The sequence below is a fragment of the Lycium ferocissimum genome, chromosome 7 (assembly GCF_029784015.1).
Source record: "Lycium ferocissimum isolate CSIRO_LF1 chromosome 7, AGI_CSIRO_Lferr_CH_V1, whole genome shotgun sequence".
Taxonomy (NCBI): domain Eukaryota; kingdom Viridiplantae; phylum Streptophyta; class Magnoliopsida; order Solanales; family Solanaceae; genus Lycium; species Lycium ferocissimum.
Window position 1 is genome coordinate 14,652,564 of NC_081348.1, and position 72,089 is coordinate 14,724,652.

The 72,089-nt window shown below is 35.1% G+C and overlaps 5 protein-coding genes and 1 long non-coding RNA gene across 7 annotated transcripts; 3 read left to right on the forward strand and 3 right to left on the reverse strand.

Annotated features, from left to right (window-relative positions):
• Positions 1-6,293: 6,293 nt before the first annotated feature.
• On the reverse strand, positions 6,294-8,098 carry LOC132063458 (uncharacterized). The gene is made up of 2 exons (XR_009416381.1): positions 7,711-8,098; positions 6,294-6,813 (listed from the first exon to the last, which is right to left on the reverse strand). It is a non-coding gene; the product is annotated as an uncharacterized LOC132063458 (long non-coding RNA).
• Positions 8,099-14,362: 6,264 nt separating this feature from the next.
• On the forward strand, positions 14,363-19,136 carry LOC132063459 (uncharacterized). Its single transcript, XM_059456004.1, has 5 exons — positions 14,363-14,776; positions 15,149-15,703; positions 16,775-17,134; positions 17,217-17,308; positions 18,083-19,136. Exons 1-5 carry the CDS (start codon positions 14,678-14,680, stop codon positions 18,864-18,866), a joined length of 1,890 nt encoding a protein of 629 aa, XP_059311987.1. The 5' UTR covers positions 14,363-14,677; the 3' UTR covers positions 18,867-19,136.
• Positions 19,137-19,283: 147 nt separating this feature from the next.
• LOC132063461 (protein SOSEKI 1) lies at positions 19,284-25,919 on the reverse strand. Its single transcript, XM_059456005.1, has 7 exons — positions 25,725-25,919; positions 25,147-25,289; positions 24,956-25,025; positions 23,915-24,033; positions 21,147-21,729; positions 20,503-20,607; positions 19,284-19,630 (listed from the first exon to the last, which is right to left on the reverse strand). Exons 2-7 carry the CDS (start codon positions 25,280-25,282, stop codon positions 19,462-19,464), a joined length of 1,182 nt encoding a protein of 393 aa, XP_059311988.1. The 5' UTR covers positions 25,283-25,289; positions 25,725-25,919; the 3' UTR covers positions 19,284-19,461.
• Positions 25,920-33,068: 7,149 nt separating this feature from the next.
• On the reverse strand, positions 33,069-44,647 carry LOC132063462 (hypothetical protein At1g04090-like). Of its 2 annotated transcripts, none has more exons than XM_059456007.1 (3): positions 43,470-44,647; positions 36,158-36,285; positions 33,069-34,825 (listed from the first exon to the last, which is right to left on the reverse strand). In XM_059456007.1, the coding sequence occupies exons 2-3, from the start codon at positions 36,261-36,263 to the stop codon at positions 33,303-33,305; spliced, it is 1,629 nt and encodes a 542-aa protein (XP_059311990.1). In that variant the 5' UTR covers positions 36,264-36,285; positions 43,470-44,647; the 3' UTR covers positions 33,069-33,302. The 2 variants fall into 2 exon arrangements, with proteins under 2 accessions (XP_059311990.1, XP_059311989.1); XM_059456006.1 differs by having other exon boundaries at positions 36,158-36,332.
• A 15,232-nt stretch (positions 44,648-59,879) lies between these two features.
• LOC132063463 (beta-hexosaminidase 2) lies at positions 59,880-63,154 on the forward strand. Its single transcript, XM_059456008.1, has 2 exons — positions 59,880-60,813; positions 62,058-63,154. Exons 1-2 carry the CDS (start codon positions 59,952-59,954, stop codon positions 63,002-63,004), a joined length of 1,809 nt encoding a protein of 602 aa, XP_059311991.1. The 5' UTR covers positions 59,880-59,951; the 3' UTR covers positions 63,005-63,154.
• A 2,047-nt stretch (positions 63,155-65,201) lies between these two features.
• LOC132063465 (non-specific lipid-transfer protein 1-like) lies at positions 65,202-67,431 on the forward strand. The gene is made up of 2 exons (XM_059456011.1): positions 65,202-65,625; positions 67,139-67,431. Exons 1-2 carry the CDS (start codon positions 65,264-65,266, stop codon positions 67,146-67,148), a joined length of 372 nt encoding a protein of 123 aa, XP_059311994.1. The 5' UTR covers positions 65,202-65,263; the 3' UTR covers positions 67,149-67,431.
• Positions 67,432-72,089: the final 4,658 nt, after the last annotated feature.

Below are 72,089 nucleotides of genomic sequence, written 5' to 3' on the forward strand. Positions count from 1 at the left end.
TTGAGAGGGGGTTCGAACTCGAACCTCATTATTTCGTAAAGCTCAAGTTGCAATGCGAAGGGCAAAAATTAAAAATTGACATGATGAGGGCATAATTTAAAGGACACTATGAAATGCAAAATTTAAAAATGGCACCCCAAAAGAAGGGCACTCCGCGCAAAAAAATGGTATTAGGCCCAAATGTGGGCTGAACGTGAAATTACTTTGGACCGAAAGGCCACTGTGTGTCCTTTTCCCTATAAAAATCTGTTGCTATCCAAAACTTCCTGGTATCAATAACAGATGTCAGGTTACTACAATTGAAGAGTCACTTTCTTGACTTGGGTCTATGGTACTCTTTCATAAGCTTTGATGCATATCGTATCATGAGTATCATTTATTGAAGTACCTCCTCTAGTTTGGTTTTGTATTGAAGTACCTCTTATGAGCCCGTTTGGATTGGCTTATAAGTTCGCTTATGGCTTTACAAATTTTTTTTGAGTGTTCATTTAGCCTTTAAAGCGTCCCATTTACGTCTAAAAAATAAGCCAAAAAAAAACATAGTTTCACTAAATTAATATCTAAAAAGAACATAAAAGTTCTAAAACAACTTATGCCAAAAAAATATGTTTTTTCACCCCCAACTTATATATTTTTTTGGGCTTTTTATGTCGCTTTGAACTTATAAGTTCGCTTTTTTTAAGTTCTACCCAAAATGGGCTCTTTGTCCTTTAGTTTGATTTTGTTCTCTCATGATTCTTTGCCAAAATGTTAGTATCAGTTTCGAGTACAAATTAAAGGGTTTATAGGAAGAAATAAAAAATTTAGTATACATGTCCTTTTTTTTTTTTTTTAATTGTTTGATTATTGAGAATTAGTTTGACCAACTTTTATTACTTGACGAAACATAAAATGTTTTATCTTTTGACATAAAATCTAGACAATTATAGATTGTAATTATGCGAAAACTATTACAAGCATCAAAATTGTCTCGTATTGGAAGTGCAAAATGTACGCCTAAGGGGTCATTTAGTTGGAAAACAAGTTATCCCCATATTATAATGACAGGATTATATACTAGTGTTTAGTGCATATACTTTTATTGGTAAAGGTTCATTGAATTAAAAAATGAGAATCACGTAGTATAATATAAAACATATGGCTGGTTTAAGCTAGACAAATTGAGATAAACTGTTATTTTTAACTTTAACCTTGAGTTTGAGAAAATAGCCAAATGAGCCCCCAACGTTTGATCGAAATCCCAACTACACACCAAACCTTTGTGAGGGTCCTATGACCCCCCTGGTCATTTTAAAAGTGGAATATATTCACCCTTAAAATGTCAATCCCAGCTATGTGTTGGAGAGTGAAGTGCACACGCCTACACCTGTACATTTGATAAAAAACAAAATTTTTAAATGTTTTTCTTATTCTTTTCCATATGGGTCCGGAAGAAAAATAACCCCAAAAAAAAGGGTATGAACGAAAATAACCCAGGAAAAAAAAACAGGTACAAAAGTACCTTTAACGCATGATTTTCATGCGTTAAAGGACTTAACGGAGACGGACCCGTTAAGTCCTTTAACGCACTATTTTCATGCGTTATTGGACTTTCAATAATTTCAACCCAATAACGCACTATTTTCATGCGTTATTGGATTGTGTTTTTTTTTTTTTTTTTCTTTCTTTCTTTCTTTCTTTCTTTCTTTCTTTCACACTTTTTTACATACTTTAGCTATAGATTAATCATGCTTCGAGACTCCGAAACGTCAACATTTTATATAGAACCCGATATTTTTTTCTCGCGTACTATAATGTAGGCTCGATACATCAAGGATACGTAAACGTTCGATCGTCGTTTTAGGGGTTGAAAAGGTGCCCGAAGTAAGTTTTGTTTGAAAAAACTTAGTGTTTTTTCCATACTTTAGCCATAGATTAATCATGCTTCGAGACTCCGAAACGTCGCATTTTATATAGAACCCGATATTTTTTCTCGCGTACTATAATGTAGGCTCGATACATCAAGGATACGTAAACGTTCGATCGTCGTTTTGTGGGTTGAAAAGGTGCCCGAAGTAAGCTTTGTTTGAAAAAACTTAGTGTTTTTTACATACTTTAGCCATAGATTAATCATGCTTCGAGACTCCGAAACGTCAGCATTTTATATAGAACCTGATATTTTTTTTTGCGTACTATAATGTAGGCTCGATACATCAAGGATACGTAAACGTTCGGATCGTCATTTTAGGGGTTGAAAAGGTGCCCGAAGTAAGTTTTGTTTGAAAAAACTTAGTGTTTTTTACATACTTTAGCCATAGATTAATCATGCTTCGAGACTCCGAAACGCGCATTTTATATAGAACCCGATATTTTTTCTGCGTACTATAATGTAGGCTCGATACATCAAGGATACGTAAACGTTCGGATCGTCGTTTTAGGGGTTGAAAAGGTGCTCGAAGTAAGTTTTGTTTGAAAAAAACTTAGTGTTTTCTACCTACTTTAGCCATAGATTAATCATGCTTCGAGACTCCGAAACGTCAACATTTTATATAGAACCGATATTTTTTTCGCGTACTATAATGTAGGCTCGATACATCAAGGATACGTAAACGTTCGGATCGTCGTTTTAGGGGTTGAAAAGTGTGCCGAAGTAAGTTTTGTTTGAAAAAACTTAGTGTTTTTTCCATACTTTAGCCATAGATTAATCATGCTTCGAGACCCGAAACGCGCATTTTATATAGAACCCGATATTTTTTTTCTCGCGTACCATAATGTAGGCTCGATACATCAAGGATACGTAAACGTTCGGATCGTCGTTTTATGAGTTGAAAAGGTGCCGAAGTAAGTTTTGTTTGAAAAAACTTAGTGTTTTTTACCTACTTTAGCCATAGATTAATCATGCTTCGAGACTCCGAAACGTCAACATTTTATATAGAACCTGATATTTTTTTCTGCGTACTATAATGTAGGCTCGATACATCAAGGATACGTAAACGTTCGGATCGTCGTTTTAAGGGTTGAAAAGGTGCCCGAAGTAAGTTTTGTTTGAAAAAACTTAGTGTTTTTTCCATACTTTAGCCATAGATTAATCATGCTTCGAGACTCGAAACGTCAACATTTTATATAGAACCCGATATTTTTTCTTGCGTACTATAATGTAGGCTCGATACATCAAGGATACGTAAACGTTCGGATCGTCGTTTTAGGGGTTGAAAAGGTGCCGAAGTAAGTTTTGTTTGAAAAACTTAGTGTTTTTTCCATACTTTAGCCATAGATTAATCATGCTTCGAGACCGAAACGTCGCATTTTTATATAGAACCCGATATTTTTTTTTTTGCGTACTATAATGTAGGCTCGATACATCAAGGATACGTAAACGTTCGGATCGTCGTTTTAGGGGTTGAAAAGGTGCCCGTAAGTTTTGTTTGAAAAAAACTTAGTGTTTTTTACATACTTTAGCCATAGATTAATCATGCTTCGAGACTCCGAAACGTCGCATTTTATATAGAACCCGATATTTTTTCTCGCGTACTATAATGTAGGCTCGATACATCAAGGATACGTAAACGTTCGGATCGTCGTTTTAGGGGTTGAAAAGGTGCCTGAAGTAAGTTTTGTTTGAAAAAACTTAGTGTTTTCTACCTACTTTAGCCATAGATTAATCATGCTTCGAGACTCCGAAACGTCAACATTTTATATAGAACCTGATATTTTTTTTCTCGCGTACTATAATGTAGGCTCGATACATCAAGGATACGTAAACGTTCGATCGTCGTTTTAGGGGTTGAAAAGGTGCCCGAAGTAAGTTTTGTTTGAAAAAACTTAGTGTTTTTTCCATACTTTAGCCATAGATTAATCATGCTTCGAGACTCCGAAACGTCAGCATTTTATATAGAACCTGATATTTTTTTTTGCGTACTATAATGTAGGCTCGATACATCAAGGATACGTAAACGTTCGGATCGTCGTTTTATGGGTTGAAAAGGTGCCCGAAGTAAGTTTTGTTTGAAAAAACTTAGTGTTTTTTACCTACTTTAGCCATAGATTAATCATGCTTCGAGACTCCGAAACGTCAACATTTTATATAGAACCTGATATTTTTTTCTGCGTACTATAATGTAGGCTCGATACATCAAGGATAAGTAAACGTTCGGATCATCGTTTTAGGGGTTGAAAAGGTGCCCGAAGTAAGTTTTGTTTGAAAAAACTTAGTGTTTTTTCCATACTTTAGCCATAGATTAATCATGCTTCGAGACTCCGAAACGTCAGCATTTTATATAGAACCTGATATTTTTTTCTGCGTACTATAATGTAGGCTCGATACATCAAGGATACGTAAACGTTCGGATCGTCGTTTTAGGGGTTGAAAAGGTGCCCGAAGTAAGTTTTGTTTGAAAAAACTTAGTGTTTTTTCCATACTTTAGCCATAGATTAATCATGCTTCGAGACTAAACGTCGCATTTTATATAGAACCCGATATTTTTTTTTGCGATTACTATAATGTAGGCTCGATACATCAAGGATACGTAAACGTTCGGATCGTCGTTTTAGGGGTTGAAAAGGTGCCCGAAGTAAGTTTTGTTTGACGTTTTGGAGTCTCGAAGCATGATTAATCTATGGCTAAAGTAGGTAAAAAACACTAAGTTTTTTTCAAACAAAACTTACTTCGGCACCTTTTTCAACCCCTAAAACGACGATCCGAACGTTTACGTATCCTTGATGTATCGAGCCTACATTATAGTACGTTAAAAAATATCGTGTTCTATATAAAATGTTGACGTTTCGAGTCTCGAAGCATGATTAATCTATGGCTAAACTATGTAAAAAACACTAAGTTTTTTCAAACAAAACTTAGTTCTAGCACCTTTTCAACCCCTAAAACGACGATCCGAACGTTTACGTATCCTTGATGTATCGAGCCTACATTATAGTACGCAGAAAAAATATCGTGTTCTATATAATCTCGAAGCATGATTAATCTATGGCTAAAGTAGGTAAAAAACACTAAGTTTTTTTCAAACAAAACTTACTTCGGCACCTTTTCAACCCCTAAAACGACGATCCGAACGTTTACGTATCCTTGATGTATCGAGCCTACATTATAGTACGCAGACAAAAATATCGTGTTCTATATAAAATGTTGACGTTTCGAGTCTCGAAGCATGATTAATCTATGGCTAAAGTATGGAAAAAACACTAAGTTTTTTCAAACAAAACTTACTTCGGGCACCTTTTCAACCCCTAAAACGACGATCCGAACGTTTACGTTGTCACGACCCAACCCCGTGGGCCGTGACTAGTGCCTGAATTGGGCACCCGAATACAATCACAAATCCGAGTGGCAAACAGATGACTTATACCGATGCAAATATCGAACGCTGCCTCAGATTATATCAAACACATCCAGGTATATAACAGAAGCCGACAAGGCGGTGTTTAAAAATTTTTAGAAAAATTTCGGCAGAGTTTCCTTTGTTTTTCGGACTATCCAAAATGACCCTGTACACAGCAAATACCAACAAAGGCCACACAGGGCCAACAGAACAACATATATACATGTGCGAGCCGACAAGGCTGCCGTAACGAATAGGGTCATACAGACACATCTGTACGTGTAAGTAGGCACACACACACACCCACAAATACGTCTACAGACCTCTACACAGACCAACCGAAACATATGGCGGGACAGGGCCCCGCCGTACCCCTGAACAAATGTATACGTACATAGCGAACAAAATATATATACCGTAAGATACGTTCGAAACGAGAAGAGCACTCCAACAAACAGAAGAGGGGGATGTCCTAAACCCGGATCACCAAACCGTGCGTCCGTACCGCGGTATGAAACGCACTTCAAAAAAAGGGGCCGCACGAAATATGTACTGAGTATGCAAAGCAGAATGTACAGAAAGTAAATCCGAGACATAAACGAAATGGAAGTATCAAACATAAGTGCAAATCCAACATATCAAAATTTATTTGCTTCCAAGAATATGCGGGTCATGCATCGGGTACAGAAGAATATGGTCGCCCACCCGTCGATGGCGCCATAACACAGCATAACACCAGATAGTCTCAAATCTCCGTATCCCCGTCACATATCGCATCGCAACATAAAGCCATACACAGCATAACACCAAATATAGGTGGAACCCGACCCTCTTTTGCGAGTAGCTCGGTGAACCATAAACACAGCATAACTCCGGAGTATATAAAAATGCGCACGATAACAGAACCGGCCCGGGACTCGGCGAAGGGAGTAACAAAATGCACGAATAGAGTCGTGAGTAATCATATGCATATAATCAATATCATAAATTCATACATAAGCAAAACGATCATATTTGAAAATCGAAATAATAGTCTTAACAAATTCCTTCAAAATCTCCCGAATTTCATAAAGGGAAGGCGCGGGACCCACAGATGGGAACTTACCCAAGTCGGCCCGCTTATGGAAAACATACCAGTTATACGTAATACAAACTTTTATAAAAATATGTTGGAGCAATCCGAGCACTTATGTGAAAGATATGGCATTCGGATAATTCAAAGTTCCTTAAAGTGAAACCCCTTTGCGCAAAGTTCGAAAAGCGATTTTTCAAACACATAAAGGTTCATATTTCATCAAATCATACATAAGAGTACCACAGAACATATGCGGATCATGACACGCTCGGATTTCGGATTTGAGAGTTTCCTTAAGGCTCTAATTTAGCCTATAAAAACTAAGACATGCCAAAAAGAAGGGAAGTTGCCTTACATACCTCGAACGCACTTCCAAGCTAGCCAATCTAAAGCTACTCCAAATCTACGCCTCGGGCTCCCCAAGGTCTATAATACGCCAACAAATACCAAACATTAGTTAAGGCACTTAAGCCATTCTTTCCAACTAATCATTAAATTCTACAGAAAATTCGGCGGCACTTCCCCTGTAAATAGGCCATCCCGAGAGTTTATCTCGCTCAAAATCAACAACAACAACCACAATAACCAATCTAGTAACATTGATAACCAATTCGAAAGGCAAAACAACATTAATAACTTTCTTTTACATCTTTCCACAACTTTCCAAATATTCGATTCATTGGCTTACTTTCAAGCCACGATATCGTTCGTACCTTCGATTATCAACCCGAATCCTTTCCCACCATATTAGAGGACTTCTAAACCATTCACAAATTTTTTTTTCCAACGATCCCAAGAAATTTTCCCAAGCTGGCCGAAACCAGCCCCTAACCGAGCAGCCCTCTTTTCATTTTTTTCAAGTTATGTTTTGTCTCAACAATTCACAATAACGGTATGATTTTCATAAAATATACAATTTACGTCAAACGCACAATTAGCCTCAAAACAGCCCACAAATTCTCAACATCAATCTTAAGTCATTTAAAGCTCATTTCCAAACTAGAAGTCATCACAATAACCATTACGACGCTAAGCGATATAAATTCATTCTTTGCCAAACATTTGGGGCTACACACGGCTACATTACATCCATGTATACATATATTGACGATTTGTATTCTCTTCTCCACTCTACAACAATTAACATGCTACAAAGAACCAATTTATCAACTCAATCACGCAACACACACCTACACCCCACACGGCCCACATACCAAACACACAACCCCACTTCAACATTCCATATTTCATGATTTCTATCCATTTTAGCATACTACAATAGGCATACAAGATTCACAATACATAAACAAGATAAAATCTTACCTTTGTTCTTCACTTCTATCAATAGCTAGGGTTTGCAAATGGGCACTACTAATGGTTGGATGACCCAAATAGCACTTCCACGCTACTTAGGGACTTCAAGATAGTGGGTCTATACCAAAGAAGTATTTTTAGAAGAGCTAGAATTTGATTTGGTTTTTCTTGTGGTGCGCCGAAACAGTGGGGGTGAAGGGAGCTCTCAAAGTCTTGTTTTCTCTAAATGTTAAATGACAAGAAGATGACTTATGGTCATCTTTTTAAGTCCCACAAATATCTCCAAGTGTCTTGGCCCACACAATGTGTTGGACCAATTAAAATTGGCCACACAATGTGTGGGACCAATCCCATTTACATGGCCACCATGGCATTTTTGTACAACATTTTCAATTCCAATTTTTTTATGAATTGTAATCGTCCAAATTTTCGAAGTGTTCATGCTATCAATTTCATATATAACTTATGTCTCACAATAAAATCAAATGGTCGAAAGTCCCGACTTCAAATCCCGGAATAATCTTGGCCTTAAATTATCATGGTTAATCCAGGTTGTCCCAATGTATAAAAATACGGGACGTAACATACGTATCCTTGATGTATCGAGCCTACATTATAGTACGCGTAAAAAAAATATCGTGTTCTATATAAAATGTTGACGTTTTCGGAGTCTCGAAGCATGATTAATCTATGGCTAAAGTAGGTAAAAAACACTACGTTTTTTCAAACAAAACTTACTTCGGCACCTTTTCAACCCCTAAAACGACGATCCGAACGTTTACGTATCCTTGATGTATCGAGCCTACATTATAGTACGCGAGAAAAAAATATCAGGCTCTATATAAAATGTTGACGTTTCGGAGTCTCGAAGCATGATTAATCTATGGCTAAAGTAGGTAAAAAACACTAAGTTTTTTATGGCTGAAGTAACCCATTTTTGCAAATTCAAATCAAATACCTCTTTTGGTGGGGTGATTTGATTTGAAGAAGTATAACTGACACAAGTTAAAGGGCGTTTGATATGTGTAAAAATAGGTATGGCTGGATTTATGGTCCTTTAACAAATAATGGAATTATCATTCATCAACTAAAAATCCTAATTGAATTATTCACATAATAGCTATGACATCACAGAAGAATGAATCAGAGGGCATCGCTCCAATGTCTATCTATGGCGATGAGGAAGATGACGAAATGTAAGAAAAGAAAAGAAAAAATATTTCAGTTTAAATTAATGGATTAAAGAGATAATTAATTTAATCTAATAGTTGTACAGGTGCGAATTAAAAAATGACACGTGTATAAATTAATCAGTTTTAAACTTGTCTTTTGCCTTCACTCTCTCAAAGAGAGTGAAATACACTTTCTTTGCCACCTCATGCCACCTCAGCATTTAGGGAGCAATATATTCCACTTTTAAAATGACCAGGGGGGTCATAGGACCCTCGCAAAGGTTTGGTGTGTAGTTTGGATTTCGGTCAAACGTTGGGGGCTCATTTGAATATTTTCTCCCTTGAGTTTCATAAAACTATGGGAGAAGAGAAAATGTATCGTTTTGTTGTTTCATCCCGAGATGTTATTCCACATTAAATGTGATATAAAAATAATACGGTAACTATGGTATAAACAATCTCGAAATTGCTAATTCTGGGAAAAAAAATGCTAAACATGTGATAATTAAAAAAATCTTTACTTCAAACAACTTTTTCATACTTTTTACAATATTTTTTCATGTCTTTTATACTTTTGAACTGCTTGTCCTTGTGGCGAGGGTCTGCCGGAAACAGCCTCCCTACCTCCCTAGGAATAAGATCTGCGTACACTCTACTCTCCCCAGACCTAGTATATGGGATTTCACTAAGTATGTTGTTGTTACTTAATTCCACCTTTTGTACAACCAGAACCAAACACATGAACAAAAATATTACTTACTATAATTCCATCTATCTATGTTTTCCCCTCGGAGGCTGTATTGCAATCTCTTTCTTCACCAAGCATTCTAATCTCCCTCACCCTGTCCAATTCATAAAGCACATGCATGACCCCATAAGTATATACTACTATTCTAATGTACCGTTGTCTAAGCCGTAATCTAATGTACCGTTACGTTTGTTGTTGTTGACTACATTATAATTGGAATTATCATCTGAACACACATCCAAATATTATTCACGTCACACAAATAAACAAATTCCAGACAACCGACAATGACCAAACTAATTTAAAAATAATGAGAAGGTTTAGAGAAATCAAGATAGACAGAGCTCGAGATCTAGAGAGAGGAATTATTCTAGATTTGCTTTAGCTCTTTAAAAACGCATCAATGATTCAGAGCTTCTTTAAATCAAGAGGAATTATTCATATATGGCCTTTAACAAAATAAAGAACATCTACCCATTTAAGCTTTATTTGGTAAACTAAGAGGGAGACTGCCCATTGCTAACATTAAAAAGAATAGCTTGATATGGGCTTACACTGAAGATTAATTCGATCTAGTGTTCAACAAAATAATTAAATAACGAACAACTCAACATAAACTTTAGCCTTTTACCTATTGAGAAGGGATTCCCTTCTGCCATGAAAAGAGATATTCCAAGTTTCAGTTACATGAAAGGAGATTCTCTTCTCGAGATTTTTCTTTTTAAGAATAAAAAAGATTTGTGCCAAATAATAGATGTCAAAAAGAAGAAAAATCCTTGGACACATAATGAATCTTAGGGGTCGTTTGGTGCATGGTATAGGCTGGGATATCCCAACACTAAATACCGTGTTTGGTAGGAGGTATAAATTTATCCTGGAATAAATTTATACCTCCTATCAAACACAGTACAAAATGAAGCATAATCCCAAGGGTGGGATATCCCACCTTATCCCACTAAGGCTGGGATAAATTAGTCCCGGGATTATAATCTCGGGATAATCTTGGCTACCTACCAAACGACCACACTATTTCTGCATTCCTAACCAAGTTTGATAAATTCAAAATTTTTCTTTTAAGAATCAAAAAGACTTGTGCCAAATAATAGATGTCAAAAAGAAGAAAAGTCCTTGGACACATAATGAATCTTGAAGTACTATTTTTGCATTCGTGACAAATCCGCCTACATTAAAATTACTCGTTAATGGTTGATCAAATTTGATAAATTCGACCTCGGAAACAAGAAGTTCTGGTCCAGGAGGGATAATATCAACCACTTGACGTCCCTCAGACGCATCTGTTATAGTTATCGTATGATTCTGCTTACTATACATGTTGTTGTCGCCTCGTAAACTGTATTATTACTTTTGCTGCCGTCAGGATAAATCTGACCCTTCTCCTGTCTCGCCTACGTATATAGGATACTTTAAGAAGTGACCATCCTTCTTAGTAGTAGGGTGTGGCGAAGGAATAAAGAAGATTACTTCACTATATTTTTTACCAAGGACTGAGCCTATCACAAAAATATTTTTTGTTGGGGCGATAGCTCTGAAAAGAAAAAATTGCCAATAGACCAATCCACAAATAAGAACGAATCTCGGTGAGCTCTTTAATTAGAAATAAGGATAATTAATAAGGTTCTATATGTATATACATGCTAATTTTAATTTGTGTTTAGGGTTATGAATTAATTATTGTAGGCCTAGCCTTGTGATATATATACATGATGTTCTTTTAATCTTTTCACAGAGGCGGCAACATATTCTTACTTTTAGATATGAGAGCTTCTGTGCTGCCCATCAAATGGACAACTTGGTTATTACAGGGTGCGAGCTTCTTGTCCAACCGATAGATAGCCCTGTTAAGTCCTATATCGGTGGGTGGAAGACAAATCCGTATCGTTATACGATTTTGGCAAATTCTTTCTCTTGCCTAACTTTTGGAGTTGAATGCCTAAGATTTATAATTGAAGTCTTGTTTTACCCTTTTAATCCCTCATCATATATTATTCACGCACCAAATGTCTAAGGTGTAAGCACCAAATTTGTAACCAACGACCCCTAATTGTACCAATATTGAATAGCTTGACTAGTACGTTTTCTTCGCGCGTGCTAATGCATTTTTCAATTGAAAAAGGAGAAAACTTACTAAAAGTAAAGCAATCCTAAGTGCACTAAGAAGGATACATGATGTTCTAAAAATCTAATGGTCGGATTAAAAATAAAGATTAAAATAATTTTTCAAAAAATTACGTACTAAAGTGTTTTCTAAAGTTTCTCCGAAAATGATTTCCAACAAATTGTCCAAACATTTAGGAAGTAAATTATCGGATTTAAAAATTCAAGGGACCCCACAACTATGTATACCAAGTTGGGTGTGTCACGTAGGAGCATTAGGAAAAGTTTTATGGTGGGTGAGGCACAAATATGACTTGGCATGTGAGAAGATTATATTTTGAAAAAGTAGTGTGTGAGCCCCATTTCTATTACCCATCCTCCTCCTTGGTGCTGTTTGTTTCTCCTTCGCCGCTCTCCTGAAACCAGGGCACCCTTTGCTTTTGACAAGTGTTTTGTGGGTACCTTGTCAGCGCGCTCTCTCTCTCAGCTTCATTTCCTCAAATTCTCCAATCCTCTTCTGTATTTTGTCTCCACTTCTCTTTTCATAGTCTTGCTTTTCTTTTATCAAAATCAAATAGACGCAAATGGATTAATATTAATTCGGATTTTTTTTTTTGTGTTTCCTAAAAATTTCTAAAAGACGGATAAATTTTTATAAATAGTTATATAATTATAACTTTTTTGATGGATTATCTATCACCTATCGAAAGGTTAAAAAATTGGGTCAAGTCGGTCCTCTGTTAATTGGATCCGTACTTGTTAGATTAAAAATAAAATAAAAAGTTAAAATGTAGAGTGAAAATTAATCACTAATTGGAAGGTTGGGTTTTCGAGCAATTGTGACTTTCTTGTAGTAAGGTGAAATTTTTTGTGATTTTCTTGTTTGGAAAATATAGTTATGTGACTTTAATTTGGTGAAGACTATCTTAGTTACTATTTGGACAGTCAAAGATATTTTCTTTGACGATAATTTTTTCAAATACTTTCTAAATATTTTCGATAATTTTTTTAAATACTTTCTAAATATTTTGAATTGTTAACTATTGTGACTTATAATACTTTTTATGTAGTTTCTAAATATGTAATTTTTATTTCAAAAAAATTAAAGATTTTACGTCTGAATTTATAACGATTATTAGTTAGTTTGACCCTCATAATTTGAATCAAGACAATCTTTTAGAGACGGAGGGAGTGGTTTTATCGTCGCATTGGTGTCTATCCGGTGATTATCGCAAATATAAATTTTGTGTAAGTTTCTTATTCAAGATTTATCTTTTTGAGGTCCTTTGGGGTTTGATTTAACTGTTTGAAATGTGAAATGAAAACTTTCACATATTTAAATTTTTGTTCTGGGGTACAATGATTTCTTTTTCCTTGTTTTGGTTGAGGAGTACATGGATTAATGGCAAAAGAAAGAGCCAACCATATGAATTTGTGAAAGGACAGAAGAGTATATGAATAAAGAAAGGTAGATGAATAAATAATAATGATATCGATCCATTTGTTTGATAGGACTATAAGAAAGAGCGTGAAAATTTAAGAAAAGAGAGAAATAATTGATTCTTTCTCCGGATAAAAAAAAAATATCCACTTAGCCTTTTTTTCTTAGATAAAAAAAATATCCACTTATTAAATAAAGAAATAATTTATTTTATCTTTTCAGATTTACCCCTATTAAGTGTTATGTGATCAAATCCCAACGTCTATTTAATTAGGGGTAATTTAGTCAATTTATATATATATTTTTTTAGAATGAATAGTTTCTTAAGGGATGTGTAAATAGTTATGTGGACTCTTTTTTTGATCCGAAAAGAGTATAAAATAGCGAAGAGGCGTTGCACAAAAGAAAGGAAAAAACCAAGTAGTGAACTGCAAATAGAGAAGAATGGAATATGAGTCTTTGATTGCTTGGAAAGTGGGATCTACATCAGTCCATTTGTCAATCAAGCAGATGCCTCACACAAGTATGACTTGGCATTCCTCACACATGGTAAAAATTTTCGGAGCATTATGTCACGTCCTTAGTCTTCAACTAAGCGCACGTGCGGCACTTGATAATTCGCTCACGTTCTTGCACAACTTGCTCACGATCTTACTTTGTCAAGTGAGCCTAGATTACTACACTCAAGATCGCTAAGGGAATAGTAATTGAGAAAGACAAGAGAAATTTACTAGAAGGAGGCTTTTTATTATAGATGACTTGTTGGATTTTTGCTTGATGATTTACAAATGAATGACCCTCCTATTTATACTACTCATCTAGGGGCTAGTATGTAAATAATAATTATTGTACAAATCCCTACATATTTCCAAATAAGCCCATATTTTAGAAATCTCTACACAACTAGAATATTTGAAGGACTTTCCATGCAAATTCATAAAATTCTAGGGTCTTCTAAAAAAGTCTTCCTAGATATTTTCATAAGAATCTAGAGACTTTCCGAGGAAGCTCTCCATGGCTCTAGAATGTTTCCACAAATGCTAGTCTCCTTTCCATATAAGCATCCACATAAACTTTCTATATGACAAAAATAGTTCCACGTGATGCCTAGGTGGCATGATGATGTGGCGGGTTATCACAATTAGCCCACACAACCTTTTTAGTTGAATCTTGTCTTGTTCTAGCTTCCTCATTTACGGAGATGCACTCTACTCTGTTATCTGCGCCCATTTCCCCCTCTCTCTTCTTTCTTCTGTACCATTTCTGCAACTCTGTCAGCTATTAACCACATCCTCATTCGACACGTGTCCCTTTAGCGATTTTGAGATCCGCTTAAACTCACTCTTCCCCATATCCCACTCACTTTCTCTCAAATCTTGCAGCTCTTCCCATTTGTTACCAAGTTTCCTCATTTTGCCCTGCCATGTTTGATAAAACTTTTTTGTACTATGTGTTTCAGTTTTTAAACTTCCTTCAACTAGTTCCTCATTGAAAATAATAATGGCGTCTCTCACGCCTGGTATTTTACTTAAACTCTTGCAACATCTCGATGATAAAGACACTAAAGTCGCTGGTGAACATCGCTCTGCTCTTCTTCAGGCATGTTTAAAAATATTCTTTTAATAACAATGCCGGTAAAATAAAAGTATATTACTTAGTAATTTTCTTCTGATTTGAATCTTGGTCTTTCATGATTTCAGCCACCGCTAGGTGCATTTATTTACTTATTAATCTAAGACGCTGTTATGGATTCTCTCTTTTTATTTTTATTTTTATTTTATTCTTACTATTTTGCTGTCTTTTTTTATTTTTTATTTTTGAGACGAGGGTGTATCCGAAACAGCCTCTCTACCTATACAGGTAGGGTAACGTCCGCTTACATCCTACCGTCCCTAGACGCCACCTGTGGAATTACATTGCTTATGTTGTTATGGAGTTCTTTTTAATCTTTTATGTTATGGGGTTTTTCAGGTGATTAGTATAGTTCCATCACTAGATGATGATCCATGGAAAAGCAGGGGATTTTATCTAAGGGTATCAGATTCTCAGCATTCAGCTTACGTTTCTGTATCTGAACAAGATGTTGACTTGATACTCAGTGACAACATTCAACTCGGTCAGTTCATTCACGTGACCCGGCTCGACTCCGGTTCACCTGTTCCGGTTCTTCGTGGTGTCAAACCGGTTCCCAAGAGGCGACCATGTGTTGGTGATCCTAAAGATTTGATTTCAAGTGATTTTCTCACTGCCAGAACCCGACCCGACCCGAAAAGGGGGAAGAAGAATGGTGAAGTGAAACGGGTCGAGACAGGTCGACCCAAAGTGAACAGAGTGATGGTGGTGAGTGAGGATGTAAAATCAAGAAGACAGTCTATTGGAAATGGGAAAGTGGATGGGTTAGAGATGAGGAGATTGAGTTTGGATTCGGTTAGAAGAGGATGGGATCGGAGCCCCGGTGAGAAAAATGGGTCTGGAGCAGCTACACCTAGGTCCAAATACAAAAGCGGGTTATTGGGTTCGGATCCTGTAAGTCATACTCTCTCCATTTTAAAATAAGTGGTGTTTTTACTTTTTCGTTTTGTTTCAAAATAAGTGGTGTTTCACGTAGTCAGGAAGCATTAATGGTTTCTTCTGATTTTACCCTTACTTAGCACTACTTATTTTGAAATGGAGGGAGTACCCCACTTGTTAGTTGTTGATGGACTTTTGGAAGAATGTGACTTTCATTTAATTTTTAGGCTTGACAAAGTTGTAAAGTTTGGTGCTTTAATGTTGTTAGCAACTGCAACTTTTGTTCTGTTTATTCATTGCCATTACTCTGCTCTGTTTGTTAGGAGAGTCTTTTCTGTTTTTATCTTTTTAGGTCAATGTGCTAATTCAATTATTAAACCTAGGGCAAAAATGGTCAGACAATAATGCACTAGGTTAATTTCAATGTCCTTGTCTTTTTTCTTAGTTTGGTTCTTCAAAGAGATCATGCTAAGTTCATATTTCGGTTTAACTTTTTGTTCCTATATTTGGATTAAAGTTAAACCCTAAAATGTAGGTTCTTCTGTTACATAATGGATGGATTTGATACTGGATCAATCTGCTCACGCTAGGAGTCTGTTGTTTTTTTCTTTTTTGGTCAATGTGCTGATTCAATTATTAAACCTAGGGCAAAAATGGTTAGACAATAATGTACTAGGTTAATTTCAATGTCCTTGTCTTGGTTGGTTCTTCAAAGAGATCACACTAAGTTCATAGTTAGATTAAACTTTTTGTTCCTATATTTGGATTAAAGTTAAACCCTACAAATGTTGGTTTTTTCTATTCCATAATGGATGGATGGACTGGATACTGGATCAAACTGTTCATGCTAAATCCAAATATTGTAACACTGTTGTAGCTCAAAGCAACCTGACTATCGTCTTCATGGAAATGCTATGAACTGTATCCCTGTAGTTATATGGCTTGCTTATGTATGTCTTATAATATGAGTCATCACGAATAATGTTATTGGTTAGTCATATAATATTGACCAAGTCTTTTGAAGAAAAAAAATCATGCCTATGTTATGTTGATTGTGTTTGAATTGGATGAGTTGATATTTTGCAGATTCCTTCTGTGAAGAAGCCTTCTTTAGACAAAGTTTCAACACCAAGGCTTTCAACTGCAAGCATTTCACCGCTTACTAGTAAGAATAATATTGTCTCCCCAAGATCAGTTGGCAAGCCCACCAGAAAAGATCTAGAGCTTATTGTCTCACCAAGATCAGTTGGCAAGCCCACTAGAAAAGATCTAGACCTTATTGCCTCACCAAGAACAGTTAGCAAGCCCACTAGAAAAGATCTAGAGCTTTCGCAAGATGAGACTCTTCCGTGCAATCTGACAAAGGTGGCCCTCAGTTTTAAAAATTGGTCCGACTCAAGGATTTCATGGAGTTCACTTCCATCAACAGTTCGTGATCTTGGCAAGGTAAGTGAAGAATGAATGTTTTAGTTTTCTATGATAGCGGTATGCTTGTCTATCAAATTGTTAATTATTATTATCTTTTCAGGAAGTTACAAGTTATAGGAATGTAGCATTTCTGTCTGCTATGCATGCATTAGAAGAAGCTGCTGCTTCAGAAGGTGTCATCCAATGCATGAGGTAATGGTTCATTTTTTATTTTGATGCCTCTACTTCGCATGTTATTTTACCAGTACTTGACTTGAAACTACTGAAATATAAGCGCCTTTGAATATTTGAAACACATATTCTGTTGGTGTGTATTTATAAATAAATTCTGTGTAACCTCTTGTCCGAGTAGTTCTAGAATACTGCTATGTGGGCCAATCTTGATTAGATTAGTTTTATTTTAATTCACTACATTGACCTCCACCCGATTGTTCATCCTACAATGCTATCTTGCATTAGGTTCATAGTTTATATATTGGTACCATGCAAGATTATGTGGTGTTTGCTGCCGTTCGAGTTGGTGTATTCCTTTCTTTAGAAGTGTCCCATTTGGCTTACGCCATGCCCTTACATGCGCCTAACCTACACATCACTTGTGATTACTAGATATATTTTATCTTTATCTATTAGTTGGAAATAAAGTAAATCCTTAGAGACATGTTTTATCTAGTGTTATCCTTTCCAATGTACAAGCAGGAATGGTTGAATTAGATCACCTTTTTTTATGTTATATTCACTTGCGTCTTTCTTGATTGCCTCTGAATACGGGCAAATTTGGTTAATCTTTTAATTGTGTATCAACTCATTTCTTTGAATGTCTAGTAGGTCCACCTTCTTCTGTTTCCATCTCTAGTATTCTGCTTGCCTGTTCACAACTCTATGTTACATAAACAGAACCTTTATGCATTGACTTATTTGAATTTGATATTTTGATGAACTGATTTGTTATTATCTCCCTGTCTATAGTATGTTTGCAGAACTATGTGAATCGTCGAAGAATGTACCTGCCGGACAACTCGTTGAGCAATTTTTGAACCTTCATCAAAACATGCAGAAAGCTGCGGACGTTACAAAATCATTGGTGACGAGAACTCATGAAGCAAAAGGCAATGACAAGTTGTGTCTGCAGAATCGCTTTCCAGAAATTTGCCATAATCTTACAAATAAGAATGCAGCCTCTTGGATTCAAGCTGCAATTGATTCCGAACTTTCCAATTTCTGTTTGTTCATCAAGGAAGGCAAGAAGGGAGATTTGGATAATGAGAAATCTCATTACGTTATACTAAAGAACAATCCAACGATTAGTGAAGCAGAGAACCAACCGCCTAAAAACAAGCAAAGCCCTAAAACTAACGGGCCATCTGGTCCTGATTCTACTGGACGAAGATCAGTATCTCAAGCGAAGCAGCATTTACCAGCCACAAAAAGAACAAATATTGGAAGAGAAGAATGGTCCAAAGGGAGTGGGCTGAAGCAGGCTGCAAATTTAGCAGAAAAGTTGCTTTCTTCATCTCGTGCATGGTTCTTGAACTTCTTAGAAGATTCGTTGAGCAAGGGATTTGGGCTGAATACCGCGGAAGGGAATTCTGAAATCGCAAGTCTTCTTGGTCAACTCAAAAGAGTCAATCAGTGGTTGGATGACATGGTTAAGTTGGGAAACAGAGTAGATGAGAGGGTAGAAGGATTAAAAAAGAAGTTATATAGGTTTTTGCTTGATCATGTTGACTCCTCCATCCTTGGAGGTAAGTAATCAGCAATGGTCCTAACCCTTGACTACTAACAGCCTGGAAATCTGGTTGTAGTTTACTGATGCAATTAGATTAGGTCCTTTCAGGGAACATATAACACCGTTCTGTCTCATCTTTCTGACTGCTGTAGCATTAACTTAGCAGAGGCTCTAAGAAGTTTAGAGAGTAGATGTCGCTAGTTTTTCGGTATTCAAATGTATAGAAGAAGTTAGCTTTATTGCTTCTTCAAACTGTGGAAGAAAACTTAAATTCGAGATTCTCAACGTCCAAAAGTTAGAAATTTCCGTTTGTCTTTTTGTTTAATCTTGATTCTGTTGATCTTTGGCTTGACTAAACTCGGATTTGCACCGGATAGTTTTAAGCTTTTGCAGTGTCTATACTTGAGACTAAGATGCAAAATCGGGCTTATAATTACTGAACAAGTAAAGGAGACTTTACTTCTAAATTCTTGAATTGCTTAGGCTTTTGCCTATGGACCTTCTTGCTCAAATTTACATGGAAGGCTTGTCCAAGTTCTAAAGAAAAACCATAATCTAATTCCAAAAGAAGTTGAAAAAAAAATAAAATTGTAATTGAAAAAAATAAGAAAGGTGGCATTTAATGAGTCAAACAGTTTCCAGAAACAGAATCCACTTTTGATGCATCTTTGGATGTCTTCTCAGGAGCAGAGTTAACAGAATTAGCACCCTTTGCCAGAGCTTTCATCCCTTTGCAGGATTTCATGTGGGAATGAAGTTTTTCTGGCTTGAATGGCTTCCCACATTGCCTGCCAAACAGTAATAAATTAATACTATGCTGACATATTCTTCCATTTTGTCTCTTTTAATACATATAAGAAGAAAAAGATAAAAACACATTCAAGGGGTTATTTTTGGGGCCAAGTGGATTGATAATTGGCTGATGCCGACCTGAAAAGGTCAAAAATAAAACTAAAAAGAGATGCATCTTTGACTATAGATTACCATTTTGGTTGATTTGGCACTATATTAAATTGACCAACGCTGCACTAAAGAAAGATCTAAAACTTGCTCTATATTAGGCTCTTAACCAGAGTTGTTAACAGTTTTTCTTTTGACTGACTTGGTTTGGGGGTTTTGAATTATAAATTAGCTTTATCTTTTTAACTCTTTGTAAGTAGTGATAGCTAGATGGAAGAAGTCTGCAACATCACTCCAATTCTAGACACATGTAATATCACAAAGACAACGAGTTTTACAGGCAAGAACTAAACAATTTAACTAAAATATTACTCCGGCCCTTAATATTAATCGTTTTGGTAAATTGAACTTGTTTCAAACTTTTTGATGTTTTAGAAAAACGATAAGCATATAACACTGCACATTTTCTTAATTCACCCTTACTGCTCTACTTAGTGGAATTTTTATAAGTGTATTGTTTAAGAAAGAGATAAATGTCTTTCAGGGTGGACTTAAAAGAGTAGGTCATAAGGTAGCATGACAATAAGTGGAAGACAGGAGGTAAAAGGAAAAAAAAAAACTACTCGAAACATGACATTCTCTTCAAGTCCCTATGTACGTTTCATTTTAATGGCACTCAAACTTCAAAATTTTGACTATGATTTTGGAGAATGTAATAAGGAATATTTTAATAGTATGTAGTTGGTGTGAAGGAACTTACGAGCAGTTGGGTCCATTGATTGGCTTATAATTAGCAGAAACTGATCTCCGACTGCCAAATTCACTTTTGTTCTTTGAAGAACTGAATGCCCCATCACAGCTTTTCCTGCAATCAATTTTAAACACAAATTAATCCATATTCGCATTAAAATAATTAACAAAATTCACAAAAATAATGACATTAATTGAAAAACAAACATTCAAATCTGCTGTGCTTGTTTAGGAAGAAAGTATTATGTACGTCAAGAAATATGACGCTTATATAAAAGATCTGAATATCATTATTGTTCATATACTATCTATCCCCTTTTAACTGGAGTTATGTTGCTTGGACTCTCCAAAAATCCTACTACACTTGTAATGTACTTTTGGAGGATCCGCCATGCCGCCGTCAACATTTTTAAGAGTTTGAACAACTTAGAACGAGAGTAAAAACATCAGTTATAATCCTTTCAGATTTAAAATATATACTATTTCTTTCTCATAATCTCTATAGTGTATGTATGGGATATATGCATACATTTTCTTTCTATAAAAATTCAATAAAGCGATGAGAAAACATGTTTTCCCACACTTAACTAAAATGAACCTTATTATACCATAGGAAATTAAAATATGAGGCAAGAAAGTAAATGCAAAAATTACCTTCCATTAGTTTGTTGATTCCAAGCCGTACCAAAAATCCTTTGAGATCCTCCAAGTTTCTCTGATTTACAAATCTCTGAAGAAAAACTCACTGTTTTTTCACTAGAAGCAGTTAAAGAAGTCTTATTTTTTCTAAGTGGAACAATTCCAGATTCATCAGTATCCACAGCTCCACAAGTTATCAAATTCCTGAAAATACTTGAAGCCCCATTTGAATAGCTTCTACTCTTGTTCAATTTCGGGTTTTTCGACGTTTTTTCCGAACTCTGAGTACTATTTTTTTCTCCATTTTCTTTAACATGATCATTTGTTTTCTTCTTGATTTTCATTGAGCCAAAAGAAGCAGAGGAAGTAGAAGAATTTGATGAAAAAGAAGAAGAACTGTTCTCAAAGTTGTTAACTTTTTCTTCTTCTTGGATTTTTGGTGAATCTGTGGTGACTGTTGAAGTTGGAGATTCTTCTTCAATCTCTGAAGGGATTTTCTTTGATGAATCCATTGAAGGATCTTGATTATGATCTTGATCTGGTTTTGTTTGTTCCTTTTGCATGGTTGTTGTTACTCCTTTTTCACCACATGAAGCATCTGCAAAATTTTAATATTAGCACATTTATAAAGGGAAGTTCACTTAATACTTTCTTGTTTTCTTGAATAGATGGGAACTTTTTATCTAGAGATCTTAAGATTGATTTGAATGTAGATTGATTGATAATTTATTCACTAAATCTATGGATTTTACCTTTTTGGAAGTGATTGTAATAAGTAATTATTGATATTGATTATTGAATGTCCTTTCCAACACTAAAAAGGAACTAAATTTATGCTAAAACGGGGAAATTCATTTAATGAGAAGAGGTGGTAAAAATGTTAGTAGTACTAGGGGTTATTTCTATACAAATATTTTCTTTTTTTCTGAAGCTATCACTTCCTTTGAAAACAGGGGAACTGATAACATAGAGTTATTTTGATCCTCAGCGGTTCTCATTTAACCAAAGCAATACAAGCATAAAAATATTGTACTATGTGCTCAATTACATGTACCATGATCCCCCTCTAAATTTAAATTCAATTGTGAATTATGCATTTCACTATTTTGACCCTTGGAAAGATTAAGATGCCCAAGTCCATATTTTGGTCCAAAAGCCTACTTAAAGATCATAAGGCAAAATGTTCATCATTTAAGCAATGATAATATATACTAGTTTCGCGAGGCAAGTGCTAAGTCCGAACCCAAACTTTTAACATTTTAACTTTCATTGTTAATGAAATTATTTACTTCAATTTAGATGCAGAGCGGAGATTTGGAGTTTATGTGTTTTGACTTCTAATTTTTTAAGTTATTCAATACTAAATTAATAATCTATAGACAAAGACAAAGTTTGTGAACCTAAGCTACCTGATTCAATCGAAACTGTCGGCGGCACACTAGCTTCGCCTTGCTTCTAACTCATTGTGCGCTAAACTTAAACTCATTTAGCGCTAAACTTAAACTCATTTAATATTTTAGTAATGTATTTTATTATCACCCGTATTAATAAAACTCATGTTTTCATCTTCTAGAATCATCCAACACGACAAAAAAAAAAATCATTAACTTCAAATATATACTGCAATAAATATAACCTTAATTTAGAATCTTTACACAAATTAACCTAGTGATCCTACAAGAATATTAGAAAATAATAATTAAAGTACATTAGTAAAGTAAAATATTTTAAAACTATCAAAATAATTTTAGGATAAAAAGCATATATAAGCTCATTAAAGAAGCAAAATATTGGACGTTTTAAGGATAATAAAGGCGTTGTAATACTTAATAAACGCTTCAGTTGTAAAAGAAAATTTGGCTCCAAAGTTACCCTAATTTTACCTAAACGTATAAGGACAAATAATATATTCTCTCCGTCTCAAAATATGACGGCAATTTGACTAATTTCGAAGCTAAATTAAGTGGATTAATTCAATATTTTAAAATTAAAATTTAGATATTCAAAAAATATATGGAAAATACTATAAATTGCAATATATGGAAAATACTATAAATTGCAATTCTCCTATCAATATAGTGAAAAGATTCTTAAAATATTTGTTAAAATTTATGTAATTTGACTTCCCAAGTGAAACATAACAAATATTTTGAAATAAAGGAGTAAAAACTAATGTAATAAGGAGCAAAAAAATATTCACAAAAAGTCACTATTATATTGACCAATTACAAAGGCCCAAGGTGGAATAAAGAATAATGGTAAAAGTGAGAATAGGTAGGGAAAAGTAATAGCAACACCAATCATAAAGGGCCCAGTGGATTGTCTTTAGGAAATAAATGAGGGCAAAAATGAGAACAAGGAAAAGAACAAAAGCCACTTGTAAAGTTTCATAGGATCAAAGTTCAATGTGAGGACTACAAAAATCTTTGATTCCCTCTTATATATAGTTATAATATATAAAAAGATGTTACATTGTCTAATTTGTGATAGTGAATTAGTTACTATTTTTATTAGGTTACCAATTGATGCTTGTAATAGATAATTATTTATAATTATTTTATTAGTAATCTGATTATATAATAATTGACTTTGTATTAAAAAGAATGGGAAAATTGGAGGGTTAATTTCACCAATGGTAACTAAACTAGTTTTATAATATTACAGATAGTTAGGTCAGTGATTTTACTATTAAAAAAATAATCGGCACTTTAGTATTACAAGGTCTAAGTTTAGTGACAATTGGTGAGATTAACCGGAAAATTGAAAGTGAAAATTGTCCTTGCCTTTAATAGGGGTGATGGATGAAACTTGGGATCCTTTAAGGACGTATTCATTGTCCGAAATTGGAGTAATGAGATCTTCATCCAGCAAGTCTTGCCATACATATCCAGTCTTGTATTTCCTGCATCACAATTTTGACTTCCTCAATTTTCTATTTTAGGAAAAAAATCTCAACTTCCAAATCATATATCTCCAGCACAATTAATTGAGATATTGATCTTGAGGTGTGATATGATTGATTCTCGTGACTCCCACTAGAGGATCAGAGCATTAAATGTTACTTGTAAAATGAGATTTGTACCTTGATTCTGATTTTAATTGACAAGATTCAAAAATTCAAACACAATATATCCATTCATTCTAAACTCTTAATTCACATGTAGACAATTTTTACTGGATAGTCTAGTGCATTATGTACTGCGATTTATTTAAAAACCAAGAGCTCTTATCGATTGAATCGCTTGATACCTCAATGTTGACTTATCATTTCCGTAATTTTTAGGAGGCATCCGTCCCAAATAAACTACCACTATATCAAGAACATGGACTTCCCAACTCAAATTCTTAATGTGTATACCAAGTCACTATAAGTTATCATAATCAAGTGATAAATTGAGAATATATATATATATATATATATATATATATATATATATATATATAATTAATCATAGTTAAATCATAAAAAAAAAATATGAATAAGACATATTATGTTATATTATCGGCTTAGCGAACAAATATTGTAAGTTTTTACCTTAGTGCACCACCAGATAATAGTCATTTAAGAATTAACCCATAATACATTTCAAAACTAACTCTGTTTCCTAAATTTTTTCTTTTAACAATGACTTCAGAGTAAAACACCTTTTAATTAAGTATGAACCAAAGAGAAAAAAAGCCAGTAGGATATTCATCCATATTCATATATTGACAGAAGAACACTAAGTTTAAGTTTATTTTTTATTCTTTTTTGAAGAACTCTAATTTTTCAGCTAACAACTCAACTTGCAAGAAATTTCATGAGATTAAGAACTTGCACTAACCTCTTGTATGACCAAGCAAAAGATTCAGGCATGTCTTTTCCTCGCAATTCTCCCAACCATCTCTTGACATCTATAATTATCCATTCATTTAAGAAATTAAACACCATTAATCAAACCACATATAAATCAAATCATTTTTCACAATTGAAAAATGAAAATAGGAAAAATAAAAATTAGATTAAAGAAGGAACCTCGAAGACGAATGCCATTTCTAGAAAAATGATGAACTCTGATGAGATGAGGATGTTCAATACGACCTTTTCTACTCAGAAAATATATGATGTGAAGTCTTCTCACTTCTGTACCTCCATGAGTTTGTCCCTCCATTAATCTTCTGCTAATAAATTTTACGTACAACCACCAAAGTTAATTAAACAAACAAAATTTAAAACAAACTTCTTCTTTCTAGGCATGCTATATTATAATATTAAGAATTGCAAGAAAGTAATACTAGTAAATAATTAAAGATCAAGAATATGGGACAAATCTCTGTCTATATGCCGGCCTGCTCTAACAAAAGATTATAAAAAAAAGAAAAACAAAAAAGGGAATAACGAATTTCATCGTGCTTTTAACCAAGAACTTTAACTAATAAGTAATAAAATAACACTAGTTTAAAGAAACATGTTTGTAAGTATATGTAAATATGTGCAGTGCAGGCCTAGTAACGTAGTTCAAATTATTTAAAGTATTGTACATGGAAAGTTATTGAAATGATAAATATTCTTACACACTAATCAAAATGAGCATCATTGGATTTGAAGATTACCTTAATCCTTTGTTTCTTTTGAAAGAAAGAAAGAGAAAGAGGGGAGTGTTATTTTGATGATGCTTTGATCAAGAAAAAATGAGGGGTTTGAGAGTGGTGGTGGTGGGGTAAGAGGAGGTGAAGAAATAGATCTATAGCTTCTAAACCATATAGAAGTAGAAAAATTAGGTGTTCCAAGAAAGTTTTATCTGATTTCCCGCGATATGCTCAACTTATACAAGGAAATGAAAATATATATACACACAATATATATAAGTGTTCTTGTTGGTTAGGGGGTGGGGGTTGAGGTTTGCAGCTTTTGACCATCTTTTTGTTCTACCTAGAGAAGCTTTTTTTATCCATAATTTTGCAATGATCTGCATGAGTACTAATAATATTATATATCAAGTTTTGGTTAACAAACCTTTTTTTTGGTTTAATAGTTAATTCTATATCATCCACCCTAAAGGCCAAGAAGAACTTTTTTTTTTAATGATTTCCAACCTAAGATCGGATTTGGGTACAAAGTATATTTGTTTCCTATTAAAACTTTTTGTGTAGATTTTTTTATAGGGAAATATGTAAAAGAGATGAGCTAAAATAAAAGTAAAAACATGGTCAAGACAATATCCATTTATTTTCTATTATATTATATATGATTTTAGCAAGGAATTTTCTTATATTGCCTTTGTGTAACAGTTATTATAAATAGACGATGCCTATAAGTTAAAAAAAGAGAATATTGTTTTGACCATGTATTTTGGGGTTTAATTTGATGTGGTTTCATTTCCAACCCTGTATTTTAGGACTACGGGAATTTAATATTTTGTTTTTGCTTTTGTGTGGCTCCAAAACTAAAATGAATCGAATATTCTAGTCATTTGATTAAAATTATCAACTAATTTACTTTATTACACCTAACTTTAATCTAAACCAAGAAATAAACAATTTTAAAAGAGGACGTACATAGAACAATATAGAAATCATAATTAATAACTGATGGAGCCATTACCAGCCATTTGTAAGATTGCTATACAAATATGGGTACTAAAGATAAAATCATATGCAGTTCGTTATAATAAAATCATTTCATAAACCGAACGATTTTTATAATTTGACTTTTAAAAAAAAACTCGTTTCTTACGTAAAATAGTAAGGGTTGGGTAACCTAATTGGCTTACTTCTTAATGATGTGTAACAGTATTTCGTTATATTTCTAGCTACATTTTTAATTTCCTTTCTTTAAATTATCTTGTAACTTATGAAATGATAAATGATTTATTCGTCGCCATTCTTTTCTCATAGGTTGCTAATTGTTTGTTAAATTTGTTATGATCTTAAAGTCAACAAGAACTAATTAGTAAGAGAGAAGTAGTAAACAACGACAGAAACTAATCTCTAATTAACGAGAGAATTTAGTGTTGACCTTTTCATAATGTTCTTATCTGCAAAAGCCAAGTCTTCCTCCAGTAGGTGGAACTAGGACTTGAACTGTGCACACTTGTTTTTTTATATTTTAAATTTTCTTAGTGAAAATTCTGATTTAGTCAGTGCAGTTCTTCCATTAACTTGCTATATATAAATCATCCATTTTTTTTTCTATTAAAGATAGACTTCTAGCTTGTTAATTCTCCCTCATACTGTGTGAATTGACATTGATATACTAGAGATTGAAAAAAATGGTTTTATAAAAGGGCAGTCACGCGCAGTTTTATCACTTAGTTCTATAAATTTAAAGAAAAGGGTTTTTGCTATTTCATTTTCGTATAAGTATTTCCCATTTCCACCTTTTTTTCTCTTTTCCAGCCTTCCCATTTCCACCTCAATGATGATATTTCAATATATTTGATAAGAAACCAAAACATGAGCAGAATAAAGAGTTGAACATTTGTATGTCATATGTATTAATCATTCATAATACGCAACTTTCCAAATGAAGCACATATATTGATCATTCATAATACGTAACTTTCTACATGAAGCCATAGAACCCATATACAGCGTTGCAGCTAGCGCCGATTCATATATATATATATATATATAACTCAATAGTTTTAACACGACGTATAAATTTATGCGTGATAAGTTACTAGAATTACAACGATAAGAAGTTCGAACCCATAATTAATTGTAAGAATACAACGGATTCAGTATTAAAAACTTTAAGGTTGAATATATACTTATATAGAGCATAATCTTCGAATAACCTAGGAGTAAACCATCGACCCAAAATTTAATTTTGTACTTGTGACAATGGTCTTAATTCATAAATCGGTAAATATTCTAATGCAATAGTCCAAAAACTAGAATAATCTTATTTCCTCCTATTCAATCCGTCAAAAACTAGAACAAAATTCGTGAACTCCAAAAAGAAAAGAACAAATTAAACCTCAAAAATAAAAGATTGATAAGAAGCATAATCTGAAAAAAAGAAAGAAAACGAGTATAGCAGCTTCTTACATTTCTCTTTCCATTGCAGTTCCAGAAAACACAAGAGCTTCTGAGCATGAACTGAGCTTGATGAATTAATGATGATATATAATGTCATTTTCTTATAAGCACCAATAATTAGTAGCTGTTGGAATGTAAATTATCATCGTTATATAAAACAAATACAAGTTATTATTAAAGTGTGGTTGTGTTCGGTAACCATGGAGACTCAATTGATGTTGAAACTTAATTTAAAGCTTAGCAATAGGAAATACTTTATAGAAAAAACATGTACTCTGCGTGCCGTTGCAGGTGAGAAATAGGGTTGTTCATGGGACCTTATAGTTTCACTACGAAACGATATCGTATTGTAGAGATTATGTAGGTTTTGAGACTAGGGAATGATAACGATGATAGTGATCAAGTCATGTCATCTACCTTCGTTATCTTCAATTTTTATTTGATTTAATGTTAAGGTAAGGTTTGGTTTGGTTTGGATGTTAAGGTTCACATTAACAATACCCCTATGATAACAACTTAATAACAAATTGATAGGATAGGGCTAGCAAAAGTGTGGAGGGTAAGTTCAGCTAGAGTCAGGATTCAGAATTTTAAGTTTATGGATTTTATATTCTAGAACTGAACAGTAGTTCGGTTCGGGATAGATTATTTACACATATAAATGGATTAATTAACACAAATACAAAGTATGAGACAAAGATAATGGGATTTGCTAAACCTGTTCAACAACAGTAGATCCGCCTAGAGTAAGATAAACCATTATTTGTATGGCAAAATACATCAAATGACCCCTGAACTATACTCGAAATGTCGAATTCACACTCAAACTATACAGACGACCTATTACACACTTGAACATCTAAAAAGTGAATTTAATTCCACCCAACAAGCTGATGTGGCACAAAATAAAAAAATAATTAATAACTGGCGCGTTTTTTATAAAAATTATTTTTTTATTCCATTTTTTATTAAAATAAATGTTTTGTACCCCCCGGCACCCCCCGCCCTACCTTCTCTATCACCCAAATCCGCCCCACCATTCTTCATCCGCACCCTTCACCCTTCACCCTTCATCTTTTTTTTTTTTTTTTTCCCTCCCTTCACGCCGCTCCATCCCCCCCACCACGTCGCTGCCCCGCCCCGTCCCTCCATCTTCACGCCAAACCACCCCCCACCCCTCAAACCCCTCCCTTTCTTCTTCACCATACCTTCCATCACAAATAATCACATTGCCACAATCAATTTCTCCATCCTACCGTCCCACCATCAAAAATTCAAACCCAAAGACCATTAATATTCTCAATCAATTTTTGTTGATTAGGATAGTAATAAAAAAAAAAAGAACATGAATCTCGATGGTGGTGATGGCATCTTTGTTTATAACTACTAAATTTGATGGTGCTGATGGAATTGATGATTGGGTTTGGGGATGGTGATATGCCACCGGTGATAATGGAGGTTTTGTAATGAACGGGTGGGGGAAGAGGAGCGGGTGATGGAAGAGGAGCGGGTTGGGGGGGAGGGGGGTAAAGAAGAAGCACGGGTGGGGTGGGGGAGGGGAAGAAAGCGGCAACAACAACACATTGAATAGTGGGCATTGAGCAATGAAAGAAAGAAATTGAATTTTGGACGGGGTGATGTAATTTCGGTGGTAAATTTAGTTGCGGATCTTGAATTTATGGTGATTGTTTGCAATTTCTTATAGTGGCAGTAGTTATAAAGCGATTTAACGGTTGATTTGGTTGTGGATGGTGAAATTTGTGGGTTAATTTTTTTATTTTATGGTGGTGGGTTTGATGGTTGGTTTGACGGTGGTGATGGATATGGTGGTGGTGAAATTGATTGTGGTGGTAGCGGTGGATATGGTGGTGGTGAAATGGGTGGTGGCAAATTTGGTGGTGGCGGATATGGTTGTGGTGAAATTGGTGGTGGGGGTGGTGGGTTTTGTAATGAGTATAGAAGAAAAGGAAAAAGAAAATAGTGCAAATTAAAAAGAAAAAAGAAAAAGTACTGAAAATAATAAAATTTATTTTATTTCCACGTGGCGCTGATGTGGCATGCGCGTGTGGAACACCACACGCTGTGAAAGTGGTGTAATACCTTGCAGGGTGGAATTAAATTCACTTTTTAGATGTTCAAGTGTGTAATAGGTCGTTTGTATAGTTTGAGTGTGAATTCGACATTTCGAGTATAGTTTGGGGGTCATTTGATGTATTTTGCCTTATTTGTATATTTGTACATTATTGACTCATAGAGGATCTGTTCTTGGACATTATTTTTCATTTTTAAGTGACACAGTTTTGTTTTGATAATGGTGTTTTTAACTATATATGATAAATTCCAACCTTGACTTCTGCATTTTTTATTTTTTTTTGTTTTGTTTTGTTTTGTTTGTTTGTTTGTTTTTTTTTGTTTTTTTTGTGTGGGAGGAGCCAACCATCTCGGAAAGACAAAGGAATAGTGAACCAAATGGCCATTAAAGTGAAGGAGGATATTACGTACTCGAGATAAAATATGGTGCTAAAAGGTACTTAATTAATATGTTAGAGCTAGTTTAAGTTAGGACTAAATCATAATAGGAGAATCAAATATGAACATGGACATTGATAATGAAACCAAGAATGGATTGCATTATATTTTACTGAACAGGTATCTGTTTAACTTGTACATCAAGCCTACCCTCGACGAACCAAAATATATGCCTCGTGCAACATTAAAGTATTCGAATATTTTTTTTTTATAGGAATACGTATATTACCCAAAGTTGTCATTAAAAATGGCTTTACAACCAATTCAATAGGCGATTTTATTTTTCCGAAGTGGTTACCGGTACCAAATGCAATTTAATTAAAGAGGACTTCGTTTTCTCATGACTAATATTCAATTTTATTAACAATATAATGTTTTTCTAAATTCTAAACAAAAGTCATATCAAGCTAATGTAGCTAGATTTTGTTAACACATTAACTACCTGCCCGCTGAGAAAGCTAGTTTAGAATTAAATCAAAGAATTGAGGGGCCTGCACAAGTTGTAGAGTATATTGTTTAAGCGTAGAACTTTTGCTTCTGTTTACCCTATCAAAACAAAAAGTAGTTAAATTTGAAACTTTTTAAGTCGATTCTTGTAAATCACCCTAAATTTATGGTTATAAAGCCAAACGCTCAAAACAGCCAAAGGCCTGCTTTCTCCGTTTGGATTTTGTTTCTAGTTTTGTTTTGCGGAATATGCATGGGCAATTCTGCTTTTGGGGTAGTCTTTAACTTTTGTCCCTCAAATTGGTGGCCTTAAGTTTTTGTTTTTCGCCTAAAACCCACGGGCTCCGGGTTCGAAACCTGCTCAGTCAAAATTTTTTAAAAAATTCGCAAGGTATAGTTTGAATTTCGCTATGCCCCCTCCGGCAGATTAACTAAAAGTCTGCCGGAGGGGGAAGACTTTGCGTTGAGGCATATATATTTTTTTTTTTACTTTTTAAGGCAAACTTTTAGTTATGCTTTAAGGAAGAGTTCCACCTTATGGGGCACACTTTTAGTTATGCCTCAACTAAAGTGTGTCCCATAAGATATAATTAAAAGTATGTCCCATAAGGCGGAACTTTTTTCTTAAGACATAAGTAAAAGTTTGCCTTATAAGGCAAAGTCTATGCCTTAAGGAAAAGTTCTGCCTTATGTGACATACTTTTGGTTATGCCTTAACTAAAAGTCTACCCCATAAGACATAACTAAACTATGTCTTAAGGAAAAGTTCTGCCTTATGGTGCAGACTTTTAGTTATGTTGGATAGTTATGCCGGATCCGGCATAACTTTAGTTTTTCCTTAAGGAGTGTATGCCGGATCCGGCATACACGCTCCCCAGCCTTGCCTTGCAAATTATTTTTTCATTTTATGCCTGAGCTGGGGTTCGAACCGAAAACCTCAGGTATTCGTCCACCTTTTCAAGCGAAGGGCGCAAAAATTAAAGACCACAAATATGAGGGCCAAAATTTAAAGACCTCAAATATAAGGGCTAAAATTTAAAGACCACAAATATGAGGGCCAACGTTTAAAGACCACCCCAAAATAAGGCCAATCCACGCGAAAAAATGATATGCATTGTTCTCAATTTTTTGGGGAATTTTCAAAAATGTATGGCCCAACATAACATTTTGCACTTACTTAGCCACTTTTTCAATTTATATTCACGTAGTCAATCTTTTTTTGCAACACTATTTATACACCCTCATACCTTATTGTACAATAGTTATATATCCATACAAAAAAATATATTTATGTTGTATTAAAGTGTATAATAATGTAAAATATATTTACCTTGTATAAAAGTGTATGCAATGTATAAATGTGTCTAATATGTCGCTAACTACACAGAGTCAAAGATGATTTTTTTTTGCAATTTTTAGCTGTACTTCTTGTTCAAAACCTATTTAGGTCTCCATCTAATGATTTCACAAAATTACTTTATAAGGATAGATGATAATTAATCAATCAACCAAAAACACCTCTATCCCAATTCCCATGCATGTATGATTTGCGCTATAACCTTTGGAAAATTTGCAGAAATATCAACTGAACAATCAAATTTGGTTCTAAACTTATTTACTTATTGACGAAATGTGATAAAAGAGAAGTATAAATTCTCTAGTTTTGTCCATATGATGAACCAATATAAGCGAAAGAAAAATATTTAATGCATCTAACATAACCATATTTTTGTTCTTGTTAAATTTATGCAAACTCTGGAGTAATGCATCGAATGTTTATATGCTTTGGCACCTTTTGTATCTTGACATCTATAACTTTATTGGTCTTCCGCAAATGGTCAAGGTGGAAATGAGACATTTAAACACTACTATTTCCCCTGGTTACGTTTAATTTATTATATCATTGACATATACACATTGACAATATAAAACCAACATTAACAATAAAAAACCAACATTAACATATCACCTAACTTGTGTTATAACATGTAAGACACCTTATTTTCTTGGTTACCAATCCTACTTTTTATGGAATATTAAATGTAACACTACTTTCTCTAAATAAACAAATGAGAAATGATTATTTGATGATACAATCATTCAGAAGAATCGTGTGAAAATAAAAAAAGTAAAAAAGCAAACCCTATATTAATCACCACGATGGTACCATGTTTAACCCCTTTCATCACCATTCCACATGTCCTTAAACTTGGGTCCAGTGGGTCCCTCCTCACCCAAAACTTCATTTGGTAGACCTTTCACAAGTTTCTCAACAGCCCTCTTCAATTTCCCTGGCAAAAATCTCTCCACTTTCTTGAGTTCATTTGCAATATCATAGCTAATTTTTGGACCCCATTCTCTAGCATAGTTCAACCATGCTGGCTCAACAATTGTTAAGTATTCACCAGCAACCACTGAATAATTTCCTCCAGTGTCCATCACCTGCCCCTTTGCTGTGTCATTTCTTATGCCTATATTGCCACTCCCCTGCATATTCTGCCCTGGTTCCGAATAAGAAGCATGGCCATGCAACGACGAATAGGCCATGGGTTTGTTACCATTTCCGAATTCAAGTTGAGGTGCACTTACCCAATTTCCTCCACTGTGTTGAGAGAAGTACACACCTTGTAGCTCCCCATTGAAGTTACTAATCCTTAACGTAACGTGCTCCCAATCACCAATGTGTTGACCAATTTTCCCTAACGGAATGGTAATGAACTCAATTTTTGCTCTAGCAGGGCCGTTAAAAGGGTAAAATAGCCACAGAGCGATATCAGTATATGTCGCACCAAACATTGGTTTAATATGTAAGTAGGCAGTGGCAGAATTTAAATCTCCTTTCTTGACCTGATCTTTTGCTGAATCATCAGTTGGCAAGTCCAACCAATAAGCACCATCATTTGAACCACCTTGAGGCAGATTTGAACCATCTGGCTGAACATTAACTGGTGCAGATTCTTGCCCTTTGGTAAACAATAATACTCCATTTTGGAAAAACCAATTGACAGAAGAAGGGAAATATTGTTCATCAGGGTGGAAGTAATACAAAGGGGAGTAGGCTTGGAAAAGTGCTTGAACTTGGTTCAAATTTGGCATAGCAGATAAATTGGATTTGACATTTTTCAAACAAGCTAGTGAATTTGCATCTCCATTGTTCGACGCCACAAAAGCACCAGTAGACACTCCTTGAGCATGGATTCCTCTGTCTCTTGGTCTTGATGAGTACACGTTCAAGCCATCATTTCCCCATATCCAATCATCGGTTTCTGACACATCGGTTAAATCTGAACGAACACATCGAATTTTATCAAGAGAAGGCTTCTGAGGCGATGTTGTTACAACGTGGCCAACAGCTTTATAGCCCTCAGGAGGAATTGGCAGCCAAATATAGCCAACACCATCTTGACTAATTTTCAGGTTTTCACTACTCCACACAAGTGTATAATCAGTTGGCACTTTTAGAGCATCTCCTGATGAATCTTTACCAACAAGAACCCATCCAAAAAGGGGCAAATTGTTAGGTTGACTGTAGGATCCAAACATAAAGAATTCATCTGGTAAATTTGATGGTTCAAAGAATGTAGCTCCAAGATCATCTGGTCCACCTTCTTGGATAGCCCAAACTTTAGTAAATGATGATATTTGAGCCACTTCTAGTCCTCCAAGATCAATGACTCCATTAGCAAAGCCTTGACCTAATTTTTAAGCAATCAACGTAAACAGAACAATTGATCAGAGTAGCCACAAGAAAAAAGCGCCAAAGACTGTTGGAGCTTTAAGAGCAAAGCGACAAAAAGCGCAAATGAAAGAAATAGTAACTAATAGACATGTAATGCAAGAAAATGTAACTATAAATATTTAAAAAATCTCTAAAAATTCAGACATTTTCTAAATAACTAACAGGTTACGTTGTTAAAAACATTTATTGTCGGGTGTTGTGCTCTTAATGACAGAGCTCATGGATGAAAATACATTCGCATACAAATTCAGAATTTCAAGAGGATCAGTGCACTAACGAAGAGGTAGATCTAAGATTTACATACGGGTTAAACTTTTAAGTTCATACCATGAACTCAGTACACTTTTGAAATCATAGGTTCAAATTAATTTATTTTTACAAATTCAGTAACATATCTACACTGTGAGTCGAAATTAGGGGGTCCACTTAACCCCTGTTGACTATATGCTAATATCTTATTGCTATCAGCTTTAATATAGACATATGATTTGATAAAATAAAATTTTACCGTGACAAAAGTAGAATAGTGATTTCAATCGTCCAACTATTGAGAATTTTGAAAGAATAAATAAAATAACTATAGAAAGAAAAAGAAAAGTCCCTCCATCCCATATTATATGAAGGTAGTTGACTTGGATGAAGTTTAAGAAATAAAGGAAAGACTTTTGAAACTTGTGGTCTAAAACAAATCATAGAAATTTCTGTGGCTAGAAATCATTTCATTAAAGGTAAAAAAGTAAATTTAAAGTTGAATTTTAACTAACTATAGAAAGTTGTCATTCTTTTTGGGACCGGGTAAAAAAAAAAAAAAAAGAGTGTCTTATAAATTGAGATGGAGGTAGTACGTTATAACAAAGATGTGAAATTTGAAACCTGAGCTTAAATATAGAGAAAAAAATAAATTAAAAATAACAACACGACAGACGTGGATTTGAATCCCCAACTTCACCTGTAAAGGTGCACCTAATAGTCTTTGCACCATAGGACTCTTTAAGCTTGAGCGCGCGCGCGCACATATATATATATATATATATAAGTAGCTTTCAAGAAATATAGACATTACTATACATGATCCAGGAGACGAGTATGGGTTCGCCACGCCCTTCCACCTAGATACACTAAAGCGTCAGCTAAACGAGGTGAAGCGCACAACTTGGGCTTCACCAAACTTTAGGCTTAAATGTTCGTTAAGCGAGCCTTAAACAATCTTGCAATCGAGCAGATACTAATAAAGAAAAAATCATAGTATAAGATAATGGAAGACTGCCCCATGATTAAGAAAAAGTACCTGAAGGCCAAGTGGGCAATGGAGAAGGAAGCCTAAAGGGAGTATCAATTGGGAGTGACACATTGGCATCATCCTGATTTGAACTCCTATGGATGATGTTCCCCATAGTTGAATCTTTCAAGGAATGACTAGAAGGAAGTGCAACGAATAAAATGAGGCAAGCAACAAATATATTCTGCAAAAGAGAAGTTGAATAATGTAAATGAAGAAATAGCTATGATTTAAAGAAGAGATCAATGGATGAATCGTGCAATGAAACCTTAACGTGATGGTTATATATAAACTAAAATAGTTTTCCTAGTCTTGACAAACTTATCTTCCTAGTCGTTGACAATATCATCAAGAGCATACCTACCAATATCTTGACTTCTATGCTTTGTTTTACAAGTTAGAAATTTATATATACTGTCTACATTACATTCAAGCACGGAAATAGGGGGGGCAAGGGGTGAATCCGGATCCCCTTTGCTGAAAAATTACATTATATATATAAGGTCAATTATTTGATATGTATATATAGTAGATGTTCAATCTCCTTATCCATTTGTGTGTTTACTTCTTTATATTTTAAATTTACTACCTGAGCGCGGAACGCTTGGGGTACCGAGTTGCCTTTTAACGCTACAAATTGCACATTACAAATTTTAGTCCAATGGTCAGAAGGGTAGAGCTAAACCTTATTAATAATTTCACAACTGTACTTAATCTTAAAAAAACTACATTTCTTCATCATGGTTTTAATCATAGGGTCAACAAGCATCTTCATCATACAAGAAATAAATATACTTTAGTTAGATGATGTTTTACACGGTTTAGAATATGCTAAACGATGCGAATCTTTGGGTTCAAAGTCCAAATTCATCGTTGGCATTTTTGGTAAAATGTCAGAATAGTGTTTACTTTTTTAACATTGATTTTTTTTTCAACTTATAGTGCTTACAGGAAATCAAATGAGACCAACATTTACTCTTTTCTCGTACAACCTTTTCACCATACAGTTTTCTACAAGATTAAAAAGTTTCCTTGTGCTCTCACATGTTCCCACAATTACAAATACAAATCATTTCAAAATTTAAATGTCTCTCTTAAGTTTGGTGCAAAAACAAGCAATTTAATTAAACAAGGAAGTAAAAGAATAAGTTCTACACATAACGGCAACAACTAATCATAGATTAATAATCGATACAGTTAGGACGTGGTCTCTAAAATACATATTAATGAAGTCCAGAGGGCTTAAAAGTAAAAGAGTCGTCATCAATATAATATTGGAGGTCAGTGATAACTGATTAAATTAATAAATCACTAAAATATGAGATTAATATTTTCCTCTTGGGCGAAAGGTAACGCAAATTTTATCATAGTATAGTGATTGTTCTATTCTTTAATTGATTTTGGTTTACTATAAGTGTAATACTCTTCAAGCTAAGTTCTTAGACATACTTAAAAGCGAAATTCGTTATTAAGATTTGCACGTTATGTTTTATCACGCATGAGTCATGACGAGTGCGGATAAGAATATCCTTGGCGTGTTGTTATGCGAATAACTATTTTTAATAAAATTTATATATATTTCCAATTTGTATTTTTTTTTTCTTATTCTCAATTCACACTAGAACCGTTAGCTACCAAAAATAACCTTTTAGTTATAATAGAATATTTTTCTGAGTACCAACTGCCAAGTACTCTATCCTTTTCAATTTATGTGACATCATTTGAATAGGCATGGGAGTTAAGAAAGAAAAGAAAACTTTTAAAATTTCTTATCCAAAAAAGTATTAGATATTTGTGTGGCTGTGAATCATCTCATAAGGTTAAATTATTTTTGAATATAAAAAGATGATATTCTTTCTAGCACGGACTAAAAAAGAAAATGTGCCCATAATTGAGACAGTGGGAGTAGCATACTAGAGTACTAGCACCCATCGAGAAGAATATACAACTTTCATATACAACTTTCACATAAAGGGAAATTAGTTGTTACACCTCAGAAAAATTTCACGTCGATGTGCCATAAGTAGATTAACGCAGGGTAAGATGTATATGATGTCCCTACGAGTAAGAAGCGGAACTTAACAATTCTAATTAAGATTCCAAAGACATTTGAGGCAAGAGAAGAAAGTTCGTTGAGGAAGGCGAAGTATAAGTCGTGTTTTGGGAAGGTTTTGCAAAGTACCGAGCTAATGTTGATCTGATAGTGTCTTGAGGAAGAGTTATAATGCTCCTTAGATAGTTAATGAAGTGTTAAACAAGTGTTAAGAAGGTTCCATAAGGATTGGAAGTTAAACGAAACAACGGGAGCAATTTCGAAAATTGTGAGTTATACGGCCCGTATAACTTATACGGTCCGTATAAGGGACCGTATAACCTGTCCAGAGAGGGGTCTTTCACTGGAGGTATTATACGGTCACTTATACGGACCGTATAAGGGTCCGTATAATCCTCGTCAGGCAGCTTTTAATTTTTATAAAAAGAGACCCCCAAGTCCTCATTTTTCATTTCACTCATTCTCCACACCTCAAGAAGGCTCTAGAACATTCTCCATACCATCTTAACATATGTCCAAGAGAAATGAAAGGTTAAACATCAAGAGTTGGTAGGATCAAGTACATGGATGCTCACTAGGGTTGATACAAGTCAAGATTTCCTTGGGAATTGAAGTTGGGGTTTTTCTCCAAGTGAAGTATTTTCATCCAAAGCCCATTCCTACATGATCAAAGGTGAGTTTTGTATTCATTTTACGCTAATAAGAGTATTGAATGCTTGAATGACTTGGATTGAGGAAGAAAGTAGAATATGGAGTTCAAATATGGAAATAGTGGTATTCTTGAATAGCGATTTGACTTGAATAATAGTTCTTGACATGTTATGGGTATAATCTTGTTATGAATGATATTAAGGATGTTAAAGAAGCATTATATGTGAATGAATATGACGTTGGGTGGTAACTATGGTTAGGGATGACTTTGAGAGGGAAATTTGAGAATTGAATAATGTCTAGCTTAACAAAGTTTATTGATTATGATACGATGGATGTTGTTATTGATGTTTGGAGTTGTTATATTATATGGAGAAAGTTGTAGAAACAAAGGAAGTTCTACCCAATTTTCGTTAGCCCTTAGTCGCCTTAGCTTAGCTTCAAGTATGTTTCCGGTTATTTAATCTTAGTACGAATTCTCTTGAATGTAGAATTGTGAACTTGGAGGGAAGCGTTTAGTCGGCAAAATTAGAGAGACGTAAAGGTATGTAAGGCTAGTCCCTTCATTTAAAGGCATGACTCTTATTTTGTGATTCCTTTTCTACATTCCCATGATCTTCTTACATCTTAAAAGATGAAGGTTAAAGGTTTTTAAGGGCTTCTTATCAGATAGAGATGAGATATATTCCATGATAATAATGATGATAATGATGCTATGATAAGCTCGATATTCTTATCTTTATGATTTCATTGATGATGCTTCTTGTTGTTAGTCTCACCTCATGTTACTAGTTCATTCAAGGTGAGTTATGACGATCATAACTATTCCATAACATAATCGGAGGTTACCGACCTTACGTCACTCCGATAGAGCTGTAGCTTTCACTTGGGCTCTCATGCATGCTTATGTTATTTTTATGTATGATCACACCGTGCCTACATGGACGGGCAGTATAACACCGCGCCGCCCTATAGGTAGCCGGCCAGACACACCACTGCAATGGGCAGCTTATACCCCGGACGCGGGAGGCCTGGACGCGGGCTAATGATGATCACACCATACCTATATGGTCGGGCAGCTTATATATGTATGACATGATATTATTTTTATTAGAAAAGTTAGCATGCATGACTCCGCCTTAAGAGGCAACCAGTTACAGGTTTGCTCCTTGCATTATGTTTCTTTATGTCTTTATTATGCTGTTGTACATGCCTTACATACTCAGTACATTGTTCGTACTGACATCCTTTTCTTCATGGACGCTGTGCTCATGCCCACAGGTAGATAGGGAGACGACGCAAACGCTTAGGAGCTTTCTCAGCAGACTTGTAAGAGCACTCCACTACTCCGGAGGTGCTACTTACTAGTATATTCTTTTGTGTACCTATTGGGGGCATGGCGGGGTCCTGTCCCGCCTTATGATTTCAGTACTTCAGATAGAGACTCGTAGATACTTATATGTGGGCTGTAGATATGGAGTAACTCCTTCCGTGTATATTCTGTACATCATTTTTGTAGCCTCGTGGGCTTATGCATACATGCATGCTTTGGGAGATATTTGGAGATTGTTTCATGATGAATCTTGTGTTGAGGTTGATGTATGTCCAGGTTGAGTATGGTAGATAGCACGATGAGTGGTGCTCGGTGGTCAGCTCTGAGTACCCGTCATGGCCCACTGGTTGGGTCGTGACATTAGTGATCCTAGGGTAACCTTTTTGTTTTAATTTTATATTCATTTCTTCTAATGTATAATGCCCTTTTATCACGTTTGCTTAAATATGGAAAAACAATAGTGACCACTTGCAACCAAATTATAAAATAAATAACAGAAGGAAACATACCTTTATTTCAACAATTAACTTTCAATTATTGCCCAAATTATTGATGATAAAATGTTAAAACATATACTGTGAATAAAAGAGTGTACACCAGAGGCGAATCCAAAAGGATGTGTTCACCATTACATTTAAGATAAGATATTAAATTTCATAATGACATCAACTTGGCAAGCAAAAGATAATTAATTACATTTTTTTTATGAAGTAAGTTGTTTTTCATCGTTGCAGCTTAGCGCCATGGGGTTTTTTTGATTTCTTTTGCCTTTTGGGACTTGGTAAATTAGAAATAAAGGGAAAAAAAATCATCTGATGTAATATAATAAAGAAACACGTTTTTTACTTTTGGGTAATTAGAATTATAGAAGAAAAATGATTTAGAATAATATAAAAAGGAGGGTTAAAAGGATGCTTTAGAAAATAAAAGCAAAAAACAAAAACGTGCAGGAGCTGAGGTTGATCCCAAGACCTTGAGGATATAAATATAGCCCCTAACTAGTGCTCCACTCAACCTGATTTAAACATGTATTCCTTTAATTAATATTAGATATATTTTCAGAATTATACACGTAATATATCTAGTTTAATCGAGTGGCCATGTGTTTACATGACCCAAATTATATACATAAATTCGCCCCTGCTCACCACATGTCCACATGTAAATATTCATTTTTTCAAAGGATTACAGAAGACTCAATAATCATTTTTAGGAATCAAATAGGTACGCGATATGGCGATATTTTGTAGAACCTTAGCACATGGAAAATGGACCATGCAGTATTTGACTACGCTCCAGCACCAACCATGTTATAAACCTTTTGTTAAAGGCCAACTTCATACTAATAAAATAAAGGGTTTTTCCTTATTTATGTAATGATGGTGTACCGTCAGCTTATGCATATCTTAATTATTTCATCAATATTTATTATTTTTCATCAATATAGATATCGGGTATTATCTACTTAAATAATTACCTAACGTTTTTTAAATTCTATTGAGATTTGAACTATAATCTCCGATTGCTTTCATTTTATTTTATTAATTAGCAGGTGACAACTTTAATTAAATGCCTACGTGTTATTTACATTTTGCACTTTTAACACATAGTTATTCACATTTTATCCTACTATAATTTTAGTATATATTATGATCATTGATTTATGTATCTTGGTTCTCGATCTTCTTTCGCCCCGACAAACCGTACTCTCTTTTGATATGATGTTAGTGTCTAGGCCACCTTTTACGAATTTAAGTTATTTTATAAAAAATATGACCTCTTATCTGTACAAATACATAGTGGGTAATTTTGTTTATTAAATCTTAGATAAATGGGAAAAAATCACATAATATTTTTTATCTTAGTTGAAATTTGAATCTTCATCTCTAAATCGACTACTAGTCACCCGTTAGGTACAAAAACAGCTCTCTAACCACCCCCAACCCCCCCAAACCCCCCCTCCCCCCCCCCCCTCCTAAAGTAACTCAAATGACAAGTGTTCCAATGAAATTTTATGTTTGAGATGGTCAATATTATTAATATGCTCACCGTCTGGTGGTTAGTTTTGATTAATTTTGAAATAATTGGGCAAGTTGTTCATACATCAAGGAATAGAAGTATGCCACAGGATTCTTGCTTTTGACGTAGCTGAGAAAAAGTCATACACTTTTATTTTCCACGTTTTTCTTGTGAATTTCATTCTGTTAACGTGTTTTGTTATATTAGGCTTCTTAAATGTTTTCGTAAACACTTTCAAAGAAGCTGCTAGATCCGCAACTTGACAACATCAACTAACCACTCTCGCAAAAAATTTACTCGTTATTTCTATCAAACCAAGATTATATGTGTTACATAATTTTGATTAAGTAATGTGTCATTTCACTTTAATTCTTAACAGCTAAAATTAAATTAATTAATTTAGTGTAAACATTTGGTACAGGTAAATATATATCGTTCCCCACCCCGCTTCGTTCATCCTTGGGCCAATTTCTCAGTTTTTCTTTGGGTAGGCCCACTAAGCTAGTGAGTACTCTTACGTTGGTCCAATCCCCCGTACCGGAACATTTTTTTGTGAGGATTTCCCTTCAAAAGCTTTGGTCTTTAATTTTTGCCTCTCAATCGGTGGTATTTAATTTTTGTCATTCGTATAATACCCTCGAATTTCAACTCAGTTTTAAAAAAAAAAAAAATCGCTAGACAGAAGTTTAGATTCGCAAGGCAGAGTTTTACATGCAAAACTCTACCTCACATGCAAAACTCAAATTCTGCATGAGGCCTAACTTTGTTACAAAACTCTACATTGTGAATTTTTTTTTTGACTGAGCCTGGGTTTGAACCCCAAACCTCATGGTATTAGGCGAAGGGTAAAAAGTAAAAATTACCAATTTGAGGAGAAAAATTAAAGACCAGTGCCTTTGAAAGGTAATCGAGCAAATGACCCTACCCGGAATACATCCGGCCCGAAAGACATTGAAACTATGGAAATGGTAACTTCATTTTTCTCCAATTGTTGTTTTCTAGTTCCACCTAGTGTCTTTGGCGCTAGAGAAAAATATCTAGCAATAGAAAATATTTTTCGAACACACTTTTTTAAAAGATAAGTTATGTATCCATTTCACTTATTTCTTCGGTTTGGTAAGTGATGAAAAGCAGTGGAGTATTAAGAATTGATAATAATATCAACAATGGATAGTCTATTATAGTTTAAAGACAAAAGACTAATATAACATGGACAGAGAAAAACTTTTGCATGGAATGGAGAAAGAGTGTGTGCTCAATAGTACCTTGAAGAGAATGCGTAGTAGCAGAAAGAGCTGAGACAAAAATACTGACGACATCATCATAGCCGTCAAAAGCGTCGCAGCTCTTCCGTATTCTTTGGATCTTCTCTTAGGGAGCGTTTTACCCTTAATGTGGGACTTTCCGCGCGAATCCAAAATGCAATGCCAGCATTACCTTATGAAAACCTTAATGAATTTCTAGTTTCTGGGAGGAAAACTAAAGGTAACGGAATAGGAGAATGTATATATATACACATGTAGTGTTAAGCTGTATTAAAACAATATAATCAGTGTTTTTGGAGCTGTTAAGATTTATCCACTCCTGATTTTCTGGTTTGTATCATAATCTGCGTTTGAATTTTCATTGCATAAACAGATTGGGAGGCATTTTTTCCTAAAATATACTACTGTTATCATTCCTATAGTTATGGAGAGATTTGGGGGTTTCAGATGTAAGCTTTACCTGTTATTTAGCTCTTGTTTGAATTTCTTTTACGTAATTTGCTTGGGAAGAGGAAAATGGACAAATCATCGCATTTAAACTTAGGATATAACGATTTAAACCAACAACTACGTTATTTATGGTCCACACATTTTCAAAAAAAAAAAAAAAAAAAGATACCATATACTTCGCAGGTTTTAAATTCAGAGCTTTGAGAGCTATTGCCTATTTTTACAATGACGAGTTTAGCAAGTGTACTAATAGCTAGATTATTAAAGATAGGGTTGAAGAAACGATTTTTTTTGTTTTTGTTTATCTTGTATTGATTTATGTGATCAATTAACGCAAGGATAGTAACAAGGTAACCATATTGTCGAACTAAAAAGGATATATGACGCCATTTTGTTAATGTTGGCTAACATAGACCCTGTGAAATCGGTGGAGTGTGGATAAAATTATGCTGTTATATTTCAGTAAATATTATTAATTATTTGACGTTTCAGTTAATTTGGTGTAATTATTTTTTAAATGTGGCAGCTTAATATTTAAATGTATGATGTTTCACGTCAGTTGTCACCGATTTTAATCAAACGCTAGATCAGTGACGAAAACATTTGTTCACAAATTTGTTATGAGGGAAATATTCTTTCACAAATGTTCTGGTTTACACAAAAAAATTGTAACGGAAATGATCTGTCACAAAATTTTATGACAAACATAGTCAAAAGTCCATCAAAAGTATGTGGAATCCGCGACTTTTGTAGGACAAAAAAAAAAAAGTTGAACCAAACTAACACAAAAAAAATAAAAAAACAAAAAAAACATAAGTAGGTTTCACGCATTAATTTAGTGCGAAAAGGACCAAAATCGCAAATTAATAGGTTGGCCTTTTCACGCACTAAATTTGTGCGTGAATGAGCAATGTTCCATAATTGCAAACAATTTTGCACTAGTTATTTTTCTTCCTATTCCAAAAGTCATAAGAGAATTAGTTGTCCATATATTTATGGAAAATAATTTATAAACACTCGGTATTATACTAATCCAATTAATTATATATTCATGTGTACTTACATCTACTTAACACGAGTCCGAACCAAAATGACTCAATAAAAAATCAACTCAACCAAAATACCCCAACAAAAAAAAAGTTACAAAACTACCTTTAGCACTAAAGTATTTTCTTATGCGCTATAGCTAGCACTAAAATAAAAAAAAATTGGTAAACTTTTTTTTTTTTTTTTGCAACACTTAGTAATCGGAGCCTACTTAGTGTTTTTTCCATACTTTGACTAATGATTAGTCGTGTGTCAAGACTCCGAAACGTCAATATTTTATATAGAACCTGATATTTTTTTTGTGCGTACAATAATGTAGGCTCAATACATCAAGGATACATAGACGTTCGGATCGTCATTTTAGGGGTTCAAAAGGTGCCCAAAGTAAGTTTTGTTTGAAAAAATTTAGTGTTTTTTCCCTACTTTGACCAACGATTAGTCGTGTGTCAAGACTCCGAAACGTCAATATTTTATATAGAACCTGATATTTTTTTCTGCGTACAATAATGTAAGCTCAATACATCAAGGATACGTAGACGTTCGGATCGTCATTTTAGGGGTTCAAAAGGTGCCCGAAGTAAGTTTTGGTTGAAAAAACTTAGTGTTTTTTTCATACTTTGACCAACGATTAGTTGTGTGTCAAGACTTAAACGTCAATATTTTATATAGAACCGATATTTTCTTGCATACAATAATGTAGGCTCAATACATCAAGGATACGTAGACGTTCGGATCGTCATTTTAGGGGTTCAGGTGCCCGAAGTAAGTTTTGTTTGAAAAAAACTTGTTTTTTCCATTTTGACCAACGATTAGTCGTGTGTCAAGATTCGAACGCTAATATTTTATATAGAACCTTGTCATTTTAGGGGTTCACGCAGAAAAAATATCAGGTTCTATATAAAATATTGACGTTTCGGAGTCTTGACACACGACTAATCGTTGGTCAAAGTATGGAAAAACACTAAGTTTTTTTCAAACAAAACTTACTTCGGGCACCTTTTGAACCCCTAAAATGACTATCCGAACGTCTACGTATCCTTGATGTATTGAGCCTACATTATTGTACGCAGAAAAAAATATCAGGTTCTATATAAAATATTGACATTTCGGAGTCTTGACACACGACTAATCGTTAGTCAAAGTATGGAAAAAACACTAAGTGTTGCAAAAAAAAAAAAAAAGTTTACCAATTTTTATTTTATTTTAGTGCTAGCTATAAATTTGAGCAAGATAAAATCTTGCGCTATGCAAAAAAAAAAAAAAAAAAAAAAAAATCTTTAGTGCAAAAATCGCGCTAAAGCCAGAGATTGCTTTAGCGCAAAGATTTCTTGCGCTAAAGGTAGTTTTGTAACTTTTTTTTTTTGTTGGGGTATTTTGGTTCACTTGATTTTTTATTGAGTCATTTTGGTTCCGGACTCGTGTTAAGTAGATGTAAGTACACATGAATATATAATTAATTGGATTAGTATAATACCGAGTGTTTATAAATTATTTTCCATAAATATATGGACAACTAATTCTCTTATGACTTTTGGAATAGGAAGAAAAATAACTAATGCAAAATTGTTTGCAATTATGGAACATTGCTCATTCACGCACAAATTTCGTGCGTGAAAGGCCAAACTGTTATTTTTGCAGTTTGGTCCTTTCACGCACTAAATTAGTGCGTGAAACCTACTTATGTTTTTTTTTTTTTTTTTTTTTGTGTTAGTTTGGTTCAACTTTTTTTTTTTGTCCTACAAAAGTCGCGGATTCAAGTATGTGACAGAATCAAGCCCAACAGGCTCCGCAATTTGGTTATGGCAACTGGGTCATTCGCACAAATGTCCTATTTCGCCGGGGGGGGGGCGGGGCGGGGGGGGGGGGTTGGTCTTTAATTTTTGTACTTCAAATTGCTGATCTTTAATTTTTGTCCTTCGGCACTTTAAGTAATAAAAAAGTGATTGAAAATATCTCTCACATTCTAGGTTCGAATCCAGCAGAGTGAAAAAAAAAAAAATTCGCAAAGCAAGGTTTTCATAGAAATATGTCATTCAGGCTATGCTTTAAGGCATAGTTTTGTAGTATAACTTAATTTCTACAAAACTATGCCGAACAAAGCATAGTTTCTATGCCTTGTCCGGCATAACTCTGTTGAAATTAAGTTACATAGAAACTATGCCTTGTCCGGCATAGTTCTGTAGAAATTAAGTTATCCTACCGAACTGTGCCTTGAGGCATAACTTTGTCCCGGATAGGCATAGTTTCTATAAAAGCCTTGCCTTGTGATTTTTTTTTTCACTCTGCTGGGTTCGAACCCAGAATCTCTAATTTCATAGACCAGTGAATAAGAGTACTTTGCCCACAAAATTTCATTAAATGAGAAGTAAGGAAAAAAGTTAAAGACCAGTGATTTGAGGACAAAAATTAAAGAACAGTCCATATGAAGGTCAATCCACGCAATTTTTTGATGGGACCTCTATCACAAGTCTGTCACAAAAAAAAAAAAAAAAAAAAAAAGACAAAAGAATAAGAAATTCGTAAAAAGAATTTACGACAAGGGATCATTAGACGGCTGTGGTTTCGTACAAATCTCTCATAAAACATGATTTGTGAAAGATTTGCCCGTCACAATTACTTGATTTTCTTTCAGTGATCGGGATCAAATTGACACACAAATATACTTGGTTGACAAGTAATAAAGTGATAAATAAAGTATCGTTCCCATGTAGACTTGTTATTAGCTTAGTTATGATTAAAGAATTACGGACTATTTATTCACGAATGTTATCAAATGTACCGTTTGTTGTAACTAATACAAAATTTGTAAACTAATTGTCAGGTCTTTAGATCACAACAAATATTTGTACTTTTGATTTGAATTTAATTAAGAGATGAGATTCCATGGTTACAAGTAGACAATTAATCCTGTCGAGTATTCACTTAAATTGACTATTTATGTTATCTTGTTTATTAGTCACCAGGTTTATTTTGCTCGTAGGAATCTTCTGAGTTCTTACTCACATATTCAGGTTAATCTAATGCTTATATTTCTATGGAACCAAATATAACAAGAACACACTTGTTATTCCTATATAACGACTGAGCAAGGCGGGTAGTTATATTTTTATCTTAATGATAAGGTTCGCGTACATCCTACCCCAGACCCTACTTATGAAATTTCACTGGGTATATTGTTGTTGTAGCTGTGAATCTATTTTTTGAGACCTGGATTCAAGAACTTTTCATAGTCAATCCTACATGCAATCCAAATTTTCCTTTCCAAGTTCAATTATGGCTTCGTTAATAATATTTAATTGATGAACGAGCAATCAAATGTTTAAGAACATGATATGAATAAATAAAATCAATATTGATAATCAAACCTCAATTCAAGCTTCAACTACCACAACCATGAATATCCCACAATTCTAGAATTAAGGAACTAGCCCCGCATGCTCATGTCACAAATCTCACTAGTCATAAAATCATCAATTACAAAAATTAGATGAAAGAAAAATAAAAACTTTATGAATTCTTGCTCCAACGTGCTTTAGACATCATTCTGGTTTCGTAGGTCAAAAGTTCCTTAAAAACATATTTAGAATGTATTTATACTGTGCTGAAATGACCTTGAAGACCAAAGCACCCTTAATGACCCAAAACTAGGTCTGGAAATAAATACCGAAAGTCGAAAAATCGGACCGAACCGACTTAATTCGGTTTTTCGGTTCGATTTTGGTTTTATTTTTATAATAAATCCGTGTTTCTTTTCGGTATTCGGTTCCGGGTCACCGGTTATTTGATATTTCGGTTTAACCGAACATTTACTATATGGGCACCACAAAAAATATAGGTAAAATTTCTCAAATGACTACCTTATTGTAGCTTCCTACCATTTGTAGCTACCCTTTTTAATATTACCATTCGTAGCTAAAAATCAGCTGATTTGTGTATGTTTTCGCATGTATTTGTTGGCAGCAAATACATGAGCATGCGGTAAAAAAAAGGAACAGGCTCCTTTATTTTAGGCTGTAACAGTGGTGGTATTAAATGAGAAATTAAGATATTTTTTACCTTCTTTTCCGCAAAATCTCCTGTAATATTCCCTTTCCTTACACGTTTCTCTTCTTCCATGCATTCTTCAACATTCAAACATAAAAATTCAAATTTTAAATTAAATCTTCAACCCTCTCGAAAAATACATTGACAAAACAAACACGATCAATCAACAGCCAATGTATTTGAAGTTTTCATTGATTTCGTTTTTTATTTACCGATGTATTTGATAGCATAACTAATGTATTTGACGTTTCCAATCAAACTCCATATATTTTAGGGAAAAGGGTTCAAAACACACTCAAACTATGGCCAAAGTTGCCATAACACACCTGAACTTTGCGGAGGTCCTATGACCCCTTGTACTTATTTTTTGTGTATTTTACGCTTTTATATGGTGACGTGTACAAGCGATTGTATCTACTCTCTTTGAGCGCGTAAGATTCCATATAAAAGTGTAAATAATACATAAAAAATAAGTCCGGGGTCATAGAACCCCGCAGTTCAAAGTGTGTTATGAAAACTTTGGCAAAATGTCAAGCAAATTCATCGTTCATCTTCTTCATAGAGAACTGAACTGAAATTTGATCCTAATGCACTTTAAATCTCAACCAAACATCACCAAATTTCAGATTCGAATTCCTCTCGACGTTTCGGTTCTTTTGATATATCACCCACACGAAATGAAGCTCATTTGCGGCAACCGAAAATTCGACTTGAAGCTTCAAGCTTTGTTCATGGCGATCATGGAGTCGTTCGGTTCTTCTTCACGTTCCGACGTCTTCTAAGCTTTGAGTTCACTTCAAACAATCAGCAACCAATAATTTTATTCATCAAATCCGAATTTGAAGACCAGATACGAAAGCTTCAAGTCGAAACTCGACGTCCCTAATGGAGTTTTTGTTTTCTCGGTTCTACTATCTTAATCCACTATGATTAATCATGTTTTCAATGTCGACAATGTCACAAATCCTATATAATATCGAAAAGACCCGTTTGATTTGGTCGTTACAATGGAGTTTTTTTGGGTTTGAAATTTTGGAAAAAATACCCAATTGAAGAATAATTAAATCTTTTAAACTCAACACAAAGGAAAGCAAAAGGCACAAATTCTTGAACACCACAAACTCACACAAAAGGCACGAAGCAAAAAGGCACGATAATTGAAAGAAAAATTAGCTCTAATAACTTGAAAAAAATTTGGTCACTATAAGTGCACTTATAACGACCGGATTTATCTCCCTTCGTTAAAAAGTGGTCGCTAAATATCAAATTTCTGTAGTGGAGCGCGTGCATACACTCAAATGAGTTTGGGGACTTTGTCCATTTGAAAGCATAGATAATACACAAAAAATAAGTCCAGGGGGGTCATAGGACCCCCACAAAGTTTAGGTGTGTTATGGCAACTTTGGCCATAGTTTAAGTGTGTTTTGAACACTTTTCCCTATATTTTATATTAAATATCATGTATTTGTGTGAGTAACAATTTGCATCACCCATGTATTTAGTGATAATGTATTTGAAGTTTTCAATATTGATTTCGTTTTTTATTTACCCATGTATTTGATAGCATAACTAATGTATTTGAAGTTTCCAATCAAACCCCATGTATTTTAAATTAAATCTCATATATTTGTGTGAGTAACAACTTGCATCACCCATGTATTTGATGGGATTAATTTGAACAAAATACATAAATATATAGAAACTTACCATGTATTTGCGTCACCCGTGTATTTAAAACTAGATGAACTGATGGAATTAAGTTGAACAAAATACACAAATATATAGAAAAACTTACAAAAATACACCACCAACCACAACAATTGATAGTTATATCATAGAACATACACAAATACATATATTTTTCGTCTTCTCAAAACCTAAAAAACTTCTCTCTCTCCCCTTCTCTCGTGTGCGCCGCCATAACCACCACCATGGCTGAAGCAAAAACAATCACTTCCACCAAGTTGATTTTGTGGAAGAATAATAACACAAATAGCGAAAATTTCACGAAACAAAGGAGATGGGATAGAAGCATTGAGTACTTTGCTTCTTTTCCTTTTTTTGAAAAAAAAAGAAGAAGAAAGAATACAACGAATCTTCTTGATTGGTGAGAATGGAAGTGAAATTTTTGCAGAAGGGTGAAGAGAGGAAGAAGAGGATCATAAAAGGTAAGAAGTTATGAAAAAGGAGAGAGAATGGTAATGTATATTAAGTGATTAATATTGTTACCATTAAAAGGGGATATGGGATTGAGGGTGCTAATTTTTAGGTGTATTTGTGAAATGGTAATTCAAAAATTACTGTGTAGCTATAATAGTTAAATTAGAAAAATATTTAGTTATTATTAGTAATTAAAATAAAAGGTAGTTATTACCACTAATTATGTATTAGAAGTAGCTATAACGCGTAAAAATTCCAAAAATATATTACAGAGACCACTTACTCTCAAAGCTTAGGCCCAAATAATTTTCATCCAACCCAAGTCCATCCCTTTTAGTTCCCATTTCATCAACCCTAGTTCCATATCCCTCACGCTTCAACACTCCACAGTCCACACCCACAGTCCGCACTTCAGTCTTCACTCTGTTCCTCACACCGGCGGCAATTTCACTCCTTCCGGCGGCGGCTGCACTTTGCGTAACGCGTAACTAGTTAAGGCTCTTAATGATGAAAAGTGGTGAAGTCCATTGATCAATGTTGGTGCCTGGTGAAGAATTTCTTTTGTTTGGTTGTTTAATTGATCAATGTTGGTGTCTGGTGGTTCGTTCAATGCAACTATGCAAGTTTCACTTTTTACTAATGTGGGGTTGATAGTTTTTAACTTACCACAAGAATTTGCTTAAAACCATACAAAGTTAAATGCCCATGCCAAAAAAATCGAATATGAAAAAACCGAAACCGGACAGAACTGAACTTGGAAAAAACGAACCGAACCACTTCAAAAAACTGAATCGAACTAATTCGATTCGGTGTTCGGTGTCCACTTTCAAAAATCGAAACCGAACCGAACCGAAACGCCCACCCTAGGGCCAAAACTGAGTCGGAATGGACCGACATACCCTTGTCACGCCAACGACATGACACTCCACATGCCATACAAACAGGAATCTTCAGAAAATTGAATTTTCATCAGTCAACCTTGAGAATGAATCAGCACGACGCACGACACGGCACATCATGCCAAGCAAGATTTTTAGAGACCTTGATATGTACGGACCCCTATTGAATTTGCACTGACACCTCGCACACCACGGCGTCCCATACGCTTGGTATGGTGTTCTCCGAGATGATTTTCATGTTCTTTAATTTTTTTTCATGGACGCTTGGTCCTCGAGTCCCAAACTCATTTCACTACTAAAGAAACTGGTTTTTTTCGACTGCATAAATGAGAAAAAACATTTTTGAAAATTAAATTATATAAATAAAATAACTAATAAAAAAAAGAAGAAGCATATTTCGACCGCGCACGGTCGAAATAATAAGCTTGTAAAATTTAATATACTCCCCCAAACTTCAATCGTGCAGTTCTCATTTCCAACAACCAAAACCTAATTACATTAAAACTCCCACCCCCACCATACCCCTACCCCGCCGCCGACACTCCACCCCCACCACACCCCTACCCCGCCGCCGACGCTCCATCCCCACCACACCCCTCCCCGCCACTGACGCCGCATCCCCACCACTGCGTGTCCTCCGTCGCCGCCGTTGCTGTCCGCCACCACTAAAGGTAAGTCATTTTTTTGCCATTTTTTTTCAATCTCATTTCTATCATTATTAGTTACATTACTTTGTAATTGTAGTTTAATTAGTAGATTACTTGTATTTATTGTTAAAGTTTGCATTTGTAGCTATTTGTTAAAATTTTACTAAGTGTAAATTGAAATTTATTTGCTATTCTAGTAACAAGTTCCCCACTGTAAGTTTTTTTTGTTTTTATTTAGTTATTTTCTCTTTTCCCCGGAATATCCATGTGGGTTTCTTAGTTTGTCCCTCATTGCTTAAAGTTTGATGCCTAGATAACCAGGATTTTGGTTTTTGTATGTGGGTTTAGCAGCTTTTTCTGTTCTTGTAATTCTTCTTATTTTTTTACTTTAGAATATGCTCTCTTTTTGCCTATTCTGCCTATCAGTGCTTTATCTAACCTATTCTTGAACGGTTGTCTTCGATTGTGGTTTCTTGGTATGTTCCATTCTTGCTCCCTCCCAGGTCACAAAAATGGAAGAAAAAGAAAAATTGCCCTAAGAAAGATGTAATGGTGACCTAATCAACCATGGCAAAAAAATAGAATTTTATGGCCAACTTGTGTGATTAAGGAGTATTTGATGAGTTTCTTTTCCTATCTGTCCTTTGATTATGGTTATAGGACAAGAACATTACAATAGATTAAGGCCACTGAGCTACCGAGGAGCAAATGTTTTTGTCCTAGCATTCTTCTTGGTTAGTCGTGCGAGCTATAATAACATAATTAAAAAGGTGCGTTCTGTTGAAACTATCAACTTTGTGAGTTTATGTCAAATGTCTTTAAGGTTGTTTGACGGTCGATTTTTGGTCGGTGGATTCTGAGCTTCGACATTATGCTCCCGCAATTACGTGGTATTAGCTGGCACAAAACTTGGTAAGTACTTAACATGTTTCCTGATTTTGCAATTATAACAAATGCTGATTCTTGAATGTAAATGCTTGGAGTGTACTTGTAAATTGCTAATATGTCTACTTATAAAAAAATAAAAATAAAAGTTGAATGTGTTGATCGTATTTGCCTTTGTAGTTTTGGTAATACTGTATTCAATAGCATACATAACATAAGACATTTGGATGATGGAGGTAAAAAGACATAAATAGAGTATTTTTTATTAGCTTTGCGGTCACTATAACTCGTAGTGAGATCTGGAAATGAAACGGAGGGAGTATTGCTATATAAGTCATGCTATATAAGCAAAGAAAGCATTGCACGGTCAATTATTTTACCAGCGCCTTGTCTTTGTGGCGCTTTCGATTATGGTGATGTTGATTGTTAGTGCATCTCCGGCTCCAAGCAATATTGCTAGCAAAGTAAATAGTAGAAAGGTTTCCATCCGCACATTAATGATGAAAGCGAGTGGATTCGGGGATTGCTTAAAAATGAAACATAATGTTGTTATGATCAAGCATGCACATATAAGTAAAATATGGTCATAACTTAGAAAGATCACGATTAGAAGCCGAATGAAAAGATCGTAGTTAGAACTGAATGTAAAGAACTTAGATATATTAATTGCAGTTATTTCTAATGATTTCTCAAAAGCGTATCCATAGTTCATCTTTTATAGGTTGAAAAATAAAAAGCAACTTTCAAGCTAAATATGCAGCTCCGGTGTTTCAAGACTCTAGCTCTTTCTAGCTTTGAAGCCAAATTGCATTGGCATAAAAGATACATCTTTAAGACTCACTATCGCCAAGGCGAATCATTTAGGCAAAAGGAACTGCTTACATTTTATATGACAAATAGGCAAGTGAAGTTAAAGTTTTGAAATATACACAGAAAAGATGAAGATTAATCTATCCTCCAGGCCGGAAGCAATATGCAGATTATATCAAACAGTGACAAAAACAACTTTATGAAAAATATGGTGGAAACTAATTTCGCTGTAATGTCCAAATCCCGAGCCAAAATCAAGAGATGTAGTATTATCTGGCGCGGGATAGATTCAAAATCTGTAAAAATATGGTGTTAACCGAAAGGAAAAATGCACAAGTTAGTACTCCTCACTTTGGTATTAAAGAGAATTCCTGTAACCTTGTTCTTCTTGGAAGGGTATTTAGAGGTGAATGAAACGATCGATTTCGGCTCTATTTGTAGTCAAGTAGACAAGTAATGCATGTGTCTATCTCCATCACTTATTTACTTATTTTCTTCTCTCTTTGAACAAATTCACATGGGTCACTCTTGCTATTTGGCAGTAGAAATTATTTTTTACCCATAATCTGCTTCTTTTATTGGAGGTGAATTAATCTCTCTTTACTTCTTTTATCTTCTTCAAACAATTCACATCATCATATGGGTTAGTCTTCAATCATTAATCGTTAGGTACATGGCCCATTAATGAAATTCTTTTGAAAAGGTCATCCTATGTACTGCTGCTATACATTAGAGGTTTATGTTTTTGGCAATGAAATCATGAATTGTTTATCCCACAAGGACCACTCTATGTAATGCTACTAGTATTAATATACAAATAACATCTCTTGCATTGGACAGTTTTGTTGACAAGGAAAAAAAAAGTTAAAAAACGAAGAAGTCGATCCCGCATATCCAAACCGCAACACTATCACCGCCAAATATGGTTTTCCTTCCTTCACTAACTTCAATAACCTTGTTGGCATGCTTCTTTTTAATTTGTAGGTGCTACTTACCGGGGGCGAGTGGATCGTAAGGAGTACCAAGAAATGAAGCAGAAAGTTACTCAACTAACAAGTACACTTAGCGCCACGGAGGCAAGGATGTTGCATATGCGGCCCAAATAGACAGCTTACTCAATTCGGGCCCCTCTAATATTCCCCGTGTCCCGGGGATGCTCGTAGGTCACGGCCCAAAGAGACGACGTAGGTCACGGAGCCAACGTAGTTCATGCTCTTGTTGATGAGGATAGTGGGGAGGAATCAGATCATATCTCTAACACCCAACGTTGACTTTTTTGATTCATATACTTTTGGATTGTAATATTGCTATGTTTTCTTGGATATGTATATGATAATTGATTATAGTTTTAATTCGAATTAGATGTACTTTTGAAGGTGAATTTGATTGTAGAATGTGTAGTTTATGATTGTAGGAGTACTTTGATGAATTGGACGTGTTGATGAATTGCATTGTTGATTTGGTCGATGAATGAGATTGGCGAGGTGGAATTTCTTTGTAAAAGCGAGGTCGAAATCCATAGAATGATAATTTTGAGTTATATTTCCGATTTTTTAAACCTCGCGAGGTCGAAATGCGGGCAACAATATTGCTAAATTTCAACCATGCGGTAGAAATCGACTAAATGGGAAAATACATTTTTATTATTTTATATTCTATCATATTTCGACCACAAAGAGGTCGTAAACTTTAAATAATATTTATATAAAATAATATTTTCGACCGCATGCGGCGAAATTTTATATTAAAATTTAAATAAAAAATAACTTATGAGGTCGAAAACTTTATTTTCGTAATTTAGGTAGAAAACAATTTTCGACCGCGTGTGGTCGAAAAAAATTTCACCCTACCTGTTAGCGATCGTGCCTTGAGGTCGAAATTTTGATCGAAAATTGGCGTTTTTCAACCGCGTGTGGTCAAAAATTTTGGTCGAAATTCACTGTTTTTTTAGTAGTGTTTCCGTTTGCTTTCTTGGATTTAGACTCAAGCTTTGAAGCCTTTTTTCATCCGGTTTATCCCTTTTTGCAAAAGATCATCTTTCACACATCAAAACACATATAAAGTGAACGCATTTTAACTTAAACACCAACAAATCGTACAAAACATGAGGCGATATATAACTTAAAACATGCATTTCTAGCCGAGTATCAATTAACAAAACATTTTTTTTTTTTTTTACTAAAAGGGACAAAAACAAATAAAGACAGACCTACAGGCGTCGGCTTTTGCACCATAGTGAATATCTACAAATAATACTAGGAATTACTCAACAAACAACACTTGGCACTGCACCATTACACAATCATATACAAATACGTTACGATTGTGTAATGCAATACACAATCTGAGTTCCCAAGTTTTTACTAGAAGATAATCATATTCTTTTCAAAAGAAATATAAATAAAAAGGATCTTAGAAGATACTTTATTACTCTAAGCACAAAAATCAAAAGCCGGTCCAAAATATAGAATAAGTCAAAAACAGAGTACAATAAAAATTAGCACCCGTCTGGCCAGTTTAGAGGAGACAACTCCTATTTCTAATCTTTAGCTGCTTGCCTGCAATCTCTTTAAATTAATTGGGTTCATTGATCAGTCTTTTGTCCTTTCCCAATTAAATGGAGTAATATTTTTGGATTTCATTCAAATTGCATTGACATGAATTACCTCTTGTTGGCTGTTGATTAACCTTTGTTTCATTCATCTAATTTGTTTAACTAACCATGAGTTGTGTATAAACTTAGAAGTTAGTTTAAATGCCCTGACTCCTTAAGTTTAAATGCCCTGACTCCTTACTTATTTGTTAAGTGCACCTTCCAATAACCAAAAGCAAGTACTTAGTCAATACGCCAAATTAAACGTAAACGCTTTCATCAGAAAGGTAATTCATGCTTAAGCTAAAGTTACCACAGCATAATAAGCACAATATAATGAAAAGGCATTTAATAGCGTTAATTATAAGAATATTTATCTAATTTATCTTTTCTCAAATGTGTCACTTAATTGAATATGCAGCTAACTAAAGCAGTAAGGATGAATTTGAAAAGGGAAAATAATGGCTGCTTCTTGATATTGTAATTAAGAATATTTTGGAACAAATTTAATTGGTCAAAGAGATTAATATTCAGGAGTAAAGAGAATAGTCAAAAATAACTAAAAGAACAAATAAATGCCTCAAGTTCTCAAATTGTATGATCACGTGAATATTTATTTGATACAAATAAATGCCTCAAGTTCTCAAATTGTATGATCACGTGAATATTTATTTGATACAAATAAATGCCTCAAGTTCTCAAATTGTATGATCACCTGAATATTTGTTTGATAAGGGTAAAAAATCATTGAAGTTTCAGTCACTTGATATTCAAAATTCCAAATCACAAAGCAACAAATTAGAAGCAAATACTTATAAAGCTGAAAATAAAGTAAGTCTCTATGTCAAGTCCGTATACGGACCTTCCATAGTTCACCCCACAAGACAGACTCCAAACCAGTGTTTTAAAAGGCGTTTTCGGGGCGTATTCTGCCCGTACGAAAAATGCGCAGGGCGATGGGTCGCGGCGAAAGTCTCAAAGTCATACGCCCGGCATTCGGGGGCGTACGCCTGCATTTGGGGCGAGTTTTTTTGTGTGTGGGGCGTAAGCCGTAAAACTCTTCAAACTTAAACGAAATTTGTTAAATAAGTCTTTAATATAATGCCCAAATTCTCAAAAGTCAACAAGTAATTACTCAAATATTTTAAAAAGCGAAACATTAAATTTAAAAGTTAAGACCTTTTTTTTATTGCTGGAATGCCTAATATATATTCTTTTCCAATTATTTATCTTGTCTTCTACTATCTCAAAAAAAGTAACGAGCAGTCACTTGTACTTGTAAGTATCGTATAATAGATTGTTCTAATTAGTTTTTTTGTGGGGGTGGATCATATATATATATATCACTTATTTATAGTTTTCTTCAATTTTTTTACGCTGTTTTACCTATTTAAAAGTATTTATTATAATTATATCATTTTATAAAATACTAAAAATTAAAACCCCACGGGGCTTACACCCCGTGCCTCGGGGCTTACGCCTCACTGAGGTAGACGTAAAACGCCCCACCTTACGCCCTCGCCTTTTAAAACACTGCTCCAAAGACAATCAAACAAAACTATCCATTTTCCAAAGTAATATTACAAGATTCAACAAACACACACATACTCATACTCTAAATCTAATACTCGCTCCTTTACCCTTATTATTAATTATAGAGTTGAAAACTTCAAGAAATTATAAGTAGCCAACAACTTTTAAAATATATTTGATTGATTTCAATCATTAGGTGACTAAATAATAATTAGTGCTGATATAAGAAAATTGTCATTTTATTTGTAACTCCTTAAGGAGTGTGCTGAGTCAATACAAAACAAGTAAAATGGCCAGTACTTATTTAACAAAATATCTTATAAATACTTGACTTCAACGTCATTTCAATTCTAACCTTCAAAATGAGAGGAGAGAGAACATTCCCATTCTTTCCCTTTCTTCCACTACTATTCCTTATCTTCATTTCTCAAACAACAACAGCTACTGCAAATTACCCAATAAATATCTGGCCCAAGCCCACAACATTCCGTTGGCCCACCCAATAAAGTAGCAGTGTAATACTCTTAAGCACAAAAATCAAAAGCCGATCCAAAAAATAGAACAAGTCAAAAACAGAGTACAATAAAAATTAGCAGCCGTCTGGGCATTTTAGGAGACAACTACTTTTTCTAATCTTTAGCTGTTCGCCTGCAATCTCTGTAAATTAATTGGGTTTATTGATCTGTCCTTTTGGTCCTTTCTCAATTAAATTAGTACTATTTTGGATTTCATTCAAATTGCATTGACATGAATTACCTCTTGTTGGCTGTTGATTAACCTTTGTTTCATTCATCTAATTTGTTTCACTAACCATGAGTTGTTTATAAACTTAAAAGTAAGGTTAAATGCCTTGACTTCTTACTTACTTTTTGTTAATTGCACCTTATTCAATAACCAAAACCAAATACTTAGTCAATACGAGAAAGTAAAGGTGAACGCTTTCCATTATCCCATCAAAAAGGTAATTCTGATTCATGCTTAAGCTAGAGTTACCAGCATAATAAGCACCAAATTACAAAAAAGGACATTTACCAAAGAATATTTGTCTAAACTATCATTTAACGACTATTATTTAGGACGGGAGACAGTAATCCAAAAAACCAAAGAAGAACAAATGCCTCATGTTCTCATATTGTATGATCACGTGAAAATTTAATTACCATAGGCCTAAGGGTGAAAAAACATTGAAGTTTCAGTCACTTGATATCCAAATCACAAACCAACAAATTAGAAGGAAAGACTTTTAAAGCTGAAAAGAAAGTAACCAAGTCAACTCTTTATACAGTCCTTCCATCCATTCCACCCACAAGATAGATTCCAAACATAATCAAACAAACTCACCATTCTCCAAAGTAATAACCACATACTCATATTCTACATTTAATATTTAGCAAAACATATAAATACTCTTTGAATGGCTTACTTGGAATTCAAAGTCATTTCATTTCTCACCTTCAAAATGAGTGGAGAGAGAACATTCACATTCACATTCACATTCACATTCTTTTCCTTCCTTCCACTACTATTCCTCATCTTCATTCCTCAAACATCAACAGCTACTACAAATTACCCAATAAATATCTGGCCCAAGCCCACAACATTCCTTTGGCCCAGCCCAAAATCCATCCTCCTCTCACCAAACTTCACCATCTCCCACCCTAACCACCGTTACCTAACTCCCGCCGTTAACCGTTACCGCCACGTCATCCTCACCGAACATCACCATCCCATCATAACCCCATCCATCAACCTAACCTCATCAACTCCGTTACTCCACCTCATCATCTCCGTTTCTGACGTCACTTCACCGTTATCTCACGGCGTTAACGAATCCTACACTCTCTCAACTCCTTCAAACAACTCCGTTACAGCTTACATTAACGCCGTTACCGTATGGGGAGCTATGAGAGGACTCGAAACATTCTCACAACTCGTATACGCAAATCCTACCAAACTCGCCGTTGCTGCCGGCGTATATATATACGATTCGCCGATTTTTATGCACAGAGGTGTGATGTTGGATACTTCTAGAAACTTCTATGAAGTTGATGATTTGTTAAGGCTAATTAAAGCTATGAGTATGAATAAACTGAATGTTTTTCATTGGCATATAACTGATTCACATTCGTTTCCGATTGTGTTTCCATCGGAGCCGGAGCTTGCCGGAAAAGGAGCGTATGGGAATGAGATGATGTATTCGCCGGCGGATGTGAAGAAGATCGTGGAATTTGGATTGGAATATGGTGTTAGGGTTTTACCTGAAATTGACATGCCTGGTAATTTACTTTTTGGATATATGCACATTATACAATCAATGCACAAGTTGAATATAATAATCTGTGGATAATTTTGGTTTCTAGGTAACCCCGAAAAGGAACAAAATTGGACTTTTGGAAGTATTAAGAGTATTAATTTATCATAACATGGGGATCATTGATTAATTTATAACTTTTAATACATAATGCAATAAATAAATACTTCCTCCGTCCCAATTTAAGTGCCTTAGTTTGGCTAATTATAGAGTTTAAAAAATAAAGAGTTTGAATCTTGTGGTCTAAAGTAAAGATGTGTATAATGTACTGCAGTGTCATTTGAATCTTGTGGTTATAAACTTGTTATCTAAGATGTTTGAATTGTTAACTTAATAAATTTAACAGATCAAAAAGGAAAGCGAGACTCTTAAATTGAGACGGAGGGAGTAATTAAAGATTAAATAATAAAAATGAATAGAAAAAAAGTATTTATTTTATTAATAAATTGCATGAACTTAGATCAATCAAATGAAAAGGTGTGAATAACCTTTTATACACATGGAACAATTGATGGGAAAAAACCTTTAGGCTCAGCTAGAGTCGAAACCTTGTTTCTCTTCTGTCATTTCAGTGTAGACATAGCTTTACTCTAAGTTGAAAATGTTATAGCGTTGTGAAATAACAATTCAATTAGCTTCATACGAGCAAGAGGGAGCGCTAGCTTTTGAACTGAATAAACCGGCTTGGTCTGTGACTAGGCGTAAATAGTTTGAAGATCTCACAATTGGAGAGTGAAACACGAGAAAATGAGGATTCTAGCGCATTGAGTACTCTTCTCAATACCAGTAAAAGATCGTTCGATATATGTACAAAAATGTAGGAGAAAATGATTGATACTTTCAATGAGTATGTGAACGAGATTTTAGAAGGTTGACGATCTCAATCTTGATAGTTAGCCCCATTTATGGTGGATTTCCTTTTGTAGCATTGACAATTTTCTTCTACATTGCGTGTCAATGACTATAAATTCTAGATTAATATGTCTAGAATTGATATTATGCTACTTCACCAAAATACCATAATCTAAATCAGAGGCAAAATGCTATAATCCTCCTGAGAAGAAGGTAATATCATGTCGTAAAGCACGTAAATTTCTTTTGTTAACCATAGAATATGATATTGATACCTTTGTGTAAATAGGAAAGAAGAAAAAGATTATTGCTAACACTTAAATGTCTGAAGTTTGGATGATTTTGCAAATATTGCAGCACATACAGGATCTTGGGCTGAAGCTTACCCTGAGATAGTCACTTGTGCAAATATGTTCTGGTGGCCTGCTGGTGGTCCAGCTCTTGCAGCTGAACCAGGCACTGGTCAACTGAATCCCTTGATTCCCAAGACCTATGAAGTTGCCAAGAATGTCATCCACGATACTATTGCCATGTTTCCAGATTCACTCTTTCACGCAGGAGCAGATGAGATCAATTCAGCCTGTTGGAATACTGATCCATCAATCCAAAAGTTTGTTGCTAGCAATGGAACTCTCAGTCAGCTACTCGAGAAGTTTATCAATAATACCTTACCTGAAATCCTCTCACTCAACCGTACGGTGGTGTACTGGGAGGATGTTATATTGAATGCTAATGTGAAAGTGAATCCATCTCTGCTTCCTCCCGAGAATGTTATTATGCAGACTTGGAATAATGGACCAAGCAATACAAAAAAGCTTGTCACTTCTGGCTACCGTGTCATTGTGTCGTCTGCAGATTACTATTACTTGGATTGTGGCCATGGGGGCTTCGTTGGAAATGACAGCCGCTATGACCAGCTACCAGGTATTGACCAAGGCGATGGTGGATCCTGGTGCGGTCCTTTTAAGACCTGGGAAACCATTTACAACTATGATATAACCTATGGCCTGACTGATAAGGAGGCTCAATTGGTAATTGGAGGGGAAGTAGCATTATGGTCCGAACAAGCTGATTCAACTGTTATGGACTCACGAATTTGGCCAAGAGCATCGGCAATGGCAGAAACATTGTGGTCAGGGAATTGCGATGAAACAGGAATGAAGAGATATGCAGAGGCTACTGATCGACTGAATGAATGGAGGTACAGAATGGTTGCTAGGGGAATAGGTGCTGAACCGATTCAGCCACTTTGGTGTCTAAAAAACCCAGGCATGTGTAACACAGTTCATCCATTTACTAGCTGATTCTTCATCAGTGTGTACTGGTGTCTTTTCTCAGTTTGTTTTCCACTTCCTCTCAGTGTTACATTCAAAACTGAAAAGAGGGCTATTTATCTGTAATATCTTCTATATTCAAAGTCAGTTTCTTATTGTAATACTACCTTCTATTGTCGCCACATTACTGAGATTTTACTAAGCAAATGAATTTGAGAATTTTTTACATAGCTGTTTTTCCAACCTATATACTTGCGAGGATGCTACTCTATGAAATTAGCTGCAGCAGACTCTCCGCAGAATGCACTTCCTGTGATGACATAAAAGGTGGAGAATGCAAGCTCACAGATTATGACATATAAAGAACTTAGTACAAAAAAGTGAAAACAAAAAAGAAACAAAGACACGGCTAAAGAAAGGGGATGGCATTAGCTTAAAGCCAAATACATCCATCGGTGAAGTTAGCAATTGTTTGGTTCTAATAAAGGATACTGGGGAAGTGAAAGGGATAGGGACTTTATATCATGTTGCTCAATGCTTGGTAACATTAATTAGAATGATCTCTATTGTTAAATTTTGAAGGGGATGTAAGAATTAAAACAGAGAGCTATTCAACTACGATTATCTCTTTTCTTTCTCCACTAAATTAAATGTGGATAAACTTCACAGAGCCACACACTGCTGGTTTCACTTCTCCTTCTCTTTCCCTTTTTACGTGTTTCTGTACATTATTTTCTCTATTCTTTTCTAACTTCCCTTGCTATCACTATGTTATTGCGTACTGACTTTTGCATCCTAATATCATTAAAACAATTAAGCAATTTCTTCTAACGCAAGATTCAATGATTAAATTAGTAAAAATTTGTACACGTAATGACTTATAAATTCAAGAACTTCAATCTTGTGACACTTGATCCATTTAATGAGTTTGCCCCTAGAGTTGGATTACTTGCAAGTTCCAATTACTTTGGTAATTGGTGCAGTTGGAAAACGCTCTTTTTAACATATTTACCTAATAAAAGAGAAACAACGAATCAAGTATTTGACAGTCCAGATAGTTAATCATGTGAATGATCCAGAATTCAGAAATAAAACTGAGCCATCCTTGTGAGAATTTTATGCTAAAAAGTTGAGATATCCATTTTCTAGAGGCTTTCAGCAATGCCATATCTTAACATTAAAGCAAAGTATGTATTATCATATCGACTTCATCCAAGTGGATTTTTTCAGATTAATTTTCCTTGTATAAAACCCTGCTCGATTCTAGACCTTGCCATTGGAATTGCCAACTCCAGCTTAATGTTACTTGTTATGATTGGTACTCCCTCTGCTCCCTAATAAGTGTTACCTTAGCCAAAAACATACATATTAAGAAGTCAATAATGCCATATAAAGTTTATCAAATTACCCCTATAAAATAAAAATAAATTGCTTTTATCTTTTGATTAGAGATTGCACAAGAGGTAAACCTTTTGACATTGGAAATCCAACAATACCAAGTTACTATGTGGCTTTTCCAATCATCATTTAGATGTTACTTTATTGTCTAAGGGTAGAATTGAAAAAATCGAGTCAATTTATGTCTTGATTTCCTAAGGTAACACTTATTATTAGATAATTTTTTTTTTTTTTTGTTAAGATGACACTTATTATGAGACGGAGGGAGTAATATTTGTTTTTTTTTGTTATTAATTGGATAAGAGCGCAAAGAAGACAGCTGAGACTGAATACGCAACGAACTGTGATAAAGGCATCCTTTAGTAAGGGGTGTCAAAAAAAAAAAAAAAGTAAAGCCTTAAAAGCACCACATTATTAGATTAATTAAAACTCGCTTACAAGACTAATTGTGATAATAGGCCGACACTAATTACCTAAACTCTTGCAGACAGTGGGTTATACCTGGCAACCTTAACGGGGGTGTATTCTTTTCTGTTAGAAGAGGTTAATTTGTGAGTTTATTCAATTAATTACCTTTTCCCAGTAGACAAGTGAATGGAAAATGGCCATTATGTTGAATAGATGACAGTTCCTTGCCTCAGTATCGACTGCACCAAACATTGACTTTCCAGAGAACTGTACACAATCTTAACCAAGAAAATACATAAATAATTTTCCATCATTTCTTGCACTCAATCACTTAAACCAAACATTTCTTTCATTTTTATAAATTTCTTGTGATAGTGAGCCTTCTTAAATCTCATCTATAAAAGCAGGCTCAAAATAAGAGTCTCAGCAACAAGTTCAACTAAGTCTAAAGTCTTTTTTTGGTAGTAGTGTGGTCTTTTAACCATGAACTCTTCAAGCCAAGCAAAAGCAGTACCATTGATCATGGCCCTATTATTTATGCTGCTAATTCTCTTACTTGCACCAACTTCAGAAGGTGCTATCTCTTGTGGCACTGTGATTAGCAAAGTTAAGCCATGCATCAGCTATTTACAAGGTACTGGTGGGAAGCCACCACAACCTTGCTGTGCTGGTTGTCAATCTCTTTCATCTGCTGCTGCAACTACAGCAGATAGACAGGCTGCATGCACTTGTCTCAAGAATGCATATCAAAAGATCAAAATAAATGGTCAACTAGCACAGGGTCTTCCTAAGAATTGTGGAATCTCCTTGTCCGTCCCTATCTCACCCAGTGTTGATTGCACCAAGTACTATTACTCTTCCCTTAATTAAAGTCATTTTTCTTATAAAATATTTTTCAAGAAATGTTAACTAGAATATATTTTTAGGAAATGATCTTTGTTTAGTTGGTGGGTGAAAAATATCGTTCGAAAAGAATGCACATATATTACTCTACAAATTAACAATATTAACAAATTGAATAGTGTTCTGATAAAACTTAGTATTAGAGATTGATAATAATGTCTAAATGTTGATTGAAGCAAATGAATGAAATTAAAGGCTTAAATAGTTGTAAGGAATTAAAAAAACTTTTGCACATATATTTCTTATCAAAATTCTTACGACACACCTTACCTTTTCTTGAGCCCTATTACCCCCTTAAACTTATTTAAAATGGAATAATTACCCCTAAACGCCGATGGCAAGGAGAGTGTGTTTCACTCTCTTTTAAAAAAAGGGGAAAACTTAATTTTTTTTTCCTTAAAAATGCATTTTCTTAAAATTTGAAAATAAATATAGTCTTCCACATTTAGTTTTAAAAAACGGGTTTTCCACATGTTAAGAAAATAATTAATTTTTTCAAAATTTTATAAAAATTCAGCCTTTTTTTTCACATTTTGGCAAGAAAAACAGAATTTTATTTGAAAAATAAAAGTGTACTAAGAAAATGAAATCATGAAAATCAAGATTTTTAAAGACATTTTAAAAAAATAATCAAGTTTTCCATATTTTTAACAAATCCATTTTTCCATATTTAAAAAAAAAATCATTTTTCAATTTTTTTTTCTTTTTCAAATACGGGTTTTAAAAAAAAAACAAATTTTCAATTTTTTTTTAAAAAAAAGGGTTTTAAAAATCATTTTTTAAAAGAAAATTCAATTTTTTAATCCATGTTTTTAGTTTTTTTTTTTTAAATGGGTTTAAAAAAAATCAAGTTTTCAAATTAAAAAAAAACGGGTTTTAAAACTCATTTTTTTTAATGAAAATTTAATTTTTTATTTTTATTTTTAAAAAAATTAACACGTTTAAAAAAATTAAAAAAGAAGAAGAAGAAAATAAATAAATACACATGTGCAAGGAGAGTGTATGTCACTCTCCCATATGAAGCGTATTCGGCGTTTAAGTAGGGTAATTATTCCGTTTTAAATAAGTTTAGGGGTAATTTAGGAAAGGTAAGGTTGTAAGAAATTTGTGTATAGTACGGGGGTAACAAGCTTTATCCCTCTTTTTTAAGTAGAAAACATTTTTATTTCTTGTGGTTGACTACAAGCAAAAATTTTCCTCAAAAATAACTTTCTTAGTACCAAATACAGCCCCAAAAAAAAGAAAAATAGCCATGTCAGATGAGGTAGACACATTAAAGCACGTGATAAGATGTCCATAACCACAAATATTTGCACTAAAATGATGAATTTTCGTTGGGCAATATTATCATCAGCCAACGATGAAAGGGATACAAACCAATTATTTCTTCCTTGTCCTTTCATCTTACCTATCCGCATATTTTCTGATAATTTTTACATTGTTACTTCTTTGCAGGGTCAATTGAAGTGGTTTAAGGATGATAGAAGGCATTTCTTTGGTGTGAGCTACATATATAGCAAATAATTTGTTGGAATGTAACTGTCTTTTTCTGCTTTGTGTGTATGTACATGTTATCTTCAGAGTTTTTGCACTTCTGTTTTGCATGTAATAAACTGTGTTTTCTCAGATGGGAAAAAATACAGTGAGAACTTTTCTTACTCTGTGTACTAAATAAGCTGAGCTTACGTATTAAATGCCGTATTTTGTGAGAATTATCAAATAAAATTTCGAGTTTTTTTCCTTTTTGGGCGTTCTGTGTGTGATTATCTATGTTTAGCGTTACTATTGAATATGTTGGTCTAGAAATCATTTAATTTCGCGACTGTAAATAACAAGGCCGGCTCTAATTGTTGTTGTTGTTGTTTTTTTTTCTTTTTTCCACGAATCGGAACGACAAAGGGCTGCATGTCAGTGGACCGCGGGCAACAAAACTTTAAGGTCTCAAATTAACTTTACTATATTAATCGGTCAAAAGTAGTCAAAAGGAAATCTGCTAAATGTATGAGATGATCTGATGCATGAGTGCATTTGGAGATACAGATAACTATGAGCCGCATAATTTTGTTGGCATGTTCGATCTCAATAACAAACTCAACGTGGCACCATCCCCACCTGCACATGAAAATCCTATGTAAGGTGCAAACACGCATTTCGTGTGCTTTTTTTTCCCTTAAAAAATATATCAGTGATGTATCTAGATTATTTCACAAATATCTGTTATTTAACTCCTATAATTTTTGTATTGTGGTATCTCTGTTCACCAAAATTTATAGGCAGAAAGATCAAATCACCGAAGTAACTTTCATTTTTATCTCTACTGAAAATTGAAGCCTAATCTCCTATAATTTTCACCAATTTCGTGTATTTTATTCTCATCTCGTCCATTATTTGTCTTAGGAGGTTGGAGATGATTTGAAATCATAAGATGAAATCATGATGATTTGAAATTGAAGTTTTGTTTGGACATGCAATTTAGATTTCTTAAATTGTTTAAAAACCACATAAGTTGCGAAAATTATCAAAACTTTTCCAATTCTTATACAATCTTACCAAATGAGCAAGTCATAATTCATAACAAAATTAATACGCTACTAGAAGACCTTTCTAAAAAAATACAACATCAATTGATCAAACTTTAGTCCAATAAAATGGAAGATTGAACATGAGTCGTAGTGTAACTACTCTTTAATATAGTCCTCCCACATGGTTGGTGAGAGTAAACTTGTAGATCTTTTAATATTTGATATAAATGGTTGGTAAACATGATTGGTAAATATATCTACCAACTTATGGATCTATTTTTACAAAATATAAACTTATGAGTCAAATTTTATATTTAAAAAATTTAAAATTATGCCTTTTTGGATGATTTGGGATTTCATCTCATGACAAATCCAAACGACTGATTGAGATGAACTCGCACGTCGAAACGCCTACTTAGCCTATTTGATCGTTATCAATCAGTAACTACTTTATTTGTCTTCATGTGCCCTCAAAACTTCTATATAAAACCATAAAGCATTTGGAAAGAAAGCAAACTCAATACCTCAATCCTTAATTACCATTACAAATACTTCACCATGAAGCCTACATATCCTTTTCTTACCGTAGTTTTAATACTCCTCTTCTTGCTTTTTCCAAGTTATTCACATGCTGAAAATATTAAGTGCAACAACGTAGTACGAGCTACGAGACCATGTGTAGTGTTCTTCAGGGGTGGGAGTGGGGTAACTGGGATGCCTCCAGCTATGTGTTGTGCTGGAATTTCAACTCTTTCACAAATGGCTAACAACACTACTAATAGGGCAACTGTTTGTAGATGTGCTCAGTTAGCAATCAAAAACCTGAGAATCACAGATGCAACAGCTAAAGCGCTTCCTCGCAGATGTGGAATCACCTCGCCCTTCTCTTTCTCTCCATATGTCAAGTGTCTTGGTATGAGTTTAAGTTATATGAATTGACGGTAAAAATATATTTATATGATCAGGTGTCCTGGTAACGTTATGCTATGATCTTTTTCATTGATGTCTCATCTTGCATGCATGTATACATTATTATTTTGAGTATATGTGGTATTACAAGTTAATTTATGAAAGAAACACATTTTTGTATACGGTCAATACCGGATATAACGTAAACCGATGAAATGAGGACTGAGGGAAAGAAGAGAGGAACGTGCCCGATGACATTCGAACTGAACCGGAGGGCGCCTAGGACCGGAGGGCCGAGGCAAGGAGACCATTTGGTCCACCACCGCACGATTGGTCGGTATAGCCGTTGATCCGCACGGCCGTTGTTCCGGTTTTAGCAGTTGGTCCGCATAGCCGTTGTTCCGTGTAGCCGTTGGTCCGTGTGGTCGTTGGTCCGGTACTGCAGTAGGTGACGTGAGCCACGCGTCGATGGCGTCTGCCCATGGGCCACCAACCATGCGTGTGTCGACGGCGCCGTCGGTCTAATCCCACCAAATCCGTTCGTTTGTCCTTGTTATTATTATTTTATTTAGTCCACGTTGTACGAAGCCGACGGGGGCGAAAGATTATAAATATGGGGCACCCCCCTCCTTCGGGGGGGTTGGCTCCTTTACCTTTCAAGAACATTTACAAGAGAAGAATCTCACATATTTATTCTCCTCTCATTCATTCGGCCAAGGCCATTTCTTTTTAGAATTATTGCTAATAATATAATTCATTGCTCATAACGTTTACATCTTTGGCTGCTTTAGCGGTGAGCCTTCAAATCTATATTTTCTTTATCTTACATACGTCAAGAACAAAGCACATATCCTATACCCATTCACAAATTCAATTGGTTATCCGATATCGGGGTAAACAGTTTGGCGCCCACCGTGGGGCTAGGATAATAGTTCTTAGTCTTGATTCTTATCAAACTCATTTAAACCGTAACCCCTCGTTCGTCTCGTCAAAAACAAATCTATGGCTGACGTCGGGCAATCCGGTCACGTTAACAACACCGAAATTGTAGCGAGTAAAATGAGGGCGGGCGAACGACGGGTCGCTGCCGAATCCTGCCGACCCGAACCCAGATTGACTCGAGGAGGGGCTCAATCGGCAAAACACCGTGGATCAAAGAGAATGCGCCCTACCGGCCACCGATCCTCTAAGAACTCATAACTCCGTTACATTGTCTCGGACCCAAAGCTCTAAGGAACCGGAGACCGAATGACTCGCATTAATTTGCGTGCGATTTTCGAGATGTGCATAGAACAAAGAGCAAGCAATTGCCGAGCAAGGAATGGCGATTGCCGGTTGCAAGGCGGAGAAGGGGAAGTTGGGCGGAAAAGGCCAAGGGTACGGTGAGAGCGGAAGAATGAGCGCGGGTGGTCGAGCAATGATTACTGGAGCCGGTTCCTCCACCGAGGTCTTAAAGATGCTCGAGACTTTGGCAAAACGGGTGGATTCGACCGAGAAGAAGGTTGAGACATATAACTCTCGGGTGGACCAGATACCGGGGGCCCCGCCTTTGCTGAAGGGGCCGTCGAAAAGGTACATTCAAAGGCCTTTCCCACCGAGCGCGGCCCCAAAATTGATCCCAAAGAGGTTCGAAATGCGACATACGAAATACGACGCACCACGGACCCGCACGAGCACGTGACCTCGTATACCGCGCCATAAAGGGCAATGATATGGAAGAAGACGAAATTGAGTCGGTATTCCGAAAAAGTTTGGAGAAACTCGTCGAAGGGAGCCGACGTGGTATGACCATCTACCCGAGCACTCGATCACGTCGTTCGAAACTTTCGGGCCGACGCCTTCGTAAAGGCCCGTGCCGTGCCATCAAGGTGCAGCCCGTAAGGCCGCGCAAAGGGACGATGAGGCTGGGGAGTTCGTCTCCCGGTTCCGCAGGAACGGATGGAATTACCCCGGTGCCGAAGAACGGGCCGCGCAGTGCCTTCACAGCGGGCTCATCAATATGCTAAGCCTCGGTTTGCCTCGGCCAAGTTAAAGGAAAACTTGCTAGAATACGAGGCCGAATATGGGCCGATGTCCACTAATCGGTATGAATCGAAGATTCGGGTAGAGGATGACCGACTCGAGCTCTCAGAAGGTCAAAAATGAACGGAAGCTTCGAGAAACCGGGAAGGGTTACGAAGTCAAGTCCGAATCGACTAGAGAAAGGTTTCGGCCATACTCGCACCACGAGCGACCAAATTTCAAGACGGAAAAATCGAGGGAAGGCCCGAGCCGCCTCTTCGGTCGAGGTGTACAGAATCGGACACGCGTCCGCCGAACGTACTGGGGCCCTCGTTCAAAAGCGATACCGGGAGTTCAGCCAGCAATAAAGGTCCTCCAAGGATTTCGGAGTACAACTTCAACGTCAGTACCTCGGATCTTGTCTCGGCCATCGGTCGTGTTTCGGATGTTCGGTGGCCGAAGCCATTAAGGACAGATCCCGGGCAACGGGATCCGAGCATGGTTTGTGAATATCACGGAACCCACGGTCATAAAACTGAGGATTGCCGCCCGGTTGAGGAAGAGGTGAGCCGGTTGTTGAAAAACGGCCACCTCCGAGATCTATTGAGTGAACGAGCCAAAAGCCATTAAAGGGAGAGAGAAGTTCATCGAAGGATCGAACCAGTCGAACACCAGCACGTGATCAATATGATAGTCGGGGGGATTGACGTCCCTAGGTGTCCGGTAATGAAGCGGACAAAGATCTCCGTTGTTCGGAAAACGTGCCGAGATCATTTATCCGAGCTTCCATCTCCTTCGACGACGCGGACGCGAAGGGCGTCATTCAACCGCACGATGACGCGTTGGTAATTTCTGTACTTATCTTTAAGACTATGGTTAAACGTATCTTGATTGATCCGGTCGCTCAAATTAACATAATTCGATGGAGAGTGGTCGAACAGCTTAGGGACCCCCGCCGACCGAATCGTCTCGGC

Excerpts from the sequence above, each read along its gene's own strand:
- LOC132063459 (XM_059456004.1), top strand. The coding sequence starts at position 14,678 with ATGGCGTCTCTCACGCCTGGTATTTTACTTAAACTCTTGCAACATCTC. Across the intron at positions 15,704-16,774 it reads GGTTATTGGGTTCGGATCCT|ATTCCTTCTGTGAAGAAGCC; the intron begins GTAAGTCATACT and ends GATATTTTGCAG. Across the intron at positions 17,135-17,216 it reads CAGTTCGTGATCTTGGCAAG|GAAGTTACAAGTTATAGGAA; the intron begins GTAAGTGAAGAA and ends TTATCTTTTCAG.
- LOC132063461 (XM_059456005.1), bottom strand. The coding sequence starts at position 25,282 with ATGGAGGGACAAACTCATGGAGGTACAGAAGTGAGAAGACTTCACATC. Across the intron at positions 25,026-25,146 it reads AAATGGCATTCGTCTTCGAG|ATGTCAAGAGATGGTTGGGA; the intron begins GTTCCTTCTTTA and ends GGATAATTATAG. Across the intron at positions 20,608-21,146 it reads AATCAACAAACTAATGGAAG|GAAAAGCTGTGATGGGGCAT; the intron begins GTAATTTTTGCA and ends AATTGATTGCAG.
- LOC132063462 (XM_059456006.1), bottom strand. The coding sequence starts at position 43,529 with ATGATGATGTCGTCAGTATTTTTGTCTCAGCTCTTTCTGCTACTACGC. Across the intron at positions 36,333-43,469 it reads TACTACGCATTCTCTTCAAG|AATATATTTGTTGCTTGCCT; the intron begins GTACTATTGAGC and ends TCTCTTTTGCAG. Across the intron at positions 34,826-36,157 it reads ATTGCCCACTTGGCCTTCAG|GTCAAGGCTTTGCTAATGGA; the intron begins GTACTTTTTCTT and ends CTTAAAAATTAG.
- LOC132063463 (XM_059456008.1), top strand. The coding sequence starts at position 59,952 with ATGGCTTACTTGGAATTCAAAGTCATTTCATTTCTCACCTTCAAAATG. Across the intron at positions 60,814-62,057 it reads ACCTGAAATTGACATGCCTG|CACATACAGGATCTTGGGCT; the intron begins GTAATTTACTTT and ends CAAATATTGCAG.
- LOC132063465 (XM_059456011.1), top strand. The coding sequence starts at position 65,264 with ATGAACTCTTCAAGCCAAGCAAAAGCAGTACCATTGATCATGGCCCTA.